Source organism: Lethenteron reissneri, chromosome 23 (assembly GCF_015708825.2).
Source record: "Lethenteron reissneri isolate LAM-NWPU_2019-01 chromosome 23, ASM1570882v1, whole genome shotgun sequence".
Lineage (NCBI taxonomy): Eukaryota > Metazoa > Chordata > Hyperoartia > Petromyzontiformes > Petromyzontidae > Lethenteron > Lethenteron reissneri.
In genome coordinates, this window is record NC_083801.1 from 19,016,043 (window position 1) to 19,088,131 (window position 72,089).

General features: G+C 40.3%; 1 protein-coding gene across 2 annotated transcripts; it reads right to left on the bottom strand.

The window, feature by feature from the left end:
• Positions 1-28,661: 28,661 nt before the first annotated feature.
• On the bottom strand, positions 28,662-44,313 carry LOC133346157 (NADH dehydrogenase [ubiquinone] 1 alpha subcomplex subunit 10, mitochondrial-like). Of its 2 annotated transcripts, none has more exons than XM_061557611.1 (10): positions 44,132-44,313; positions 40,225-40,396; positions 39,718-39,933; positions 38,101-38,187; positions 36,642-36,763; positions 36,224-36,303; positions 35,763-35,817; positions 35,440-35,525; positions 33,201-33,304; positions 28,662-29,179 (listed from the first exon to the last, which is right to left on the bottom strand). In XM_061557611.1, exons 1-9 carry the CDS (start codon positions 44,228-44,230, stop codon positions 33,226-33,228), a joined length of 996 nt encoding a protein of 331 aa, XP_061413595.1. In that variant the 5' UTR covers positions 44,231-44,313; the 3' UTR covers positions 28,662-29,179; positions 33,201-33,225. The 2 variants fall into 2 exon arrangements, with proteins under 2 accessions (XP_061413595.1, XP_061413596.1); XM_061557612.1 differs by lacking the exon at positions 44,132-44,313 and adding an exon at positions 41,455-42,197.
• Between the last annotated feature and the right edge of the window lie 27,776 nt (positions 44,314-72,089).

Genomic DNA, 72,089 nt, shown 5'->3' on the forward strand with positions numbered 1-72,089 from the left:
AGTGAGCCGGTGCCAAAAATTTCCCACGTTCCCTGCTGATCATATGGTAATTCATACTCGCTCTGAGAAAGACGTGGGGACTCTTCTGCTGACCATTGAGCATGAAATTATGAGTTGGGGCTTGAATATCAGCCTCACCAAAACAAAGCCCCTGCCTTGGTATGTTACGCCATCAAATAACTCACCCTTTCCATGAGCAATGGGACAGTTGCGGAGATAGTGAAGGAGTTTCCGTACTTAGGCATTATGCTCATGATGGCTCAGCTAGCACCAACCTGCGTTACCTAGCTTGGTGAAGTATGGTCAACGTCCCCCGCCCCACCCCCATGACTGACATGGCGTGTAGAGAGAGGCCTTCATCCATTGTTATATTGAGAATGGCTGCTATTTATTTTATGATAATTATAATTACACAATCGGTAATCATTGTCATAACAGAAACACTGTAAGTTAATACAACTTTAAAAGAAAATGCACTCCAACATTAGATAGGTAATCGAATAATCTCCCGAATGTATGTGTGAATACATAAGAGTAGAGCATTGATACGTTTGACGTGCGGAATTTATTCTGTGAGAAAACTTGTCAAATCCATCCCCGTGTTATTAAATTGTGCCTTGCATGTGCCAATGCATGCCACTGCAATGGAGGAGAACATTGCAAACACTTCTCTTCGGCCAGGGGGATGCAATGGAGGTGGAAATGAGTGGCAATTATAATTACGGGCATCTAATTTAAACCAGGAACGCACACGGCCAGAGTGCATGCAACAAATCACGTGTGAATAATTTATCTGCACGCTTTAAGTTAGCCTGCCGTGGATAACGGACGCAGGCGCGTTTGCACCCTGAGACATGTGCGAGCACAAGTCGCACACTTGCAGGCGTGCACATTGTAACACACTTCTCATCAAGCCATTCCCAGGAAAGCGGTCACACCTCTCTGCACAACAAGTCCAGTCTGGGCTTTGGTGTGAAGTCACCTCCTGAAACCAGAGGCATTTCTCTGGTGACATGAAACGCTTCAGTCGTGTAAAAAACAATTAACGTGGTTTTGGCAAGTAATTAAAAACGACACTCGTGGTAGCAACGAATATGTCAAAGTCATGCAAGACGTGCATTGCTGATGGTACTTGTGGATGAGACAAATATGTAAAACTCCCAAAACCACACCAGCTTTAAGGCTGCTAGGATTTAGCAGTATGGCAAAGTGTATTGCACCCATCGGTGTGGAGCTTTGAGTGTTATCCTTTGTATGCGTAGGCTTTATTCAGGTACTCTGGTTTCTGGAACATGCCAAACATTCAGAACCGATATTGGCGAACCATTCCAGTGACTTACTGTCTTGAAAAGAATAGTGTTGCATTTAGGCTTCCCTGCATACACAAAGGTCGTAAATTATTATCGTTATTATTATTATTATAACAATGAGGGATTGAACATATGATTCCTCAACATTTAATCTAAATATATATCGAGTTCACAGTTTAAAAAAAACAGACAGCGGATTAATTATGCTGACATAGACTCTTTATCATTTCATGGAATTTTAAAAATCCCACTCATTTCAACTAAAATATACAATTTTGACTTAAAACTTTCGTGACTGCAGGAATTCATATTCTTTGATTCTTTCAGTAAAGTCACGTAGATAGAAAATATAAGAATAAAAATAAAGTCAATAAAAATATAACGACGTTTCGATCGCAACACAAGCAGTCGTCATCAGGCAAAGGAGTCAGCCTCTAAAGGCAAAATGTTTATGAAGGTTTGGGATGGGCGTAGCCCAAGTGTATCAGCAGCACGAGCAGCATGGGCCAATGCAGCAACAATGTCAATGCAGAAGCAATGCCAATGCAGCAGCAATGCCAATGCAGCAGCAATGCCAATGCAGAAGCAATGGCAATGCAGCAGCAATGCCAATGCAGCAGCAATGGCAATGCAGCAGCAATGCCAATGTAGCAACAATGCCAATGCAGAAGCAATGCCAATGCAGCAGCAATGCCAATGCAGCAGCAATCCCAATGCAGAAGCAATGGCAATGCAGCAGCAATGCCAATGCAGCAGCAATGGCAATGCAGCAGCAATGCCAATGTAGCAACAATGCCAATGCAGCAACAATGCCAATGCAGCAACAATGCCAATGTAGCAACAATGCCAATGCAGCAACAATGCCAATGCAGCAGCAATGCCAATGCAGCAGCAATGCCAATGCAGCAGCAATGCCAATGCAGCAGCAATGCCAATGCAACAGCAATGCCAATGTAGCAACAATTCCAATGCAGCAGCAATGCCAATGCAGCAACAATTCCAATGCAGCAGCAATGCCAATGCAGCAACAATGCCAATGCAGCAGCAATGCCAATGCAGCAGCAATGCCAATGCAGCAGCAATTCCAATGCAGCAGCAATGCCAATGCAGCAAGGGGCCGCCAAAAAATGACTGCACCCCGCTCCACACACCACATACTGCTGACGGTGGAGGTTGATTGACAAGAAAACACAAGTCAAGTCATGACCCAAAGTGGTTGATGACACCTTTCTAATGATTGCTGAGTCTATAACCTTCCGCTCGGTTGAAATGGTGTCTGTGTCTGCATATGTAGATGGCTTAATGAACGAATCTTTGTTGATAGCCAGTAGGCTTGCAAAGTCCCATCGTCTTAGAGAAATCAATGTGATTAAAAATATATATATACATGAAATATGTTGCGAGAATCTCTTACACATTTGTCATGGGTGGAATTTAATTTATTTCTATGTGACTTTACCGAAAGAACCAAAGAATAATTTCTGCAGTCATGAAAGCTTCGAATCTAGTTAGAGCCATGAAGTTCGCTATCCCAAGAATTTGGCGGGAACCCACTGACCACTCAAGCAACTGCTAGTTCTGCATGGTGGATCCTTCCAAACGTCGGACTGGCAAGAATGCACCTGCTATCACGTATCCGGACCTTCCTTCATCCATCGTCCCAGTGCCACACTGCCATAAGCTTCCCGTACCCACTCCTCCGGAGAGAAAGCAGCCATCTGTAGAAGAGAGCGGCAAGTCAGAGAGCGAGGAAGACGTTGTAGATTCCGATGACAATTTCAGAGGTGGAGCTGAGGAGAGAAACCCATACTATGACTTAATCAGAGATCTTGGCCTCACCAAGTCCAATGCCGAGCTTTTGACGTCTAGGCTCAAGCAGTGGAACTTGTTGGATAAAAGTGTGCAAGTCGCAGATCAGAGGAAGCGTCACCGACCTTTTTGCACCTTCTTCACCCATCAAGATGGGCTCTGCTTCTGCCACAATGTGACCAGTCTGTTCGAGGCAATCGGAAACGCCTGTAACCAGAATGAGTGGCGCCTCTTCATTGACAGCTCATCCAGGAGCCTCAAAGCCTTGCTGCTCCATAATGGTAACAAGTACCCATCTCATCCCCTGTCTCACTCGTGCACCTCAAAGAGGATTACAACAGCATCAAGACCTTGTTGGACGCCTTGAAGTATGATGAGAGGTCATCACAGACTTCAAAATGGTGGCATTCCTGATGGGTCTCCAAGGCGGTTTTACCAAGTTTCCCTGCTATCTTTGCCTTTGGGACAGCAGGGACAACAAGACGCAAATCTTTTGGAGATAATTATTTTATTACTTTAGTATAAATACATGTTCATTTAGATTAATATGTTGTTTTTATCTGACGTTATTTGAACGAAAAGACACAAATTCGTCCCTTTTCTCATTTAAAATAGGTACATTTCAAAATATCAAAAGCAAATTTTGTGGGGAATAATAGCCATTTTCTATACCTTTTAGGCATGAGCAATTACGAAATAACACTTACTACCCAGGAACAAAAATTGTGTTACATAGTGCAATCAATGTCCTTTATTTTTACTTAATGCTCCCAATCCACATCATGAAATCTTCTTCATGCTTTTGTGCTACTCTCGCATTTCTATGTTCATTCTCTTCCAAATGATTATGATTTTACAACAATTCATGTTCATCCTGCGTGAGCATCAACTTACGTGCGAAAATACTCTATTGACGTTTATCAATTTATATATTTAATGGGTTAATTTGTATGTATATTGTTGAACATCTTTCGCATCGTACACAGCAAATCGTGCTAATCGGATCCCTCCAGCCAGTGGAGGCCGCTACGTTTACCACTATGTAAAAAACCCATCCGATTATTGAATCAAATAGCAAGTCTGATCACAGAAATTAATTGGCTCTCAATGGTGTTAAATCTTTACATTCCTACAATCAAATTTAATTGAAAATCACGATAAATACGTTTTCATTGTACTATTGTCAGTGTAAGGGTTAATGCTAAACACAAGTTTAAGGTCTCGTGATAACGTGTGAATGAGTGTAACAAGTGAAGCAGATCGTTTTCGCCAATTAGGATGTATAGAAACTAAATTTGGCCTAGAGTAACATTTCAATATGCTTTTATTGGATTATTGACATAAGTGTGTCATGGTAAATGCAACACTAATATAATTACCACGGGAATAATTCGTTTTAGAGTGTTATCCACTTGGAAACAAATCCATGCTAAGCTATCAAGAGAATATTTTAAAATAACTGGAAATGTCAAATCAGTGCCAAGATCTCAAATGTATTGTTCTCTAACTGTAATGATATATTTTCAATAATACTACAGTGTTTATAATTCATATTTCAAGTATGACACAAAAGCAAGGGACAGTAAATACATCATGGTGACATTTTGTGTTTCATTCATTTTAAGTTTGCATTTCTACAATATCAATCAAATGCACTTTGTACATATTTGGCGTTTTCTAAATGAAAGAGGTTACACAAAATGGCAGTTTCATAACACGAATATATATTAAATATTCATATTTTAAAGTTGCATTTACATAAGTCAAAATGCACCCTTCAGGAAATAAAATAAATCCGTAGAAAAAACACATTTGAACAAACATTACAGTTGTTTGTATGCGTTTGCCATCTGCTGAGCAACACTACAATCTGGTTTAGTAATTAAGAGATTCGGGCTTCTCAGCTGTTGCTGACTAGCAGAGCAGCGAGCAAAACATCAAAACAACATGCAATCCTCCTCCCTGGAAGCAGGAAGCTAATCATGACCTGGAGTCGTTAACCCACCACAAACTGCTAGCTTTGAAAGTCTTTGAAGTTAAAGTACCCTATCAGATGCATGACTTCCTAAACGTCTTTCATAAAAAGCATAGCTGTGATCTTTAAGAGCATATCAAGCTGAGATGGTGTCTAAGATATATTATAGGTTGTCGGTTTCAAAATATCCTTCAGTAGGGTATAAAATAATCGAGCACAAGATATAAATTCTAAATTACACTTTTAGACAACTTATCCAGTATCAAAGGCACACGATCTGTTTTTTTTTCTGCACACTACACTACTGTGTTTGGTTACACTTGTGTGTTTAAGCTGCCTACTATCAGCCACCACTGCCATTTATGTATGCTAGAGCCACAATATGCATTGCGTCATGTGGTGTTAAAATATTGCAAAAGCAAATTGGTTTGTATAGTGGTTGATGTACACAGCTTATTTACTGCACGTGGTTACATGAATAGAATTACATTATAGCATTTTCAATCCACCAAATGGATAAATGTCTCTCCATGCTGCGTGGGTCATGTGGAGGGCTTGATCATACTTCACCACGCTGGCGAGAGAGGTGAGATTGCACTCATGGCTAGTCCTGATATCACTTGCAACTGATGGTAACCGTGGTCATGAATCCAACTCAGGTTACTGCGTTCTCATATGCTTTACAACCCATTTGTTAAGTTGTACTGCCTCTAATATCAAAATTACAGATTGTAAAATATAAACATATCTGGAAAATATTAAAATGTCATATTTTTACAATCTATAGTTTCTACAAAATGACAATGATCTCCATTTCACGTCAAAAGCCATTAACAGCCATCGCACATCTTAGCTTTCTCCTGCTATCCCGTGGAGAAAACACGAGGTATCTGGGATGGGAGCCGTGGTTCCCAAGTCATCTGTTCACCAAAGAGAAACGTTCTTTGATACACTACAGTGCACGTGTGTGTGTTTATTTCGTTCATGTGCAAACAACACATGATCTCTGTGTTACCATTTTTTTATATCTGAAAGGGCTAAAGTGCCTATTAAACAAGTTAATGTTTCTAATGACCCCTCTGACTTTCTTCTCAACAGGCAATTGAATAATGTGAAAGCCGCAGCTACAAATTTGACATAGGAAAGTGTGAAATGCTACACGCTGTTCATTGAGATTTGGAGGAAGGCACAAGATCCTTACTAATAAAATATTATTTTGTCGATAATTTCTCATTAATTTAATTGCGTGTCTATCAATGGATCTCCTTGTATTAAATGATTGGCAATTTTTGGAATACAGTACAGACGATTATTATTTTACAACTCGATTGCAACCACGCATTGTCTAAAATACATTTTAATTTTGCCGTGTTAATAATTATTGGAATGACATTGACAAAACGAGGCAGTGCAGCTGCATTTAACACAGCAGGCTTCGCTGTGCAAGTGACGTGTGTTGAAGGGATACTGCCCAACCACATGCCTAGAGCATGCAGCAAGTGGCTTCAGCAAGAGAGGGCTATTGATAGAAACAGGAAATAGCGAGGGCTTAGCAGAGCTGGATCCTTCTGGGATAGCTGCCAAGTCAGCCAGATTTTAGGCAGGAGAGCCTAGTGCTTAATTTTATTTTATCTCGAACATACTACAACGCGTCTTCCACTGCTTGCTATTGACGGACGTTCAAATTAGATGGAAATGCTCTTCGTGCAATTCAGGAGTGCAGATGCATCAGTTTGCGATGCTACTTACCACTCTATATGAAGGGCCACGGCATAATGAACAATTCATTATCAGATGGTGTAACAAAGTTGTGTTGCACAAAATGTCGCTTAAGTGAGTACAAAATGTTTTACGCGACACCTCGATGCTAATGAACACACGCTGCTGTTTGAAACCTTTGCAATTGTCCAGACCATTAGCATTAAGTTGTTTTCATTACATCAACAGCAGAGTACGATATTGCAGCTCACTACACACGGTGTGAACAATAAACGGAGCCCTGCGATTTGAATACATCATACAGCCCATTAACATACATCCACCTGCATAAATGCTGCTATTTTACATATATATAGAATATAATTGGATCCTGTGATATAGCAGTGAAACCATTATTGTGGATTTACCTATAATGCACAATTAAAACATTTGAAACGTCAACATTCGTATCAAGTCAACTATTCTTGTAAACATTAACGGATATTCGACTAGCGTTTGAAAACACAATTCTCCTGTAATTTAGACGTTCCAGAAAGCATAACTTGCTTAAATTCTGAAACAAAAAGAGCTGAAGGCAGTAAATGGAATTTCCTTACATCATTGGCCATTTTGCGGTCTGCAATATTGTGGCAAAGTGGCTTATATTATTACTGTATTACCAAATTATTATTGATGTTTTCCTAAATAGCACTGCTGGCAACAAAATGTCCCAGTTAATCAAACTAAGATGCACTTTGATGTATTTATTTCAGATAAAAAATGCTTTAATATACGGGGATAAAAATATACTCAGCAAGGGTGCATTTATTACTTCCACGTTATCTATCAATTGAATGTCAGTCCTTTGTTTGATTTTAAATCAACAATGCCTTAAGACTTACAAAAAAACACTTTTCTTGTTCCTATTATCAAAACAGACTGGAAGTGACCATAATTTTTTGCAGTCTTTTTTTTTAGCAAACCTTACTCTATGCAAAAGGATATGAAAGAATGGTTTTTAATTGCTATAATTGCCAACAAAATGCCATGGGAATGAAAGCTGGCAGTGAGCGGACACATTACAAACTGCCTCTCAGGGCACTCGCTCGCATGTGTCTACTCTGCATGAGCCATTTTTCCAGGTATTTGAGCTTGTTAAACGCAAAATGTACAGGGATGGCATTACATGGCCAAGCTTAGTTACCACAAACAACCGTCTCTGTTGTACTACAGTGTGGAACTCGCCATGAGCATATGACACCTATGCAAAATAATGTTACTAATGTCTTGCACGTGACTGAGTGCAATAACATTGAAACAAATGACTGGTACTCATAGTCATGCCAGTGTGAAATTCTATAGATTTTTGATAATTGAATTCCACAAGGGATGATGTGGGGTTTTTTTTCTTCCTCCCTAAACCCTCTCATAGTTGAGGCAAACAAAATATAATGAGTGCCTCTAAATGCATTTGGAGTTCAAGTTGCAATCAGTTACATTTGGAGTTCAGGTTGCAATCAGTTCAGATTGCAGGTACAATTGTATTTATCAGCACTCACCATGACTAAAAGATTAATGCAGCTGCTGTATATTGATTATGGTCAGCCAATTGCCTAAATTTTCTGCCGTGAATCCATTTTCAGCTCGAGTTACCATTGATGGAGCAATTGGATCTCGTGCTGAAATGAGCGTACACCAAATGCTCAAACAGTCCGATCATAAAATAGATTTGGCCAATAACTGTTCACACCACAAACATACAAACTATACAGTCAATTGTAAATATTACGTAGATTTCGATTTAAAGCTTTCGTGACTGCAGGGATTCATTTTCTTGGTTCTTTCGGTAAAGTCACGTAGAATGGAAATAATAAAATTAAAAAAATCAAACATAATAAAATAATTCTCACGACGTTTTGGCCACAACGCAAGCAGCCGTCCTCAGGTGAAGAACAGGTCTGCAAATTATTTTGTCAAGGCGCTCTTCCCCCTCCAACCCAGTTTAAATTCATTCAGACGCTGTCTTCCCGACAGACCTGTTCTTCGCCTGAGGACGGCTGCTTGCGTTGTGGCCGAAACGTCGTGAGAATTATTTTATAATGTTTTATGTTTATTATTTTATTATTTCCATTCTATGTGATATTACATGGATGTTATACTGAACTGGGCACATGGGAAGGCACCTTGAGAGTTCACTGAAATAGTTCACACCATTGAATGTTCTGAAAGAATTCAGCATCTGAAATATTGCACATATACCAAAGAGCTTTGGAGGTTACAAACACAGTAGTTGAAGCCTCCAGTGAACACAAAGATACAGCACTGTAGAAATGGCTGATGCGCCCCATCTGAATTACTTAATCAGCATTTTATCAATCTACTTCTGGAAGAAGGCCTTGGTTACAGGGGTTGTTTCACCATACTTCACCACACCAGTTAGTGTGTTGTTTGGTGAATGCAGGTGTAGGGGGCGGTGCAGCACTAGTTCATAGATCACTTGCAGCTTCTTTCGCACCGTACGTAGTCAACCGTGCTTTTTGGAGGTGGTCAGGAATCAAACTCCGACTGCCCAGATTATAGCCCACCGTGTGCCACCACTGGTTCCTTTTTTGCATTAAAATTACAGTATTCACGTGAAGTTCAATTATTAAGATCTTCAACCTTAATTTATATTGACATTATTGCATATGTGTGCGTGTAATTATTTCACGAACCAAAAAAAAATGTTTATTGCCCCCCCCCCCGGTCCACTCCGCCCCCACTCCTGCCCCCTATACTCTTTGCCAGCTAAGGCCAATCTTGAACAATTTCATTTTATTGTGCAGTGAAAATAAGTGGAAATATGCCAAGACTGTGCCCAGGTTATCAATCACAAAGGGTGTCTGGTTTTGTCACAGCAGCTCTAATGGGTTCCATCTGTGCGGCTGTCTGGTGACTCCGGGGAAAAAGCTCTTGGCTGCACTTCAGTCAGCAGAAAAAACAACTTTTTTCTCTTTCCCCTCTTTTAAAGCATTCTTCTTCAATTCCTGTCAAATAAAATTTACGATCAGAAATAATGACACGCTGAAGAAAGTGCACTCCGAGGGACATAGCCTTTAAAACATTTAAAAAACACAACAAAACATCGCACCCACTGGGTTGATCGACCATAGAATGCAAAAAAAACCGTCTAGATTAATACATTTAATGACACTGATATTTTACACATCAGCAACTGAAATATCATCATTTAAGCCTCGTGCTGATTTGTGGAAAGCAGCAGCAATGCGTACATTTGCTTGCATTAAAATAACTCGGTCATAAGATCTCATCTTGTTCAAGTTAATTGGATTTTTTTTTATATATCCAGCAACACAGAGAGATGTGTGTGTGTTTTCATCAAGATTAATCCACCTCTTTATGAAATGAGCTGAGGATACAACTTCTCTAATGGCTGCACAGATATGATGTGTATGGCATCGATTCTGGAACGAAGCCTATCTCGTTTTAGATTTAACAGATCACCCTGTTTTCTTTGTTTGTTAAAGTCATGACCTCTGATGTTTTGTTGCGAGTCACGATCTGTCAGTTTGCATTACATTGACTCAGCAGTAGCAACGATCTGCTTTCTGTTGGGCTGTCATTGCCTGCAATTTCAAGGTGTATTTTTTCTTTTCAAACATAACGGCCTCATTCTGATGTGTGAAATGATTTAATTACTTGCAAACATTCCCATGGATGGTCTGCATGGTCAAATACCAAAGGTCAAAAATAAATGCAATTTGTAATGAACGAATGCATACATACATTTTTGTAAACCGCAAACAAAATATGTGCACTGCATAGCTATTTTTGTGGCTGTGCTATATAACTCTCTGATGTGTATTCTGGTTGTAACTGAATAGTTCATGAAGAAGTTCACGGCATGTGGAGTGAAACGTCCGACACGATAACAATACAGTATGTGGTCCATCGTAAAAGTACATCTAAGAGCTTGTACATTGTATTTTTTTTAAACAAACAGGGTATGAAAATGTAATCCTCAAAATCAGAGGATACTCAATGACTTACATCCTGTACTCGTGTTTTTTTTAATCGTACAATTACATTTCGATTTAATGCTTTCGTGACTGCAGGGATTCGTCTTCTTGGTTCTTTCGGCAAAGTCACGTAGAATGGAAATAATAAAATAAAATAAAAATCTATATTACTTTATTATTTTATTTTACTATATTATTTTATAAGTTTTATTTTTATTAGTTTATTATTTCCATTCTACGTGACTTTACCGAAAGAACCAAGAAGACGTACAATTACAGTTTCAACATGTACAACCCCCCCATTGCTGAAATAATGTTGCCTCGCAAAATTGTAGAAGACGGTGGCCGCTTGGGGAGCCTTCAACCAGCAGTAGATCGACCATGGTCGATGATGACGATGTTGATTCTGATAGCTCTTAGATGGGAACACACAAACACTTGCCTGCTATCTTTAGCAGGTTCTGGCTGCTGCTGTGCTGTTTATTATTTGTGCTAGCTGCTGCTTAAATTTAGCGGAAGCCAACTTAACAAAGGTGCCTGTCCAGGTCACTGTCTGGTTTCCTGCGATAAGGGCAATACAGGTAAGGGAAGTTGGATTATGGAATGAAGCTTACATATCTGGATTTAATTACAACGGTTGTCATAGAAAAAAATCCGTTTTGGCATTTTAAAACCTTTTTATGCCAATTAATTAACATAATAGTTTGATTTTTATTAAGTCCTTAATACGATGTAGGTGGGCAGTGAGAGTTTAAAATACAAAAAAAAAATATAGCACAGACACAATTGATGATAATATACTAAGGGGCCGTCCATAAATGACGTCACGCGATTTTTGACGATTTTTGACACCCCCCCCCCCCTTCATCACACGGTGTCACAAAGTCAGACCCCGCCTTAAATATGACGTCACAAGGCTCTGCCCCCCCCCCCCCCCAAAAAAAACATACTTCAAATCACTTTAAACTATTGTCATTGTAGAGCGTATTTAATGTGGCGCTGCACTCTGATGTTGTAGGAGAAGACATTTATTAAAAAGTATATTTAGTTAAGTAGAACGTGTTGTCTATATTTATTTAAAGTTGCGCATTTTGATGTGACGTCACATTTCTCAAACCCCCTCCCTCTCGTCACACATCGTCACAAATGTCTGACCCCCCCCCCCCCGATGCGTGACGTCATTTATGGACGGCCCCTAAAATCTTCTTTACAGTTTGTAAAAGCGATCGATTTTTACCCGGTGCAGTCTACATGACTGCAGATAAACTTTTTCACGTGGCAATTCTTGTCAGTAAAAAAGTACACTATTTTTTTTTATTACACATCAATCATGGTGTTAATGTATTTGCACGACAGTATTCCTGACATTTTGTTGGTTTAAGGATTTAAGATTGCGATAATTTCTTACAAACTGCAAAACGTGTAGCGAATGAACAAGGATGGAAGATCGTCCAAGCAATGTGAATAAATATCATGTTGTCACTTTATTTTGTAAGCTGCTTCCACCAAGAATTTGTATGCGTTATATCCAGCTGAGCAAATAAGGATAATGGGCCTCAATGAGGCCTTCCTTTTATCAAACAAGCCTCGATGGTTTACTTTGAAATTGTATGTTTTTCCTAATTATTTCTCTGTTGAAAATGGTGACTTGCCATTCATGCGCTCGCATTTCTGACATGTAAATCCCGAAACAATACCCTGAAGCTGAATCACAAAGCTGCAAGGCCACGTGCTCGTTCAAAATAATTATACCAAAATTAAATATCCCTCTCCACTAACCTGCATGTTTGTGCTCATGAGTTAGAGTAGTGTTGGTTACGATGTTAGTATTTTGAAAAAGTTTTTTTTTATTTAATCGGTTCCCAAAATGAGCCAACTTTACGAATGTATGCATTGAGACAAGATGGAGCAAATACACTTTCGTCCAAATTACTTTGTACTGTGATAGGCAAAGGAGTAACACGTGGAAAGCTGGTTTGCAAGGCCCGAACGCAGCTGGCAGTCTAAAGATTTTCTTCTTAGAACGGTCTGGCCAAGTTAATTTGAACTAAACAATTCTCTGCACGTACAGCAATGAAGGATATAATCAGCGTACATTTCCTGACAATTCATTTTTTTCAAATGGTGAAGAATTCCATGCCACGGGCCCTTGGATTTTATTTCCCTAAATGCCACGAGGCCTGAGGGAGGAAACTCCAACTGCAGATTAACGTTTTGCATGACATTGGCTTTGCTCGGCTCCAGTCCATACTCTATTTCCTTTAGTCACAAACGTGAACTGGTAATTTCACGTTAAGTCGCCAAGAGGCCATTTTCACGTGGCTGTCTGTCAGCTTCTTTTGACTTCACATCGGTTATTTTCGAGTGAGTTCAGCTACCTGCTCAAGGGGTATGGTGATTTTTTTATATATATATATGAATGTGCTTTCAAAATAAGCATCGTTTTTGGCAGTTCGTCAACCTGCACGACATCATACTCGTCCAGTAGGCTGTAGGTTTGTACCATTGCCAGAGTAGGCAGATATTTCTGTTCAAAGTAAATTTAAAAGGAATGTAGCAGGTACAACGAGTTTATACTGCATTGCATAACTTGAGAGGAGACAGCCATGGAATTTCCAATTAAGATGCATACATGGAAATAAATGTAATGTTGTTATTGTAGACTTCTGAGGCCTAGCAGAGACTAACCTGTATGCTTGCTTGTTTATATTTTCCGCAATGTCTGGTCAACATTGATGTTTATGATTTGAAAGACACAACCTTTTAACAGCCAAGCCAGCCCACCCGGTATAGGCCAATGGGGAAAAAATGTCTCAAGGAAAATGCTGCTTTATTCAAGCACCCTCAGCAACACACTTATGGAAGCTTCTGAACAAATGTTCCAACATCAAAGGTGTGGAAGTGACACTGACAGACAAAACGTTTTATTCATTAGGAACCCCTCATAACAATGAACGATTACCAATGACAAAATGAAGAAAACCTATGCACATTCATGACCGATTTCCAAATTGTGGGTATATTTGGAATGCGGTAGCTTATGTGCTTTGGGTCTGCACTTTAAATGCTATGTGTTGGCGCGTAATTTTGATAAAATCTTGGCTGCTTTCAGCAGCTATGCATATACAGTATATATCACTATACTAATCTTAGTAACCATGCATATATAAATATTTTACTTTAAGATAATTTAGTCGAATAGGTAGAAGTAGAATTTTTTTATAAACTGAATTCGTAATTTTAAAAGCGTAGGGTTATTATGAACACCGCTTTAATTTTGTAAATAATTAAAGTGAAGCAATATCATCCATTTATATGTTAGGCCACAGCCGGATTATGGCATCCCCATGCCATGCCGGTTCCGGGGGTTGTTTGACCATACTTCACCACGATGGTCTGCTCGTGTTAGTGAAGGGGGACCGAGAACCAGTTGAGATATCGCTCACCACTGACGTTAATCATGGCCCGGGAATTGAACTCATGATGTCAGGTCCATAGCACAGCGTGTGAACCACTGTGCTATGAACCTCGCAGTGTGTGAGCCACTGCACTGCACCACAGCTCCCCCATGTACAGCACTTGTCAGGCAAACATTAATTAGTAACAAGTGTACATGGAACACGAGTCAGTGGGATCCAGTGCAGTGTATTAACTCGACGTCACAACTTGCCAGAGTATAGATTGCATGCACTCTCACAGTTACGCCTGCCATGCACTCAGTATGTCAAAGGAATGAGTCGAACAGTACAGTACTTTTCAAGTTGAATTTCCATCTCTCGTTGATGTATTCTTTCTGCCACGTTGGTCGACAGATACTGGATCTCTGTGGGGGTGGGGGGGTTGGGGGAATACGTGTTTTCATTTGAGCCAGCATCAAAACGCTCAGTCCACCAGCGAGTCAGAGTTTCTCTGTGTTCCAACCGGCCCCCCACGTTCCTTGGGCCAGTCTGCAACCTCTGACCCCCCCGCCCCCCCGACTTATTTAGTTGCAGGGGCATTTCGACGCTGTTGCGGTGGTGGGGGGGGGTGAATGACGAAAGGTAAGAAACAAATACGCAGCCTAGCAGCAAGTGTCTTCGCGGTGTTGTGCAGCCACTGCCAGTCGCATACCACCCCCTGCTTCCAAGCTCTGTTCTCAATCTCCGTTCATTTACAAATTGCAGACACATGGCAAGCGGCCTGGCACGTCATTCTCCATCTGACCTGATCCGCCCCCTCCCCACGGTAGTGCGCTCCTGCTCTGATCAAAGTCCAGGGACTCCTCTACTTACGAACGAGTTCGGTTCCAGAGGTCTGTTCGTGAGTCGATTTGTCCGTAAGTCCGACTTTACTCCCGTCCATCCCACACTAAACACGGGTGATGGCTTTAAAAGTTGTATAATCTTCTGTAGATGTAGATGCCACGGGTTCTTCATGTTCTACAGACGTAGATGCCAACCACCGATATCTATTGCGCGGCGGTTAAACTCACTACTCTCGGTCCGAACAGGCAACTGGACATACGGACAGGGTTGTTAGCAACTCTGAAAGTTCGTAAGTCGAATGTTCATGAGTAGAGGAGTCACTGTATAAAGGCTACAACGCGGTAGATGCGTTCCGGAAGAACACCGCGTTGCGGAAAAATCGCGTTACCATAAATAATATTTAAGATAGGGGGTAAAGCACAGTCCGCAATAATACGTGAGATGCGTACTGCAGGCTGAACAAAGACTGAGGCGTGTGTGGGTAGCATCTAGAAGCATCCAGCAGCATCCCGCCTTGTGTGATGCTATGCCGAGGCAGCCGCACAACCGCTTATTCCTATTCGCGAGACATAGTTCTCTTCACTCGATCGCGTTGTATCCAAATCGCATCCGTCTTATAAAAAAATGTGTTCCCAAATACATTAATTGCGTCATGAAAACAACACGTGTTACAGTAGAAAATACTGTGTATAGAATCAAGCTAGCAAGATGTTTACAGAACAGGCACCCTTATCTTATAACATACTTTTCAAATAGTTGAGCGTGCTCTACTCTTCGGATATTCAGTCTTCTTATCTTGTGGTTATTAATGCCGTGTGGCCGTGTGTGTAAGCCCCATTTTGGAGTTTGGCAACAGTACACATGTTCAAAGATCATCAATTGAAAAAAAAACTAGTTTATTTTAAAGCACAACCAGCATAATGCAAATGCGTGAACATAAATCATTTTGCTATGTAGCATGGTACTACCTCAGAAAACTATACAATGCTGGCAATACGTGCTTACCTACTATTGACAATGAATAGCTACTCTTGATTTTTTTACAAAGCAGAAAGAGGTTTTGGAAACCTTTTCGGAAGAACAATATCTATCAGACTTGATCTATACTTGAGCAATCCGATGAGCTATGAAGCTATTTTTCACACATGTCCAGTATTTTAGTTCATCGTATGTTTTATATGTGCACAAAACTTACATTATCATTAAATAAATTACGGTGTATTAAGATTACCCGAACCTTTGTGATGGAATGTATGCCTAAAAATTTGGACTTAGACTATGGATATGACATATAAACCCTGCGAAATAAAATCTCTATTTTTACGTAAGGTTATTGGGTGTATAATTGACATGTATAATATCAGTTACTTGTTAGGTTTTGTTGAAGGAAGAGGAGTTGGATAAAATAATGTAAATATTATCTTACATGAAAGTTTATATCAATACGTTGTGTGAAAACAGTTTTTTGCTCAAATAAATACAGTATCGAGACATTTAAGAAAATAATGCCTCACAAGTGTATTAAAACAACAACTTACCCCGATATATTTACGCACACATTTGAGCATTTAAAATGATAGCCAATTTTGGAGAGAACTTACATGAATGCACTAAGCCTAATGTAACATTCCATTCTGGCAAGTAACTGGAACACAATTCACTCAAATTTACAACCGTGTAAACGTAAGGTACTTTTGGGGTGTGTTACGCTTTAATAAAATCCCCTTCCAATGGTGTTTGCATGTTTTATTTATTTCAGTGAGTTATACAGGTAGTTACAGAGGACTGCGTGAATACCCACGTGGCAAGGAATTTGTGGCAGGATTGACACCCAGTGGTAAAAGTGTGCAACACAGTTCTTTGCAGTGCGTTATAATGCAGGCAGGAGTAATCGATGCTGTGCATAAGATGGGAACTGCTAACGTGCATTGGTGTTTACAGGAATAAAACGTTGTGGTTTTGGAATTCGTCCAAGCATAGCTTTCAATGTACCCCCACCGTCTCTACGCCTGTAAATATATTATTAACCATTACCGTACATACATTTGTTTTAGCAGATTTAATTTTGTGAATTCATAATATCATTACTGAGTATAAGAAAAAATATGCCAGACTTCGGGCTTAAATATGTTTTGAATAAAGGACATTACTTGAGTATTTTCCAAATTCAACATCATGGCCTAATTTTGCATAAAACTTCCAAAATAGTGCATGCTATAGCCCTGCTATTTTGTAAAATAAGCATTTACGTTTCATACTCTTTGCTTCTTTCGGTAAAGTCACGTAGGTAGAAATGAAATCTCTTTGCTTCTTTCGGTAAAGTCACGTAGGTAGAAATAAAATCAAACAAATCACGACGTTTCGATTGCTACACAAGCGATCCTCATCAGGTGGGACACCCACAGCAAGAAAATGCTGAAGTACATCAGCATGAGGATCGATTGTGTTGCGATCAAAACGTCGTGATTTGTTTCATTTCATTGTATTTCTACCTACGTGGCTTTACCGAAAACACCAGAGAGTATGGATTTCTGCAGTCACGAAAGCTTCAAATCAAGATTATTTACGTTTCAGTTAATCAGCCACTAAGGGTGTTGTTACATTACACTAAATGTGTAATGCTCTTATGAACCTTATGGCAGTACCCCGGGGTGTCCATAGTACCCCGGCTCTCGCATAATGTCTGTGATGCAGTCATTCTGAGTCTGTTGATGGTCGGCGATGCGGCAGTCGACTCATCTCGACGAGCTGTACACGATGCACCACCACGGTGCGTTCAGGGTTTCAGCGCAATCGTCCTCGCTGCGTTTCGACATCGCGGAGTAGCACTGATTTCGGATCGATTGTTACCCCAGTCGTGGATAAAATAGTGTCCCAGAAATAAAGTATTAAATTGTCTCGGCTATTTTGTATTATTTGGTACCCCGGGTACCGCCATAATGATCATATGCTGTTCCCTACTAAATGTTCAACTGTCACTGTTAGTCAGGCAGACCAGAGGTTCTTAAACTCCAGACGTCACACCTCAAACCTCTCCCCACAAACATTTAATTCCCCACAGTTCAGCTTTCAATGTTGACTAGTCTACGGATGCATATCGTGCGCATTCATTTACATCTGGAGATCGGTGAACATCAAAAGCTCGGCCATACAAGGGGCGAGGTAATGGCAATGAAGAATGGAGCTTGACGAAATCACCACTGTTTATAGCGGAGTTAAATTAAATTAAATGTTCTCATCTCAAAGGGAATACACATAGCTGCTGGGGGTTGACAAAACCACTCTTTTGATAAGGTGCTAAGATTTAATTAGTTGATCATGCTATCTTCAGATTGAAATGCACCAAACACGTGTACGCTTAAAATATCTCAATTTCAATTCACTTTTACTTTTGTGTAAAATATGTGAGGTTATGGAACGTTACACCTCTCTGGCCTTTATATGTATGTGCTAGCAAGACGGTCCATTGCCCAAAACGTCACCTGTTACATGTATTTTATTTGAAGGTAGTATTATTAAATGCGTGTTTTCGATACAGTAGTGTGGATTTCTTGTCAATTACGTTTAAAATATATGCCTTTTAAAAACTCATACCTCATCTGTGCAATCATTTATAACATCCTCCTAACAATATTCTATTTGGAAATACCTATACGACAAAACACATATTTAAAAACATATATTTTGGCTGGATAGTCATACAATTTTCTAAAATCTAGAAAATAGTAATGAGGTGATGTGACATTTGCCTTGCAGGCATTTATAAGTATGCAGCCTGTTCTGGCTGTCACTCGCTGGATACGTTGCAGATCTGCAATGAGCGCGGGACCCGACTTGGCCCGGGGAAGCGAGCGAACCTGGCATGCCTCTGGCAAGAGGGAGAGGAAATGAATCATGCGAGGCAGAGGGCGAAAGCTTCAAAACCAGCCGCGGCGTAGCGTGCGATTGATACTGACTCCACGTCCCAACTCCGAGATACGGTGCCGTCTTCATATTATTTGTCCTCTCGCCTCTCTTTCATTTCTCACGCCGGCCAGATGGAAGCCATTAGCGGGCTGTTATGTTGAGGCTCGGTCCGAATGTTCTGGGTCTTTCGCATTTATTTCAGTAAAGTTGAGTCTCCGGGAGCCCGAGGCAAGATAATGCAGCAAATAAAAATACAACTGTGGTTGCCAAGATATGTTCTTTTCCATCATAACTGTTTTTTATAGTTGCTAGTGATTTAAGTGTGGGAAAAGCTCTCGAAAAGAAGCTTTCAAGTAATTGAAAGTACCAAAGTGTAGAATGATCATCTATATTCCCATTATTATGCAAACGTGTGATTGTGTGCCAGTTCTCAAAACCTACATATGGGATTTCTAAAATCATTAATATCCATTATCCAACTAGTGTCAAAATCCGTGGTGTAATCGCTTCTGAGAAAGGTTATGGAAACTGCATATTCATTTACCATCATGACGTGTATAATAATTTAATATTTTGAAGAAATTATTTACTCTATGCACACAGCTATGTTGTGAGTTAAGGGCTTTTTCACATCTCATCTTCAGAATGTAATTAGACATAAATGTTTCAGCTTCCGTGTACATCTATAACCTCATTTCAGCAACTGTTGTTCACTTAATGGAATAATTGAGTTCAATTCACGTTATAAAGTTCAAAAAAGTCTATAATGTAGTCACATGCAGTCAAGTTTTTGGTAACATTTTGTTGCATGTTGAGTATGTGTAGCGATTAAATGATTATTGTATTTCACTTTGGCTAAATCGTGCCACCAACAAACTAATTGAAAACTCTGTGACTCTTGATTCCTCATTTTCCAAATGTTGCGCATTTAAAACAGCATTGAAATTCAGTTTTGCAAAGTATTGCTATCATAATTTTAAAAAACTGGAATATTTGTATAACTATCAAATGGATTTCTTAGATACAACACTGACAAACGACAGACTTAATCATTTGTTGAAGACCAAAACATGAAAGATTGTGATAATTGGTTCTTTACCCTTCTATCTGGCAACAAAACTGACACCTTTTTGCAAGGAGTCATGTTTGCATAGACCGCAATACCTGCAGTCATAATACAAACAAAAGAACATAACTCTGATAATGTGCACTGTCCTTGAAGTTGATTGGTCCACACCCGAGACAGCTTTCCTTCGAGCCTAGTCTCATATGGGTTGGACCAGATGACGCCAAAAGGCGCACAACAAGAACCAATTATCATATTTTTACTGGCAAATGAGGTCCCCATAGTGTAGATGCTTGCCCCGAGCTCTCATACTCTGATGGTGCATTGTCCTTGAGTTGTGCGCCTTTTGGCGTCATCTGGTCCAACCCATATGAGACTAGGCTCGAAGGAAAGCTGTCTCGGGTGTGGACCAATCAACTTCAAGGACAGTGCACATTATCAGAGTTATGTTCTTTTGTTTGTATTATGACTGCAGGTATTGCGGTCTATGCAAACATGACTCCTTGCAAAAAGGTGTCAGTTTTGTTGCCAGATAGAAGGGTAAAGAACCAATTATCATATTTTTACTGGCAAATGAGGTCCCCATAGTGTAGATGCTTGCCCCGAGCTCTCATACTCTGATGGTGCATTGTCCTTGAGTTGTGCGCCTTTTGGCGTCATCTGGTCCAACCCATATGAGACTAGGCTCGAAGGAAAGCTGTCTCGGGTGTGGACCAATCAACTTCAAGGACAGTGCACATTATCAGAGTTATGTTCTTTTGTTTGTATTATGACTGCAGGTATTGCGGTCTATGCAAACATGACTCCTTGCAAAAAGGTGTCAGTTTTGTTGCCAGATAGAAGGGTAAAGAACCAATTATCATATTTTTACTGGCAAATGAGGTCCCCATAGTGTAGATGCTTGCCCCGAGCTCTCATACTCTGATGGTGCATTGTCCTTGAGTTGTGCGCCTTTTGGCGTCATCTGGTCCAACCCATATGAGACTAGGCTCGAAGGAAAGCTGTCTCGGGTGTGGACCAATCAACTTCAAGGACAGTGCACATTATCAGAGTTATGTTCTTTTGTTTGTATTATGACTGCAGGTATTGCGGTCTATGCAAACATGACTCCTTGCAAAAAGGTGTCAGTTTTGTTGCCAGATAGAAGGGTAAAGAACCAATTATCATATTTTTACTGGCAAATGAAGTCCCCATAGTGTAGATGAAAGATTGTCTTTTGAAATTTCAAACATGTTGGAACATTTCGATTTAAAGCTTTCGTGACTGCAGGGATTCATCTTCTTGGTTCTTTCGGTAAAGTCACGTAGAAGGGAATTACTTCCCTGGAACATGTTGGATAATACTTTTTATAAATATGCTTAGAAATAAATGTTGGTACTGTAATTAATGTGCATTGGCTCAAAGAGCATTAATTGACCATCGATTATAATGGTATAAGCAACTTGGCAGACAAAGCATGGGAAATTTATTTCAACTAATTCTAGGCTACCTTTCAGAAAGTTCACAGAATGACCTAATGTATGCCAATAAAGTAAAAAAAAAGAAAAACCTTATCAAGGTTTGTTCAATCAACATTTCATTACATGTTATGGTAGAATTCAGCATCTCTGTGGGGTTGTGGTGGTGGTGACAGCTTGTGCGGCGATTTGTGCCAATGCTCAATCTGCCCAACCCAAATCGAAATTTTTCTTGCTTTATATTCTTTACCATTATTCATTATCAAGTAATCATTCTTACCAGAGTGACATTGACTAGAATTGTGTGATTTCAAGGCTGCCTACCTCAGAGCTCAGTAAGGGAACAAACAGTTAGATGGATTGGGAAGCCAATTATTGAACCCAGATGTGTGCTTTGGGAAGGGAGGCATTGAAGTTGTTTTCGCCTGCAGCGATTTGGCTGCAACTTCTAATTTAGAAAAAAATTACTCTCCCCATCTCCTTTCGCCCACGTATATGCACATGCAGACCCACGCTGCCCCTTGCAGTCTAACTGCCATCATTAATGTAATTAAGGGGCTCCTTTAATTACAGCCAATTACTATCAATTTACATGTCACTTTTTCTTCAGTATTAAGGACTTTTCTAGTCTTGCAGGAAACACAGCAGAGGGATAATTTAAGTTCTTTTTTTTATTCCAGATCGGAATTTTGAGGCCGTTTCGACAGGTGTTTTGACGCCGCGCTGCACTAACCAAAATCTGAAGATTCATAAAAAATATCTCTTCATTATTACTCGTCTCACACTTTTGTTAAAATGTGACACGCGTAACAAGAGACGTTTCTGAAATAAACTGAGAGTACAAACTGTTGTTTTATTCTATTTATAAAGTATATGATTTATATAAGATATTTGATTATGAATATAATCTTTTTTTCCTTCTTGGCATGTCACCAATAACTGCAGTGGGTAACACTATATATTAAGCATGTTTTATTAATGAATAAGTTAACTTTAATATTATGTACGATAACCATAAGATGATACATATTACGTAGATTTTACAATTGTCCAATACATTATGCCGTACATTTAACATTCTTCATAAAATCATTGCTAATGGGACAGATATTAACAAAAAAATATCGTGTCTATTATACAGCATTGTTCACCCACATTAAGATGGATAATGAGTGCTATTAACACACAGATTCGATTTATTTATTAAGCTATAATAACGCACAACCAAGCCTTCACTTATTTTGTTTTATATTCACGCCTCAGTATTCAACTTACATATCACACACCCCAATATCCTCTTTTGTTTACTTGGACAAATTAACGGTGAGTCACGGAATCATATTTGTTTTGTATTCTTTTCAGATTAAAATCTGTTGCGCACTCAGGGAAAAGGAAGTGCAATTGCCGATTAATTCCTCTCTGCGATGCCTCAGCTCTGAATGAAGATCTGTAAATTCATGTTCAGAGGGACTCTTGTGGCTAATAAACCAGTGCGCTATATACGCCTTCCAAAGGAACGCACTAAAACATAATACAACCCAAGAGACATTTTCAAGTTGGATATTGTGAAACAGATCGTTTTACGCAGGTAATTGCCAAATGTATAATCTAAAATGTGTTTCCAATCACTCCCCTGGTCGTGTGTAGAAACATCATGTACAATAGTTCGGCATTATAAGTATAGGTATTAGAGTATATATATATATTGCTTCAATTGCACATAGCAAAGAAAAGCACATTTTAGTGGAGGATTTACGTCTTTGTGCCGAACACATTACACGTGTAAAATCCCCCCCTCCCCTCTACCCTGCTGCAGTCACTTCAAAGTAATGAACAAGTGCAAGACCTCAGGTCATATGAGTAATGAATGAAGACAGACAAACATCAATGGGTAATTTACTCCATCCTGATGAAAAAGTGGCCTAATTAACCTCCAAGCAGGAAACTGTGGTGATTCAGAATCAGAATGCAAGATTAAGTGGAGCTTATTGTTATTCAAAAGTACTTTCAATTCCTTTATGCACTCCAATAGAATATGCCGTCAAAATTAATTAACATTAAGACACCGAATGGAATGAATGAATTACATGCTGTCACATTAAGATGCGTGTGGGAGGGATCGTGGCTGTGTGAAATACAAAATGACAAGTGTCAAAAGTGGCATTTTATTTTCCCCGGGAAACAGAATCATTACCTCAGACATAAATGTTACATTGTTCCCAAAATATTACAAATGTTTTGCCTGTTAACGTCAAATGAAAAATCTCAGTCATACAATTCATGCTAATTGTCCTCAAAATATCATTTACAATTGCATGTATTGTATCTTAGGCAAAGTTCATTTTGGTTAAACGGCAACTCAATATATTTTTCTCACAAGAATACCTAATTGCATTTGTGCATTTTGCTGCCTGCGTTTAAAGTAGAAATCAACCCGTGCACAGGTGCACAGGTTGGAGTGTTACATCCCAGGATCACGAGCGGTGGTGGCAGCTGGTCGAAGCCTTCATCCAGCAGCGGAGTGACTAAGGCGGACGACGATGTTCAAAGCTGAGCACGAGAACATTATAATTACTGATTTTGGAGCTTTCGTGACTGCAGGAATTATTCTTTGGTTCTTTCGGTAAAGTCACGTATAAAGATAAAATAATAAATTAAATAATAGCATACGACGTTTCGATTGCAACACAAGCAATCATCATCAGGTATAAATGAAATAGCAACAAAAAAATCTAACCATAAAACTATAGACAGACATATGAGCAGACAGATATCACCAAGATACATAGAGAAAGTAACACAGGTACTGTACAGAGAGGGAGGCCACCCCACAGAGACGATCTCCCTCTCTGTACCTGTGTTACTCTCTCTATGTATATTGGTGATATCTGTCTGCTTATATGTCTGTCTATAGTTTTCTGGTTAGATTTTTTGTTGCTATTTCATTTATACCTGATGATGATTGATTGTGTTGCAATCGAAACGTCGTATGCTATTATTTAATTTATTATTTTATTTTTATACGTGACTTTACCGAAAGAACCAAAGAATTATAATTACTGATTACTGCTATGCTATGTCTCGAGAACATTCGACTCCGACCTGTGCATCCACCACTTATTCCCTCGGCAACATCCATGCCTTCATCGGCTCTCGCCTTCATCACTGCTGCATCTCACTCCTCCACGGTCTACCATGTCTACCTACAAACTCCAAATGACCCATTACATCTTACACCTGTAAATTACATTTAGTCCCGCATCTCCGATCAACACGGTCGGCTACGTACGGTGCGAAAGAAGTTCTGCATACATACACATCACACCAATCCCTCGTACGACTCCACTGGTTCCAAATCCAGTGTCACATCATACTTCGTAGGGTATTCGTGGTTGAGCTGTATAACCCTCCGATGTGCTTTCATGTTGTACCATGTGCTTCGCGGCATGAGGTCCAACTGCTAGCTCCATGTGTTTTGAGCTTCTTCAGGAACTGATACATTTCCTTTAGTTAAAGTCCTCATGCATGGAGGCATGAAGAATCATAAACTGAATTCAGTTCCTTCACAAGCTCTCAAGTACACGGAGCATCGGGCGTCTTGCCGAACAGCACGCGGATCAACCAGAACACACTGCAGAGCTGCCAGGATCACATCAAACACAAGATCGCCCAAATGTCTTCCAAATGTCTTCCGCTTTGGGATCACACCCCACCTACGTACGCCCTCTCATCTCATCCCACTCCTGGCTATGTCCCCTCTGCTCCAGTAAAACAACACCTCCTGTCAATGCCCCCCCCCCCCCCCCCAGTAAACCTCCATGAAACGGGGGAGGAGGGGGGTCAATGATTCTCCATTTCTGACCTCCTCTGTCTCTAACACCCTTCCACTGGTATTAGGCATTGCTGACTATTCCTCTATATAAGTCTCGGCCTCAGGCAGTATTCTTCACCAATTTTTAGAGGGGGGGGGGGGGGGACTTTCGCCGATAAGATAACAGTGTTGAGGGCCGCCACACTTGTGAAACCATTGGGGTGATGATGATGATGGGGGTGGTGGTGTTTTCACTCGTTGTGTATTGTCGGGGGCTGCATGTCAGGGGCCGCCAGTGACCCAGGGGCCTTGCACTGAATAACTTTGCCTGAAGGCCTTGCTCTCTGCATAATGCCCATTTCCATCTGTCCAATTGTTTCTATCGGCACTGAAATTATTTAATCAAGACCCTGCTCCCCTTAACTTATCCACGTCCCTTTAACAAACAAAGCAACCCATGTCCTTCCAATTATATGGTAATGTGCATGCCATGATATTTATTGTGTAAATGCAAACTGCAATGCTTTGCAAAGTTACATCAATACAGATTTGGTATGAATAAACGTCTGTCTGGTATTTCCATTATAAAGCGATGTTATTCATAAACGATTGGAAGATATTGATAACATGTCAGTGCTTTATATTGTAAGCAAACACTCCTGTACTTTGCAAATGGATGTTCATCTGCCTTTTCCCTATAAAATGTGCCCAATGTTCTGTACAACACTAACATGCTATTACATTTAGATGCTATACAAACTCTAATGATGTTGTATTGTACTTGTTGATCTTCATGCATCGTATACATATCAGCTGAGCATGGTTGTTTTGTTAGATTCACTGGTATTGAGAAAGTTACGTGATGTGCCTACGATGTTTGCTGCAATGCCTACACAGAATATGCATACGAGGCTCTTGCGTCAATAAAAAAAAATGCCCTCCAATATAAGGTATTTTAACCTTGGGGTTTGCCAGAACACATCTGAACTATTCCGCTGAGAGTCAACAAGTAGAAGCATGTGCGTTCACCGCTGCCGCTTTGATGTAAACACAATTAAAATGTGTGCACAGTTGTGTTGAAAGGCGAAAACAATAGTAAATGCATCCCTTTTTGTAGTTTACATTTTTTATAATTATTACTGTTCCTTTGCTAGCAATTTTTTTATTATATATCAAAAAATTGATATTCTTTTTTAACAAAAAAATGTATTAAATTTTTATCCTGGTTTTTTTGCATTATTAAAAAAAAACAAAGGAACATTCATAATTACATTTCTATTTAGTAATTTTGTTGAATATTTTTTTAATACAAAAATTATTATAAAAAACTTTTTATTATAAAAAAAAAAGGAATTGTCAATTCAATGCTAGACGAAGACCAACCAATTTTGGTCACGGTGGTTGTTTGACCATACTTCAACCAGGGTTGCTTCAGGCATCACTTCTGACTTTAACCAACACTAAGGACTCAAACTCGGGTTGCTGGGTGCATAGTGGAGCATGCTCACCACGACAACCAAATGCAACCCCCCCCCACCCCGGACAATGCTTTGTTTAAACTCAACATTGATTTCACTGACAGTGTACGTCTTGGTGCTTTCGAGATAAGTGATAGTATTCAAGAAATATCACTCGCAACCTTTCCCAGGAGAGTATCAACACGTGCCAACGGAACGGCCCCGATAGACGACTGCTGAACCACCGCTTGGAGCCACTTCAATGAACTTCTTGCAAACGACTCCACCGTTGGTGCACGTCAACCATGCAATGTTTATATTCATCCTCACATGCTGGCCTAAAATTAAATTAAGAATCAAATAAATACCTCGGGCATGTTATGTTTATATGCGGGCAATGAGACCATCGACTCATCATTACGCATGAGAACCTAGTTTAATTGTGCTGGCTTAGATATGAAAATAGGATATTGCCAGTAAATAGCACCAACGAGCATTCCAATATATATCTTATCTTCTCTTCTATATATAAAAGGGAAATTTGTGATTATGTCTGTTCAAAATGTTTCGCGTACTTCCCGACATGCAACAAACTTGAAATTTGCCATGTGGGTACTTTCCAGACTGTACACCATGCAAAAATTATAAAAATACACTTTTGTATATTTTTTTTGGGGGGGCGAAATTTATTTAGATTCATATTTTGGATATATTTTGCACGGCAAGTGAGCTGTGACGTCACAACTGTCATGTGACCCGCGTGCGGAAGCGTAACGGAGTGTGCCTGCTGACCGCGGCTATAGTGAAATACAAACGTGTTGCAGGTCTAAGGCGTTTTTCGCGCAGCATTGCTGCTTTATTATTTCAGTCGTTTACTGCCGAACGAACCCTGAAAGTTGCGTGTGTCTGCAGCAAGCGCGTGTATGTGTACCTATGGACGCGCGCACGTGTGTTTGTGTGGGGAGCGGTGGTGTAGTGGTTAGCGTGCTGCGCTACGAACCCGGCGACCCGAGTTCGATTCCCGCTCACGGCCACCACCGGTGACGATTATTTGAACCGGTCCTGGGCCTCCCCTAGGTCGACTCAGCCTCAAACGAGTAACTGGTGTGGTGTGAATATCGCCACTGGGGAGACAAAGGCGGCCGGGCGTGGTGAATCAAAGTCCCGGGTAGTAAAGCTAGTATTAATATATAACTCACTACTGGGCGAATGCCTGTTGCCAAAGATCATCGGACAGATGTGATATACGCCACGTATTTCCCCCCAATTTCAAGTGGACTTCATTCATACTCGCAAAGCCACATTGCCTGTGTCCTCTGAGTTATTACTTCATCGCTATCTGTTAAAACATCGAGGCATGTCCAGACGCGAGACCTTTTACAAAATGACATTGGTCATATTTAAATTGGCGGGGAATACATTTTGGTGCAAGGATTCAATATATGGAGTTTCAGCTATCGTGCATGAAATCACGACCAGGCATCTGCAAGGCCAGGGAATTCAAAGTCGTTTCAAATTACTCATAGTTCAATTTGGCTTAAACCTGTACTTCCTGGCTGGAGGCAATAGTATTGGCCAACCTTTACCTAGACACAATGTGTAAGTAAAAGTCAAAGCGGAAAAACATTTCAAACTCATGAATCATAATAATTTGTCCATTGGCAGCCTCAAGTAAATGGTGGAAATTCCACATTTCTATGTTTGGGACGAGTTTATCCACAGGTCAAATACAGTTGACTTAGTACAACAATGTTGCACTTATTCTATCGACGTTGGAGAGAAGATCTATATTGACTCCCTGACCAGGATTTGATATGGCAACCTTCTGATTGAGTTGTGTTATTTACAGTGCCAGACAGCCAGTTAGCATCTAACAGCCTAGTAAAAAGATCAGCCTGACACGCTCAGCAGAAATACAATAAACTTTACTAATACTGAACAAAGATTACATAAATGTACGTGTGCAAATGTATATACAAGTTATGTTTGGAATAATGTAATGAATATTGTTTAATAACTATATATACTCTCCAGTGAATCTTTTGTAATGGTGCAGGAAATGATTTACTTGAACGCCATACATGTTGCCACAACACATACTACTTGCAGCCTGGAATTAAGTATAATAAGAATTTGCCAATGAAGTTCGCACAAGTGAATGATTGCAAGGAGATGCTTCGTTCTGAAATAACCCTTGCGATGTAAAAGACAAAACATATGATCAGGAATTATATTATTCATGGACAGCGAGTGGTCATGGTCATCAACTTAGTGCAATGACTATTCACTTTATATCTGTAAGAGTCCAATTTCTAGGCAATTAAGCTCAGTGACCACAGGGAGGCTTCAACATCAACTGCATGCAATTCATCCATCGTGTAATGAACATCACTTTACTGCATCACGTGGCTGCTGGTGTCTTGAAATCTATAACGAAAAAAAGCATCGGTTAATGAATGACTTCATACGGTGGTTTTAAACAGCGTGAAATAACAACTGCGTGCCAATTAAATATTCAACATAAAATAATGTAAAGTATAGCTAAGCACAGACGTAAAACTAAATTACGCCACGAAATGAATCATAAAATGTGTTGGTGCCGTGATAATCCATTTCTTATTTTTGCCAATTTATTTAAAGGACATTCAAGCGAGTTCAGAAAATGTTGCTGGCAATTACAAGCAAGCACTTTAAAAAAGTATCATCAACTAATGAAAACAAGCCAGGGCATTCATTGGCATGTTTATAAATAGTGCAAAAGGTTAATGTGAATCATCATCATTGGACCTCCTTTGCCAGTACCAAAATATGAGAACAGGTTTTCCCCTTTTTCTGGCAACAAAACAGGTGTTAAGATGTTAAAACACCAAACTGAAACCTTTTACAAGGAATCATGTCTGCATTAACCACAATACTTGTGGTCAGAATGCAAACAAAAAACGTACTCTGATAAAATATGCATTGTCTTAGAAACGGATTGGTCCACACCAGAGACAGCTTTCTTTTGAGCCTAGTCTCAAAACGGTGTTAGACCAAAGGACACCAATAGGCGTGTTAGACCAGAGGACACCAAAAGGCATATAGTTACACGATCTAACCCAAAAATGTCATTATTGTTGATTATTCATATACAAAATGAAACCAGACAAAATCGAAGTAATTTTGACTTTAAAAAAAGCATAACCCACATCATGTAGTAAAGTGGCAAAAACATTATTTCGTTAAAAACATTATTTTAAACTACAAGGACAATATTTCAGTACACACATTGTGCATATGAATTAATTGTTCTTAGTTTATCTTCTACACATCATCATGTACAGCGAAAGTGACACTATGTTTAACTTTTTTTATTTGATTAATATTTAAATGTGCATTTTGTAGTATGATTTTTTTTTATAAACGTGGTTATAAGTCGCTTTTTTACGTACCCAAAAAAATAAATAAGTAAACGTGTCTTCGTTCTTAACTATACAAGCTCCAGAGCATACTTTTATCAGAAAAATATGTCGCACAGGGAAATAAGACCAAGGTTTCCCACATGCAATGCACCAAACTCGCTGGCATGTCCACAACACTAGCGGCTGCCGCAGGCACAAGGCTTCTATTAACATGGGAGCAGAGCTGGGATGTGGCTTTGATGTGGGCACCCACCCTATTGGCTCCTTTAACGCCTCACAAGTACCCGGTCAACAAAGGATCTGAGCACTGCCAGAATGTAAGATAATTCGTTATGGACTGCTGCAAACAAATGCCATATATTCCCTTCCTTCCCTCCACATCAAAAGTATGGAGGTTACTTGTTTGTGTGTGTGTGTGTGCATTGGGCAAAACAACTTTACATAGTAAATTACGATGGTGACTTCGGAAATAAAGAACTGCCCAATTGATTCCAAATGTTTGGGATATATTTTAAACCAAAACTCTTGTTATAATGATACAATTTTTTCGAGAAACGTATGCAGAACTCGGCCACAGAAACGAATCAGCCATAAGCAGCTATTCCACCAAGGTTGCCTGCTGTTGGATGTTTAGAATACACAATATCGCAAATCGCCAGGAAAATTTCAATAACAGGTTACGAAGGTGTCACAAACATTTCTGAGCCTTTTATAAAAGGACATGCCAGAAACTGATATTCCATGCTGAGAATACTGAAACAGCTAATGCACAAATATTCCAGGTTGATGTGTTTCTTTTTTACACTTCATCTATTGCAGGTAGACCTTGATGGATGTTGAAAAATCTGAAAACCAAGCATCATACTATAATTGAATATTCATTGTTAGAGAGTACTAAACTTATGGAAATATATAAAATACATGTTGACAGAGTATAGAGACTATCCACCATCATATGTGACAATTAAGATGGGCTGCAGAATGTCATTGTCACACTTGAAGATGACCGCAGGTCAGGAATGACTGTGGTGATGGGGGGAAACATGAAGGCAGGGCAAGACCAGATTTTGGAAGGACCGCAGTGTTACAATTGCAGTCAGCTGACAACTTGGGCATTCGTGTGGCATAAGTGTAACCAATCTTGCATGATCAATTGGGAATGAACAATTTATGGGCATTTGGTGACCAAAACACTGACATGCAGCAATTAAGAGGGGACCCTCTGATAAATGCTCATGATCATCTTGATCTGAAAGCAGACTGGATCAAGTTAAGAGGCAATTTTTTACTTCAGATAAGCGCTGGATTTACTTATATGACCCAGAGTTTAAACAGACCATATCATGGAAAAATATACAGCTTTTTCAACACCCAACATATTCAAATCAGACTTCAATGCAGGCCAGACCATGTTCAGCACCATGTTTGGTTATGCTAAAGGAGTAGTACATAATTACTTAATGGAAAGAAAAAAAGACGATCATAGGTCAATGTTATGCATACTTATTTCATGCGTAAAAAAAAAGTGCCATGGCCTTGGAAAGATCATAGCCTCCCCACGCTTCTGCATAACAATGCTCAAGCACATACTTCAAGAGTGGTAAATGCCAATGCTGTCAATAAATGCCACTTTATGGAAATCCTGCGTCCTGCTAAAATCTGCAAAGCCGGCACACGGCAACTTTCACTTGGTTCCAAAGTTGAAGGAGCATCTGGGAAGAAAACATGTTGATGATGATGACCTATAGGCCGTGCAGGGGTCCCTGAATAGGCTGGATGAAGAGTAATTCTATAGGGAATCAATAAGCTCCAGGAACAATATGAAAAATGCATTGTTAAAAATGCAAGATGGTTTGAAATACATTTATTCCGATTGGTGTGTGCATTTTTATTTTGTATTAGGCTCAGAACTTTTTGTATCGTCCCTGTATTTTGAAGTTTGTAATTGTATTAAATACCACTTCTTAAAAAAAGACTAATTTAAAAGTACATAAATAATAGGAACGTGTTCAAGACTAGAGCAGAGATGCACTATGTGTTTATCATTGAATGATTTTCCATCGTTGGTTTGGGATTTCTCCCTTTGACTTGACCTTTTTTAAAGTTATAAAGACTATATACATTTATTATGATAAAGAGAGCTCTCAGATTACCTTTTCGTCTGCTGCTAAACTCAGTGGTTAGATCCGTTGATAAAAAAGCCAATCCCACAATATTACAATGGTATGCGAGATGAAATCTGGCCTGTGGAGTTGCACTGTATAACACACATTTATCTCCCAAGTAATATGAAATTGTACGAGTAATATTGAGGTTAATAATTAATATGAGCATATAAAATGATACGATAATAGGAACACCTACGTGCACTTTTGTGGTAATCTATTTATTATATAAAAGGTAAGCACTGGGAACTGGTACAAGTTGTAACTTGGTTGAGATCGAAAGGAAAAGGTTAACGTAAACATTTGTATTTTATCTCTTCACTATACTTTCGATTGATATTCTATGCACTGTGAGAAATCGGATGGCCAGTAAATGATTATGAATTAAATAGAATCTTCTTGGTTCTTTCAGTAAAGTCACGTAGAAAGGAAATAATAAAATAATAAAAATAAAACAATTAAATACAATTCTCACGACGTTTCGGCCACAACGCAAGCAGCCGTCCTCAGGTGAAGAACAGGTCTGTCGGAAAGACAGCGTCTGAATGAGCACCACCAGGCTTGGCAGCGTATATTTAAGCTGGGTTGGAGGGGGAAGGGCGCCTTGACAAAGGAATTTGCATATCAAGAGGAATTTAGCATATTTATGGAAAATGAAAATATGGGATTAGTCACTACTTGTGGAATGCCGAAAGAACCAAGAATATGAATCCCTGCAGTCACGAAAGCTTTAAATCGAAAAATTAAATAGAAACTTAGTTAGGCATGTTATTGCCAAAATTTGTCAATATAATGTATGGTATCGAGTTGTTTCATATTGACATAATTAAACCAATATGTCAAGACAATGTTGTGGAGTTTTCCCAGGATTGAGACACTTACTGTTATTGTGGCGAGCCTAGACACTTCAGCAAACACCCGCTGTAACCTCAGGGATGACTCTGGAAATTTTCATCAGGTTTGCCACTCTGTGCTTGTTTTCCACACTGAGTAGAAAAAAAAACAAAAAAATATGGTGTTACATATCAATACAAATTCAACATGCATAAGCAATTGAAGAAGCAATTAAACCAAAACTGCAGTCCTGTAATATTGCAAGTGAACATTTAAGTGGGACCCCACTTTATACTGTAGTATATAAAGGCTTAAAAAAAACTGCAGTTATAATCAAACTATGCTTCAGCATTACACGAGAAAACATTACGTAAAATTCCCTGGCATGCCCCCATGAAGCCACGTTGGAGCCATGTGTTAGAAGTTTGAGAATGTACTAGTGCCACCTCCTGGAAGATCTTTAACAGTGTATTGCCTGTGTACAGCATTACACTTAAGTGCTGTACAGAAAATATTCATGCCTATAAGCTTTAAAAGGCACAGCCATTAGTAATCACAATAACACCTGTATAATAAAAAAATACCCATCTTGTTAATGTTGCTCGTAAAAATCGTCTCCATTGACTATTTTCAATAAATATAATGATATATAACTTCCCATATAAATTATTTAATTAATTTTAAGCTTAACTCCGGACTGAGACTCAAGTCTATTTTCAAGATGGTCCTGTCAGGTTTTGTGCAGAAGGGGACGATATTGCTAAGTGTAATCTCAATTGACAAATGTTCAGCACTGGCATACGTATATTGCACTTGTTTCGCATCGTACGTAGCAGAGGTGGGACAAAGTCATTGTTATGCAAGTCCAAGTCGAGTCTGACGTCATCAAATTCATGACTCGAGTCTGACTCGAGTCCAAGTCACATGACTCGAGTCCACACCTCAGAGGTGGGACAAAGTCATTGTTATGCAAGTCCAAGTCGAGTCTGAAGTCATCAAATTCATGACTCGAGTCTGACTCGAGTCCAAGTCACATGACTCGAGTCCACACCTCAGAGGTGGGACAAAGTCATTGTTATGCAAGTCCAAGTCGAGTCTCAAGTCATCAAATTCATGACTCGAGTCTGACTCGAGTCCAAGTCACATGACTCGAGTCCACACCTCAGAGGTGGGACAAAGTCATTGTTATGCAAGTCCAAGTCGAGTCTCAAGTCATCAAATTCATGACTCGAGTCTGACTCGAGTCCAAGTCACATGACTCGAGTCCACACCTCAGAGGTGGGACAAAGTCATTGTTATGCAAGTCCAAGTCGAGTCTCAAGTCATCAAATTCATGACTCGAGTCTGACTCGAGTCCAAGTCACATGACTCGAGTCCACACCTCAGAGGTGGGACAAAGTCATTGTTATGCAAGTCCAAGTCGAGTCTCAAGTCATCAAATTCATGACTCGAGTCTGACTCGAGTCCAAGTCACATGACTCGAGTCCACACCTCAGAGGTGGGACAAAGTCATTGTTATGCAAGTCCAAGTCGAGTCTCAAGTCATCAAATTCATGACTCGAGTCTGACTCGAGTCCAAGTCACATGACTCGAGTCCACACCTCAGAGGTGGGACAAAGTCATTGTTATGCAAGTCCAAGTCGAGTCTCAAGTCATCAAATTCATGACTCGAGTCTGACTCGAGTCCAAGTCACATGACTCGAGTCCACACCTCAGAGGTGGGACAAAGTCATTGTTATGCAAGTCCAAGTCGAGTCTCAAGTCATCAAATTCATGACTCGAGTCTGACTCGAGTCCAAGTCACATGACTCGAGTCCACACCTCAGAGGTGGGACAAAGTCATTGTTATGCAAGTCCAAGTCGAGTCTCAAGTCATCAAATTCATGACTCGAGTCTGACTCGAGTCCAAGTCACATGACTCGAGTCCACACCTCAGAGGTGGGACAAAGTCATTGTTATGCAAGTCCAAGTCGAGTCTCAAGTCATCAAATTCATGACTCGAGTCTGACTCGAGTCCAAGTCACATGACTCGAGTCCACACCTCTGGTACGTAGTCAACCGTGCCAATCGGAGGTGTGGGGGGAAAGCACAACAAACTAAACACAAAAAGCAGTTCTAAAGAAACGAGTTTTCACAAATTCGTTTTTCGTTGAGCTATCATTTGTGGCCAGGTCACTTCTGTAACCTCCAAGGAATTCATAATTACAGCCTTAATATATACACATAATAGAATAACAAATTCACAATATATACAGTGGTGAAATGGGAAAATGAACAGTCAACGAACAGCATCTTTAATTGGTGGAGAGAAGAGTCTGTCTGCAGAAGCCATGGGCCTTTTGTCAAATGCACACTCTTGACATAATCCGCAACCTGTAAAACAAATACATGGCATAATGATATTTATTAAAATATAACATTAATACGCTGCTTCATGCACCATCAGTAATGATTGATCGACTGTTGCATAAATGCCTCCCAAAGCAATCACCCCATCTCTCACGGTCCCGTGATGTAATAATCACATCAGCCCACTAAAATTGTTGGTTGTTCAGATGTAATTATTTACGTCATGCCCCCTGTTAATATATGCAGGAATGCAATTCTTACTTTATCAACGTCCCCAAATGTAGACCAGTCATATTGTAAAACTTCACTTGTCAGGCTGAAAACAACAACAAAAAATCACATGATAAAACATTTATGTCAAAGTTCTAGAAATGGTTCACTGCTTTCCACTGACAATCACTTTGTTTATGGCTGAGAAGCTGACATTTTTTACTTCCTTATGCAAGTACTCGGCTTAAAATCAATATGACTATCATCTATGTTTATGCGCAGGTAAGGATCCCATTAAATATACACAGTACTGCAATACCACCAAAAACAATTGTCATTGCACCTACTTTTATCTAAACCTAGTTGTATGGCTTCCGTGTCAAACAGTGATACTTATACAAAAAAAACAGCCAATATAAAAAAATACACAAGCTCCAGGCCATTCAAACAGCTTTACAGTTAAAAATTCATTGGCTAAAACAAACGAGAAGCACTGTAAGGGTGTGCCTCACCTCATTTCTGGCAAAAACTTTGATTTGTAAACATCTTCAATGTCCTGCAAGTAACTGTCAGAAATGTTTTGTTCAAAAGGCTGAAATATAAAACACGAACAGAGAGTTTTGTTTAATGTATGACTCACCAAATATATGTTAAATATCACAAATGTACACCTCAAGTATCTGTGTTGTATTTCGATTTAAAGCTTTCGTGACTGCAGGGATTCATCTTCTTGGTTCTTTCGGTAAAGTCACGTAGAATGGAAATAATAAAATAATAAAAATAAAACATAATAAAATAATTCTCACGACGTTTCGGCCACAACACAAGCAGGCGTCCTCAGGTGAAGACCAGGTCTGTCGGGGAGACAGCGTCTGAATGAAACAGTACCATGTTTGGAGTGTGTTGTGCTCCCACAATGATCCCACTTACACGGCCACGCTGAATAAGCCGGTGCTGAATCTCAGGCACAGGAACATCCAGATACAGGACGATGTGAGGAGGGAGGATGGCCAATGTGCTGTTGGCCCTTGCCTCGTAGTAGTAATCCACAGCTAAACATAACAAAAACAAGCTAAACGTTACTTTCAAGGGCTAAAGCAAGCATACTCTTTGGTTCTTTCGGTAAAGTCACGCAGGTATAAAATTACATAAATTAAATCACGACGTTTCGATTGCAACACAAGCAGTCATCATCAGGTGGGAAAACCACAGCAAGAACATGTTTTGCTGAAGTGGGAGAGAGAGTTGCCGTGGTAAGAGGTTATATAGGTAAGAAAGGGGGAGGAGCAAGGGGGGAGAGGTGGGGGTGTGTGGTAGGGAGAGGGCGAGCACTGCGTGGTGTAGTAGTACCCGGCAGATATGAAAGACGACAAACAATACAAAGCAGTTAGGGTTTGACCTGGTTAAATCAAGATTTAATATTTACACATCTTTCATTTTTTTGCAGTAAACAGTGAAGAGTTGGTATGTGCAATTAAATATTAGGCCGAATTGCTCTTTGTTTATGGCCAAGGGAAGTAATAAATATGAAATGGTGGTTTTCTGTATGTGTCATCTGCTTACACCACTGAAAATTATCATTAGTACTATTCATAACTTTTGAATGAATTATCTTTGTACCTCAGCCCTTGCACGCCCCTGCCATTTAAATCACTCTATTTTGTTCCCACTTATTAAAAAATGTTAAGCACCTTAAGCAAAGGCCCCCTATACTGTAAATGTAAAACAAAATACGAACATTACTATAACATAATAATTACCATAACATCACTTGATTTTTCCTAAACAAGCCATAACGCGTTTCTAACTCGTCATCATTGTTTTCTATTCACCTACATTATATTTGAATAAAATGCCGTGAGAATAATTGAGTGTTACCAATAATCACTACTCAGTTTAACACGTAGGCTTTCGCGACCAATATTATTCATAATCAACGTTTTTGGGTTTAGATCGCGTTATTTATAAATGTGTCTGTAACCCTTCACCACCCGACACGGCCAATCAGTAAAAAAGTGTCACGTTGACAAAAGACAAATAGTTCACTGCTTTAGACCACCGGTGTGTTGAAGCGTGAAACCACAACATTTACAATTTTTGAGTACGACGTTTCGCTGGTAATTGCATCCAGCATCATCGGGCAATTCGCCGGAATGGTGAGGCTCTGCTCTGTCTCCCGTTCTTATATAGAGCAGCAGCAGAGTGACGTCATCATTAATGTTGTGGTTTCACGCTTCAACACACGGGTGGGCTAAAGCAGTGAACTATTTGTCTTTTGTCAACGTGACACTTTTTTACTGATTGGCCGTGTCAGGTGGTGGAGGGTTACGACACATTTATAAATAACGCAATCTAAACCCAAAAACGTTGATTATGAATCACTACTCACCATGTTTTTCCAAGAAACCGCTCTTGTGCATGGTGTCCACGAACACAAAATCACTGTAAAGAGACCGGTCCAGGATGACACCTTGCCCTGAAAAGAGGATACATGGATTTGGCATGAATGTGAAGAGAGCACAAGGGGCGATTTAAAAGAACTGACATAGGATATCAAGACGAGCCTATATTTGAAAAAACTACGCAACACAGTTTGACCTTGTGAAGTTCTGAAAACATTTGATGACTCCTTGTATCGCTGTGTTGAAAGTTCATAATGCACAATACAAAATGTAATTTGTACTGCAAAATGAGGCGCATGTGTTTCAGGGAAGTATAATGTAAAGTAAATCTACGAAGCTAAATTGTGAATTAAATACACATGATGCTTGGAAGTAAAATCATAAAATGAGGCAAACCAATTAATTAACCTCCTTTTGTCATAATAAAAAAAATTACAGGCCTGACATTTATAATGGGTCCCCTATATAAAATAATTTCAAGTAACATTAAGTATATAAAATAGTGCACTTGTATACACATTATATACAACAGCAGATGAGGCAACCACAATATATGTTATGGGAAAACGATGGCCATTAGGTGTTATGACAATGAAGCAAATCACCGAAAACATAAATATTTGACGATTTGTTTTTACTGAGAGCTCCTTTCGAGTCAAACCAGTAAAAAATATGAAAAAGGTATTCCCAATATTAACATTGCACATGTTTAGTGAAAGTTACATTCATGTGAAATATCCATACTGAGTTTGTTTATATGGAGCTGTTAACTTTATCCATAGCACTTTCACATATGACAATTGAGTCATGTACCCCTGCAGTAGAGCTAATGCAACCTAAAACAGCACTCTTAAGAATGGGAACATGACATTGTAAGGGGCTTTTGGAATGAGAAAAGGCAACTGAGGATATCTGGCCTGTCCCTTTATCAAGCACACGCTTCACCTATAGGTAGCATTTTATATTCTCACAAGACGTCCATGCACCTTTCCCCACCTTAAATGCCTTACCCATATCCCACGAGCATGTGATTTACTGCGAACACATACATATCGACAAATGATGCAGTGGTATTCCATTGGCACAAGGGCCGGTGGTTAATTGTAAGTTTTTACAACCGAAACAAAGAAAATGCTAAACTTAAAATGTAGGTTTCCGTAGCCAATAAAGCGATGTATATTTGGTTTTGGGTTAGGCCAAATAACAGTTTTTTTTTATGCCAACATTCTTCCGATTAACTTTCCAACACCCAACCAGATTGTCACCGTCACAATTATATTATTTATACGTGCCAATATATTGATAAAATTCTGACGAATAAAGGTCACCCCGTGGCTTAAACATTTTTAAGAAAACAAATCTAACTGCAAAAGGTAATAGTTTTATTTCGAAATATGACATGTGACACCTCACTAAACGGCTAAGCTGTATTTGTAAATAATACAGTATTCCTAAACTTTGAATCATAAAAATCAATATCTCAAGTTATGCTGACGTGATTACAGAGAACGACACATTGAACATGCAATGGGTTACCATTTCAGCGGAAGTAACTGGCGTGTCGTGATTTGTGTGAACGCGAGGACGTGAAACGACACGCTGACCTGTATTTAGCAGGTGCTCTAGAGCATCCGAGTACTGCAGGAGGCGTGTGTGGTACATCAGCAGCTGAAGCCGGACAGAGTTGCCATCGGGACTCTTTGGGTCTGCATAAAACTTTTCCAAGCTGCAGCTGCCTTTGAAAGGCGGTGGGGGAAGGGCCCTTTCTTTGCTCTTCTTCTCCCAGTATGGCACACTTGCTTCCTCAAAGTAGAGCAGGCCTGATGAAATTAACATTGCATAGTATGAATAAATCAACATGTAACATTATATGCTGATGTATTCAATCACACTTTCCTAATGTGTAATAAATAGCAGATGTTAATGTTATAATTTCAATTGCAGTATAAAGTTTGATGTAATTATGAGGATACCTTTTAAATTATTCCTCATTTATGTGAAAGCACATTTGCAACTTCTATGTGCAAGCATTCTAAGTGGGTTCTTACAAATATACAGAATAAGTCTTATTTTTTTAAATCACACACATGTTATGTTATGGAGCACATTACCCATTTTCTCTGCTAACTTTCTGCCAAGTGTTGTTTTGCCTGCTGCTAGATTTCCATCTAAGACGATAATTTTACTTGATACAGATAACTTCTTTGTGATACCATCAAGCCTTTCCGTGTGCATCATGCAGCAATTAAGAGAATGTATCTGTAAAGCTGGTAATGTTCTTATCTGCAAAAGAAAAAAAACATCTTCAGGCATGATAGGACAAAGTCAATACTGTAAGAACGCAACTTTAATATACTCTGCCACTGAACAAAAACGACTTTTTACATTTGGATATTGAGCTTTTTCTAATTCAAAACTTTTGATAACACTTGTTTTGGCTTACTTCCCCAGATATGTTATGGCTCGTACCACCGTATTTCATTTGTAATTCCCCGTTGTTTAAATGGATTTAAATAAGAAATTCCTCTTACGAACCCTGATCACCAACCCTGATCCATAATATATTTATGGGTCAGATCGCGTGAGGAAATTGTGTGTCGTAAACCCTACTTCACAGACACAGCCAATGAATAAAATTGTCACGTGAACGTGCCAATGTATTCCTGCTTCAGTTCACCAGTGTGAATTAATCAACCGTGTCGGGTGGAGGATACACAATTTACTTACACGATCTTACATCTTACCCAAAAAATATTCATCAAATTGGCTGTGAAAGTCTACGTGTTAAATCACAGATCCCCTTACTACTGTATTCTCAGGATTATTCGTCATATTACTCCATTTATCTGCAATGAAATCACAAGATAATCGTATTTAATTATGAATTTGCCAATAGACTTAACTGATATAGAAATAATAATTCAGAAAGGGAATCTATTCCATAATGCATGGATAATCGTGAACAGGAAGAATGGGAGTTGGATAAAATATGTTGTGGACCCCTACAGGTCCCTCTATAGGAGTCACGGGTAACAGGGCCGTGGATAAAATTTGTCCTGTCTCAATAATAGTGAAACACATCCGTAATACGTGTATCGAGAAACAGAGCTCAGTGCATTCTCCACGTTTCAACAAATGAATTTGCAAGTAAAACCATTCTCTTGGGATCATAATTTCATATCTACATAGTTACATAAAGGCATTATGTAAGAGCTTCAGAAACATTACCAATGTTCAAAAGCACACATTTGACAGTCCCCTTCTCTTGCAAGTGGCATGCAGTGATACATTTTCACGTGTCAACAGTTCATCTCGCCTTAAACACATTCAACTCAACTTACGTTTGCCAGAGGGCGTCAGTGTGACTTATCTGTGGATGTGCACGACTCTTCCTGTCCTCACCTTCTCATTGATCTCATCTCTTCTATCACCAACTCATATGCTATGATTGGTGGTGACATATTGAGTTCATACACACCGTGATTTGGCCACAAGAGGGCACTGCAACAACTGTTTAAATTATGAAAACTTGCAATCAAACATCAGCCTGGTATTTAGTCTAAGAGTAGTTCTAGGGTTAAGCATGAGTAGGGTTAGGGTGAAGGATTTATTCATGCCAGTGTTAGATTCGGTAATAGATCATGTTAGATTGAGGTTTTTGATGTTAAGGCTAATGTTGCATAACTGTCAACCACTTATCAGCGCCTACCATATTACAGACCAATTCAGCCCTTATTGGTCACCCCATGCCCTTATAACTCTCAACGTTCATCCTACAAAGTCCCATCACAAGGGAGAAACACAAACAAATGTTTTAAAATGCCTGTATTGAAACGGCTGTATGCCGTATGGACCTGAAAACTCAATTCCCCTGAGTTACAAGAACACGGGTAAACCGTATGGGTTGGCAGGTACGATGTTGGGATTTAAAGGGTGGATAATGATGTTGGGATTTAAAGGGTGGATAATACATCATCTCCCTAGTCTCTCGGCAGATCTCAGCTCGTGGTGGAAATTCCACAATTTCGCATAGGATGACCCCGCCTACGAAGTGGGTTAAAGGGCGGTCCATAAATGATGTCACCCCCCCCCCCTTGGTTACACGGCGTCACAAAAAGTCAGACCCCCCCCCCAAAAAACAATTTAAACATGCTTCAAATCGCTTTAAACTATTGTCATTGTAGTGCGTATTTAATGTGGCGCTGCACTCTGATGTTGTAGGAGAAAACATTTATTAAAAAGTCTATTTAATTAAATAGAACGTATTTCTATATTTATTTAAAGTGGCGCATTTTGATGAGACGTCACATTTCTCACCCCCCCCCCCTCGTCACAAATGTCTGACCCTCCCCCACCCCCCCTAGGTGCGTGACGTCATTTATGACCGGCTCCTAACCCGATGAAGAAGCGTGTGATGAGTGCGACCGCAAAATACCAACTCCGCGGGCCAATTCCGACGTTCGTCCAAAATAATCGAAATAGCGGAGACACACTCTGTCACGTCCAATTGTCCAGCGGTTACAGACCTCTCTTTTGATGGCACGACGACGGCTCTCGTTCATCTCTCTGCACTCGTGTTACCAATTGCAATCTACTACCATAGACATCTAGAAGACATATGTTCTATTACTGGTAGGAACCACCTGGTTCCACCAGCCCACAGGGGATTATTGTGTCCGTCCGTCGTGCATCCAAAAATGGGAGGGGTGGGGCTGGGTGGGGCTGGGTGGAGAGGGGAGAGTGGGGAGGGGCTGGGTGGGGGGTGGGAGGGGTGGGGCTGGGTGGGGGATGGGAGGGGCTGGGTGGGGCTAGGTGGGGAGGGGCTGGGTGGGGAGGGTGGGGCTGGGTAGGGGGTGGGAGGGGTGGGGCTGGGTGGGGGGTGGGGCTGGGTGGGGGGTGGGAGGGGTGGGGCTGGGTGGGGGGTGGGAGGGTGGGGAGGGGCTGGGTGGGGAGGAGCTGGTCACCCCGTGGTGCCCTTATAAAACTCAACGTTTAACCTACTCACGCCGGCTTGTGCCCGCCCTCACAGTCGGCCATATTTGCGGAATACACCACGCCGCCGTTGACCCTGGCCATTGACCGAGCAACCCAACGTTCCTACCAGCTCCCTCCGCAGGAATGTGTTGCTAATTTCAAAGCTGAACTAATGCCATTTCTAGCATCATTCACACGCATCCGTCTCTACATATCAGAAGCACGTTGTTCAGCTGATTTGTTAAAAGTCCCACTCTTTGACCCGTGCAGTCTCATGAATATCACCAAAAGTTGTCTTGACACTTAAAACCGACTTCTCTTGAGTGGTTAATGTTTCACACCAAAACACAATGCACCACCACAGCATTACGCAAGCACTGTATTATGAGTATTAATACACTTTAAACACAATACGTGTAAGACCGCACAACCATTGGCATTAAGGTATAGCAATTAATTTATATTCCAACACTCTTACGAATAACGCTGACAGTTTAACATTTTATATGTTCTCCCACATATCATTAACGACTGAACACACACACACCAGATTTAAAACTAATTTATTATATAACCGATTTGACTGTTTAGTTTGTTGTCCTTCCACCTCCGTTGGCTACGTACGGTGCGAAAGAAGTTCAACACAAAGACAAATCTGTTAGCGAGTACCAACAGTAACCACACCCGACCGCCTTTGTCTCCCCGAGTGGCGACGTTTACTCCACACCTACAGCACCGGGTACTCATCTGAGGCCGAGTCGACCTAGGGGAGGAGGCCCAGGACCGGTTCCGATAAATCGGCGGGCGGTGAGCGGGATTCGAACTCGTAGCGCGCTAACCGCTGCACCACCGCTCCCCCCAGCAAGCAGCACACGCGCACGTGCGCACGTGCGCGCGGCCTGTTCGGCTGCTACGAGCCCCCCGACGTCGCCTGGATGTCTCCCGCCGCGCGAGGGCCGCCTCCCCGCCCGCCTCGGGGTGGCATAGAGGCTGCCGCCGGCGCAGTTTTTTTATTTTAACATTTTTGTTGTTTTATATTCTCACCACAGACAACGCGGGGACGAATCGCCGGCGCGTTGCGCGGCCGCCTCCCAAAGGCACGCAACGTCGCAGCGACGCAACGAGCGGACGCGACATATTCATTGCGCGTTTATATTCAATGCCGCTTTGTTTTTGTCAAATGTAACTGACGGCCACGGCCTGTTTATTTGTGTGTATACGACTCTGTGCCGACGTCCCTCTAGCGTTCGATGTATCATGCCACAGCAGAGGATTTGCCTCTCGGCTTTAAAGGGATTTTCATGGTGGTATTTAGTAGGGTATTTCTCCCCCCCTCCCCCACCTTTGAAGAGTTATTAAGCATTAAACATTGGTTAATCCACTGCTCGATGAACCCCTTCCCGGCTTAGTCCGCATAATCCCTCACGCTCCTGCGATGTCATTGAAAATATATTACTATTTGAAGGCATTTCACAGTGTAGCATTGTTTTCCTAAATGAACGGACGTTATCAACCCATGAGAAATTGGCTTTTAAATAACTCAAGAAAATGTGTTTTTTTAAGCCCTGATGAGCGTAAAGGTTTTGAAGATTTCGAGCATATATTTTTTTCTTGAAACTAAGCGTTCGATCTTATCATTCGTAAAGAAAAACTGAAGTTTTAGAGAATTATATTTCTCCTCGGTATTGGCACTGGCAAAACGGTTAAGATGTCAATAGGGGGCAATGTAAACCCATGCATTAAACAAATAGATGCACATGTCTCTTCGTCATTGCAAAACAAACCCTGATCATCAAAATGGTCAACACTCAAATGTAATCTTAAGTTGACATTCCAAAATATGTCGAACAATGGTTTGCGATATTCCATGAAAAATATACAAAGGCACAGGGTCAACCCTCAGAATATTCACATTCAAACTGCATGATATACACATGTCAACAGTGTTTGCAGAGAGATCAGTGTTTTCATCAAAAAGCTGAAAACAATATTCGGCTTATTTTTCAGTGTGAAACACAACAGTGAAATGAAAACATCGAATGTTATCATAAAGGTTAACATCGACGTCAATACATCGATAAATCGGAACCAAAAACGATGTTACCAATGTATCTTTGTTTTTTTGCCCATCCCCAAACACAAATTATATTTTGGGTGCTGGCATCTTCAACAGTAATATATTCTAGTACATTTGGGCAGAGTATATGTGATATATTTTATAGGGACATTTTTGCTTGTAATTCCAGATTGTTTTTTGTTGATGCTGACTCGTATTGCAGGTACCAGTACTAGAATGTAGTACATGTTGGTCATAGGTGAGGAACTTAATAGCGCGCAATTTTACAGGGTGTTCTTTGCGATAGTGCTCTTGCTAGCACGCAATAGGATACCTTATTGTAGGATCCATGCATTTTTTTTACACCGGGGCACATGACCAGATGAGTAAGGGCTGATAGAAACCTTGATGTAACTCGCATGACCTACGATGTGAGGTAGAAGTTTCTTATTTCTAGATTTGAAGCTTTCGTGACTGCAAGGATTCATACTCTTAGTTTTTTCGGTAAAGTCACGTAGGTAAAAAATTAAATTTAAATTAATAATAATAATTATTTAATTTTTATTTCATTTTTTAGCTCTGTGACTTTACCGAAAAAACTAAGAGTATGAAGTTTCTTATCTCACAATGGCAGCAACACACACGGCAGCTTCTGCTCATATGGGAAGGGTCCTCAAGATTCTAGCAATCATGTCGCGATTGATCTACTTCTTGCTCATCAAATGCTGTGTGCGTGCAAGGACATGTAACTGCGTGTGGGAAAGTGTTTGTGTTCAAGTGACTTGAGTGGCAATTGGCCATGACTTGTGAGAGGCAGCATTTGACAACAGTGAATCAGCCGTGAATTCTGACGTTCAAGTACTTGAAGCTTTATTGTTGCATACAATAGATGTGGATTTGAAACGTACATTAGTTTGCATGTCAAATAGGCAAATTGTTCCATCCACCCAGCTAACTGCATTGTATATTTTTTATATGTCAGTTCAAGCCCCAGACAATATTTATCCTGTGTATCATGTTGTGATGATAATCCTCAGCAGCAGTGTTCTGTCCTATGTCATGCCAATGGTATGCTGCTCTCATTATAAAATTGCATTTTAAAGAAAATATCAAACCAGTTCTCCATTGCCAATTTCTGTAATTTTGATCCTGTTCACCTTAAATAAATGCCCTAGATCTACAAACCCCTTTCTGTATAATTTTGTATTCATATTACGAGTATTTCCTTTTCTTAAGTGAACACGTTGTTGTTCAGTGCACCCCTATTACTTTCATTAAAGTCCAACATTTCAGGACTTATGGAGTTAGCATCATTGTAGGCTATGTTTATTTTTGATGATGTGTAGAAACAGGGTGAATACTCACAGAAGAAAATACCAATTACAACATTTTCTTAAAGGAGGTAAGGAATATTCTTGAATTTAATTATCCCCAACAGTCTGTTAGGCTATAATGGGGATCTTTGTGGTGGCAATTTTCACACATATCTAAGTTAACACAAGCAGGGGAAGGGGACACTCGATCCTCAGTCATGCTGGCGTTAGTTGGCTCAAATCAACCCAGTTCTGGCACCACTGTGGTAGCAATCATCCACCAAGGACCCCACTCAACCCCACAAAGGCCGGGTCTCGTCTAGCTGATGAAGGTTGCAAGCTGGAATGTCATCATCGCTTGCAACTGGGGTTGGCATCGTGACCCCCCCCCTCCTCCTGACACCTAGGGGAAATGGGTGACAGCGACTCATGCAGATGCTATGGCTGCTTGGTTACACAGTCCACACTTCCTCAGAAACCATGGCGAATGAAGGAGGTGTTCCGGCTAGTTATAGTTAAAAGTAAGCCACACGCCCACTCCCGCCGGATACAACATTCCACGTTTAAGAACAAGGAGGCTTACCGCAGCCTTCGCTCGGAGGTTCGGGGAACCTGCGATAACAAATACCTTTTTAACACCATGAAAACAGTAACTAGCAGCATCACACCTATCGCCATCCTAAAGGGGAAGAATGGTGATGTCATATCCGGCTCCCAAGAATAGGTTTGCAGCTTTGCTGAGCATTTTTGTGAAGTCTTGGGGGGGAAATATTGAAGTAAGTAGCCGCTCCTTGTGAGTGGTTCGTTGGTATTGCCATCTGTTTAGGATGTGCGAAGGGCGATCCGGAGCTTAAAACCAGGTAAAGTGCTGCTGAGAGATTTCCTCGCAAGTGAATTGCTGAGGGAGGGTGGCGTTTGTGTGCAGACTGCCCTATTTGACATCATTATAAATGGCTGGTCCACAAGACGGGTTCCTCAGAATTGGAAAGATGCTCTGGTGGTTCGTAATTTTTTTTAAAGGGGGACTGCACTCATTGCAACAACTTCTGCCTCCTCAGTATGGTGGGAATGGTCCTGGAAATAATTATTCAACATCGCCTTGTCATACATACTGAGGAGAAGATTCTGGAGCCCCGATGTGGTTTCAGACCAGGGCGGTCCAGCATGGATGCAATTTTCTGTGTCTGTATGCTCCAGCAGAATTTCTACAAGACCTACATCTCTCCCATATTGACCTGGTCAAAGCCTATGATACCATCAATAGGCCAGGGTTCTGGGTTATTATTCATGCTTTTGGAGTCCAAGACCATATGCTCACATTCATTGGGAACTTGTATGTATGGTAACTTCTTTCCCGCCGTAAGTAGCCAACCATGCTAATCGGAGGTATTCATGCAGCTGCTATGACAGCTCTGGATACTAGACCTAACCAGAAACCTGGGCAAATGGAGGAGATGATGACTGACGGAACATCCCATGCCTGAGAATGAGAAAGCTACCACAATCTTACCTCATTGGTTTAAAGTGCCTTTCAATCATATAAGGAAAACTGGAGGTTGCAGGTTGCTGAGAATAGCCTCACTCGCCCATGGTCACAAAATATATTTAATACCATCAAGAGGTAACTTCCATGGCCACCACTATTTACCACCAACGTGGCAATCAGCTCTCTGACTTCCAGGGTTCATTCTCTCCATTTTCTTAGCATTTCTGTGAGGTTTTAGGTTGTCGTTTTAGTAGGGGTGCCCCTCAGCCCAAATAACACCATCCGGTGGGGGGGGGGGGGGGTCTGAGAGCCTGCTGGAGAGATCTGGGGCCTGAGACCAAGTAATGGATTGGATAGTGATGACTCCCTCAGCGAACTGCTCAAAGTGGGTGATGATGTTTGCAGGGTGCTTTACATGACATCATCAGAAATGCAACAGAATTGGTTCTGCAGAATTGGAAGAAAGCCCTAGTGATACCCCTTGAAAATAAACAGAGCAGCTAAAACACAGCACGTTCTCACAGGCAGAGTCTAGCTTACAGCAATCAGTTAACATATCATCTTGGCCCGTCCTGTGACCTCATGCGAGTATTTTTTTGCTACTTTGCATGGCCTGAACGTGCACCTAGCCAGACAAACATGCAGTGGTGGCATCACTGCCAATTATTGCTATAGAAACCTGCAGGAACAACCCGGGGAGTGCTCAGCTTATGTGCTGTAAATTGTCTTCCTATCTCTGATCTATTCAGTGGCAAAGCATGGTGCTCCAGAATGGTTCAGGAGCTTGTACACTGAACCTCTAGATGCACAATTAAATAATGCAATGCGCATCATAACCGGAACACTGAAACCGACACCAATTCCCTGGCTCCCTCTTCAAACCAACATGCTGTCACCCAATATCTGCAGAGAGACGCAACTGCAAGGGAGTTTACACGTTTTCTTGCCAACAACAACCACCTACCCATCAACCAAGATCTACAAAAATTATCTCGTCGCCGACTCGAATCCAAATGCCCCTTCTGGGATAGCGCTGTCGCCACCGTCACAGAATCTCAACCAGATCCAGAAGAATGCTGGTGAACGGAGTGGACCAACGCAAATGTCCAGAATAAACACCACATTTGAAACCCAAATATTGCGCCTCATGGCTTTGACAGAATATCAACAGGCCGATGTGCATATCTTCAGAAATAGAAATTTTAAAACAAGCCCCAGTGCAATTGTGGCCTTGCAATCCAAGCTGTGGAACAAGACGTCTGCGCTTCTTCACCGGAGGAACAGCAAAATTACTCAAACTCTCTCCTGAAGTTATCTCATCCCTAGTAGATCTCAACATTGATATATAGCCTCTGATCATACGCAATTATGGAATAATGGAATAAAATGGGAACATAGCTGTTGTTTTGTGCATCTGGGTGCAAGACATTAATATTCCTCTTCTTGGTTTGTTCGGTAAAGTCACGTAGAAGGGAAGTAATAAAATAATAAAAATAAAACATAATAAAATAATTCTCACGACGTTTCGGCTACAACGCAAGCAGCCGTCTTCAGGTGTGATAATTATTTTATTATGTTTTAATTTTATTATTTTATTACATCCCTTCTACGTGACTTTACCGAAAGAACCAAGAAGATGAATCCCTGCAGTCACGAAAGCTTTAAATCGAAAATTAATATTTCTGGTGAGTCATTTGCTTTATGTTGGAATACGTTCTTTAGTGTCGATCTCCCATGTCATCGGCTATGGTGTGAAATTTCCACTGGGAGGCACTGGTGATATTTAATGACGCTACGAGTATTCCATGAAAGTTAAGAAGTGTTGTTATAAAGTGCATCAATAAAATCATAATGTGTTCATCTCGTGCATTCCTCTTCCAGACGGCACTGCGCAACCTGAATCAAACAGGAAGCAGCCATCTGTCAGTTGACCTGCCGATTGTGTGTCTGGTGATCAGGTGGCTATCTCAGGAAACTCTACAAATCCAAAAATGAATTGCCAACCAGCTAGGGAGAAAACACAACCAGTGTAAACAAACTATAGGACTGTTTTACAAAGTTTAGCATTCGCTTATTGCAGCCATTGTTAAGGTGAGACAACAAAAATTTACATTTTATTTTATTCTTGGCAGGGGCTGACAGTTGATGCGTACAATGTAAATCATTAAAAAAAGCAGCTCACGTGCAAAAACTGTAAGTTTTTTTAAAATACAAGCATTTAATCCATACACAGTGGAATCTACAGCACTTTGTATGGTGTTGGAATCAGAATGGATGTGGCTTGCTATTGGAAGCAACCAAAGATAATTTGTGACGTGCCTAAAAATATATTTTATGGCTGAACAAAATATAATAATTATCATAAAAAATACAGCCCTTCGTCAAGCCACTAATGTATGAAGGCATTCTCATACTTCTCCAACACACAAAGTGCGAACCAGTGCTCAGGTTAGAGAAAGCTGATCATGGTAAACTTGTGCATAATAGCAAACTAGTTATTTAATAATAAATCCGTAGCCCATGATTATTTTGTTTTTCACTGCATAAGACGGCTCGATATATAAGTGCAATCATAACTGCAAATTTTCCATGACCGAAATATATATGGCAATGAACTGTAAATGGGTGTACAATCAACATTTTTAAATGGGCAATTACTATACAATACCAAGCTGAGAACTGTATATCTGTATTGACAAGACTGCAACTCATGAAAATTTACAAAAAAAAATACCCAAATGTTTGTTCCCTCAGATCCTCTTTGAATACCATTTCATCAGTGTCTTGTGGCAGCATAATTCTAACAACCCATAGCCATTGTGATGTTTCACTGCAGTGATTATGAGGCCTCAAATATTGAGAATAACAATATCATACATCATATCAGACACTGAAAGCATAAACCTATTTGTTGTCAACATACTATAATCATACATTGCATTGATACGTGACTCAGGCCTTTTTAACCAAAATGTGTGGCTTATCTGCATGCAAACATTCAATATAGTCCATGGAAAGCTGAAAAACTATACATATCAGATGTTTTAAACAATGAGTGCAGTAATGCAGTAATTGCATTGTGAAAGGTTGTGTGCAAACGACAAGGCTATGTGAATAATTGCATTGTCTGCAATAAAATATTTGATATTTAAAGGTTGAATGTATTCCGACAATTGTGTCCTTACACAATAATGCACGTTTCTTTCAAATAAACAAACTGGGTAAGCCAGTCCATTAAGTGGTTTTGCCCGCAATGTTAACATTTAATAATTCCGATTATACATGCAAGAAAGTCTCACAATGTAGGAGATTTCTGCATTGGAATGTTTTTACAATTCCATTTTAAGGAGTGCTTTTAAAACTTAACGGACACTGTAGAACAAGAAAATATTAGCTGAAATCACAAAAAAATGTATATATCATTCAAAATAAGTACATTTTATTTATTTCATTTGTATTGTAATATTTTAAAAATTACATTTGAAAAAAAAAAACAATGACTTTGCTGTATTTAAATGTGCCTGTCTCAGAAATGAATAGGCATTGCAGCGACGATTGACAGGTGTATGCTCGTGAATGTATCCAATAGAAGCAATAAAATGCTAGCACTTATCTCGAAGCTGGAACCATGAGACAAACAAATTGACGCTTGTAATCCTCCTGCGCACTAATAATTACGAGGAGAAAATACATGCTTGTTGGTTTAATGTAATGTTAGAAATGAAAGAAACCACCGCATTTGTTGCAACATTTTCCAAGTGATTTTACAGGAATCATATAAATCACAGCAATCCGCCACAGTGGACACGAGATGCATGAGATATATGTGCAACATAAGAGTTCATTTTTAAACAGTGCGAGATAGCCTACAGTCCGGACATTAAAAGGAATGCTTTTGCAGCCTGTGTGAGCAGGAGAAGCAAAGAAGTGATCTAAATGCATACAATTGTAGAGGAGTAAAATGGGGACGTGACGTCAGGTGTGCCGTTCAGGGCGATGACGTCACGTCTCCTAGGGTACTTAAGGGAGACCCCGTGACGTAAGCGGGGTCACTGTGGGAACGGGTAGAGTAAGCAGGGTGAAGAGGGAACCAGGGGTAGAGAGAGGGATCGAATAGGGAGTCTGGGGAGAAGCCGGTGGTAGCCGTAGAGGTGCTTCTCTCTCCGCTCGGTGGAGTCGGCAGAGTCCCCGATCCGACACGAGAGAGAGAGACCGGAGCTAGCCGGCAGGGACCCGGACTCAGAGTAGGACCCCTAGCCCCTGGGAGTTGTGTACCCTGTGTATTATTGATAAGCTTTAACAAACCCTAGCGAAAGCCCTTAACTTACCTCCGTCTCCGAGTACGTCCGTCAGGAATTTCTCTACACAATCATGGGAGACTGTATCATACAGCAAACCCTCTCTGGAGTGAAGGGCTTGTAAGGGAGAATAGGGGGCATATAGTATTTAGCCAGTACTGCACGGCACCTCTTTGTCAAACCTCCAATACATCACAAAGCATTTCCTCCACTCATGTCCACTGTCACTGCTGTAATCTCCTGTAAGTTTGGACTGCCGTATGGAATGAAGCCGGCTGATGGAAAATGCATTTTAGTTTTTTTGTCAGTGCCTTGTACGTTATCCTGATAACATGTCCTTCTCACTTACAAAGCCTGAATTTTATATTCTCACTGACCCTTCGTTCCCCTTTCCTTCCTCTGATGCTTTGGCTCGAGACTCTATCTGCATTGAATTCTGAGAATCCATCACTAACTTACATTCACAATTTTTTTTTTCATTTTTGTTGGCCATCATGTTTCACAGTTATCCTGGCGTACAATCAGTATCGCTTTCACTGGTGATGTCTTGTTGGCTTTCAGATTAAAATGTTATTCTTTCCCATTTTTGTTTAGAGTAAGTACAACATCATCCCATTCAATTTGTAATAAACGCAACATTTGGCCTGCATTTCAGGACTGTGCACCTTTATAATATATTCCCATATGTTTTAGTTTAAAGCCTGAATGCTGCTTGCAGTAGAACCAATATTTTAAATATGGATTGGCAGATAATGCTTACTCAGGAATGCTAATGCTCACGTGAGCCGATCCTGGGAAATGAGTGTAAAATTATTATGATGAAGAAGTAGCTTTTTGGCTAACCATCGAACAAAGATGGTCACTGCATCGCAAACTTTCAGATGCGCTTATGTGGCCGTCTGGAACGCTCTTACTTACAATATTAGGAAGCTTTGCAGTTTTAATCATCTAGATTGAAAACTCATTTCTTTCGGACTGCTTTTTGTGTTCAGTTTGTTGCCCTTTCCCTGCACCTCCGATTAGCACGGTTGGCTATATACAGTGTGAAAGAAGTTCAATATACGTCTGCATCTGAGCAGAAGTTTTTAAAGATTAGCTGACCAGGAAGCACTGCATTGTCACGTAGTGAACTATTTTAGTTACTAAATTTGTGATAGGTGCTCTTGATGGCCTCAGTATATATATCACTTAAATGTAGTGGTAATGTATCATAAACGATGCTCATTAAACCAGTTAACCATGTCATGTTGCCCTGTTCCAATCACATTTGCCACTTCCTATTATCATTGTATCACACCACTACTCACACTTGTGCTGTATGTAATCACCATAAAAACTTTAATACATATATAAACTAAAAACAAAAGTGGGATATGGGAAGGACACAACTCTAACAAGTATGAAATATTGAATGGTGATGGAATGGGAGCTAAATTAGTTGAACGCACACGAGAGAACAATAACCCTGGATATGGAGTGACGAGATCTGTCAATAAAACGGATTGAAGCAAGACCTTAAGGGATGGTGACGGCTTCGGGAAACCTTCATCCAACAGTGGATGGATTGTGGATGATACTCATAATGACGACTTTTGATGAGTGACTCTTCATAGCATATGAATACAGCCTGGATTTATTTGTAATTTAATTTGTTCAAGGTGTTTTTCATGTTTTCATCTGCATATATGGTATGTATGAAAACGTGCATATTAAATAGCTTGCTTATTTTATTATTAAAATTAAACATGTCTTTATCTGAATGAATAGAAACCACAATACACAATTTCCTTCGTGCCATTGGCCTTATATAGTTCGTATAACAAGCATCATATATTTCAATAACCTACGTTCTGAGAAAGCTTATAGTATTTTCTATTAAAACATTCCAAATTAATAAAAACCATATGCAGTGTATGCTCAAATAACAATATTCTGTTAGCATATTGAGTGTTTTGAATTCGTATCCTTATAACAAATGAATTGTCAACTACCCAGTGTATTAATAACCAATACACACCACGTCACTTCCATACACAAACAAATGTATTGCAGTGCACCAAAAACACTGCTATTCATTCTATCAACCAATAGCCAAGAAGGCCCTCGGTTTTATTTTACTCAAACATGAGAAATGCCTTAATGACAGATTTGCTTCTGGGGCGCCAACTAAAGCTTGCCTACCAGTCGTGCTGATTGCTTTGTCAGCAATACACGGGCTACATAATGCATCAGGGGATGCAGCTCGGCTCTCAGTCACCAAATTAGGAACTGGATGTGGACCGAGCTCCAATGGTGCAGAGAAACCTCCAGTGGAGTGTTAAATATCTGAATGGTCTATCATCAGCCAGACGATTGACTGTTGAAAGATTTAACCAGTTCCACCTCTTTTCTGCACTGCTTCATGACATTTAATGCTTCGTGTGCTGGCAAAAACTTGGCACTTAAAGTGCGCATATATGTTTGAAAAATGAAGTTTCTACGTATGTTTTCCTTCACTCTTTTTTTTACGGGTTTGTAAATCAAAAATATCGTTGCTGTTTAACGATTTGTCACTGCACAGCCCATAGAATATAAATTCACGTGTTATATTCATTATAGCTGTTGTGCAGTATTGTTGATTTTTAAGTCTGCTTTTCCTATAATTTACGACTAAAGTTTCATGTTTTAAAACAGTTATCCCAAATATTTTGGGAGCAGGGCGATTTTTTGTAATTATGTATTTGGCTTGGTTTTATGATGAATGCAAGTCATTAAATGCTTGAACAAACTAATGCAATGCACCTATAACATATTGCATATCAGTTAATATTGTAATGCTTAAATAATGAACAAGTTAACTTCTTTCAGTACCAATATATTTTACATGTGACGGACTTTACATTAATAGCAATACATAACGTATGACTGCACATAATCCATTTACAATGTACGCACCCTAAACCAACCCTTGTCAGAATTAGCAACAACATAAATTCACGTTGTTTCAAGTAGAGTCCAGTGAAGTACTGTATTATACCACACGATCAATAATACTTCACAACCCTTTGTAAATCTACTGCTGGATGGTGGCCTACCTGTGCTGTTTCAGTTTTAGGGATTGCTTCATCATAATTCACCATGCTGCTCAAAGTGGGTTTAAGGGAGGAACCAAGACTTCAGATGTCACTCATCACAAACATCACTTATGATTGTGCATACACATAAGGTCGCCAGGTTATCCCGGTAGTATACTAACCATTATCACAATGCCGCAGTATTAATATTTGTATTGTTTTTACATGAAGGTGTGTGTTAATAGAGAGACTTTCCATTGCATACAAGGCGAGGGACTGTGAACATACACCCTCCGTTTGCACTATTTGCCTGAAACAAGATATATAATGTGCAACTGTAATTGTGATCTTTCACGTGACACTTTCTTGGCTGTTATATAAACCTCATCAACTCTCCCACACATCTCTCTCTGTAGCGACCAGGTGGAAAACGAAGTACTGTATGGTGATGAACACTACACATCCATAAAACAGTATGTTGTTCACTTCAGAAAGTCTATGGAAAAGTCAGCATCTTTGTTTATCAGAAATGGCTGAGACTAAAATAATCCGGGGCTGATTCAGGGAGAATTTGTTACCACACTTTTGCAGATTTTCTGGAGTTAGCCAGAAATTGTGCCAACGTAAACCCACCAAATTTCGTGTCATCTTCCACAGGAGGTGAATTACTTGGTTCATTGTTTAACTGTTTTGCACGGGAATGAAATAAATCTAGACCTTTCGGCTGACCCTGGCCCATAATTGAAATATTTCGGATTTTAAATGTCGAGTTGTATGCATCGACTTCACTATATCCGTGCTAAATTGACCTTTTCAGCCCTTCTACATCACTAAATGCACATCAGTTTGGATTCCCCACCGATGTCAAAGAAAGCTTATGTACAGTATTCTCCATGTTAAATGCAGTGACATGTTATGGCCTGATGTACAGTATATCTGCTTCATAGTAGGGACCCTTTGTGCTGTAGTTTTTAAATGACAGGAAGCCTGGGCAAGAGAACTAAAGCACATGATGTAACATCGATTCATTGCGAATGACAATGCAGGCCTTTGAGTTTTCCATGAGAAGCCGAGCTCGTTAAACCCAAATATGAAATGAATGCTTTCACAAAACATTTACAAACATACGCAAAAGATCTTATCACATAAACCTGGCATGGCGCAGCACACGCCGAATACATAGAGCTCTCGTAAAAAAACATAAGGGCTTACAATTCATGAAGTTTAAAATATAAATTAGTTTTTTTTTAATGGGCGCAATGAAATAGTTTTGAAAGTTAAAGAATGAGTGGCATGAAGAGCAGTGGAGGGACCCAAAATGCTAAAGTTTATTTTTATATATGTTGTTCTAATGCAGTGCAATATATGAAAATAAAATTACATAAAACACATTCTTGTGCACAAGGAAGAAGAGCGTTTATATCTTGTTAAAAGCATATACATATGAAGTCAATCCTGTCTTGTACTTGGGGTGTGTACAACATCAAACCTTTTCAAACATTCGAAATAAATGATCCCTATCCGCATGGTATGCTACTCGTGGTGGCGGTATACAAAGACATGTTTTACAAAACACAACATATTAGACACAAAAAAACAATGGCCGTTACCACCCATGAACTGCATGACGGAAAACCTCATTATTGTTGTGAATGCTTAGATAACGTTCAAATAGACATTGCATCATGAATGGTGGAAAACATAATTTTCTGGAGGGGAGCGTGGGAGGGGGGGAGGAACAAGAGGGTCGGGTGCAGAGAGCAAGCAGATCACCAGCTCGTCGATGTCCGTCATCCAACCAACATCGACAGCGGAGACTTTGCTTCTTTGGACGACGTTGCCCGGCCCGGCCGGGTGCCTCGTGCCAGATCGTGCCAGATCCCTGCAGGACTGGCAGACCACCACGGCTGTCCATGATAGAGGGTTCCCTTGGGTTAGATCGCGTAAATGTAAGTGTGTCGTCAAACCCGCCACCACCCGACACAGCCAATTAGTCAAGGTTTGTCACGTAAACAAAACATGCCAATTTGTTACTAGTTCAGCACGCAGGTGCGTTGGAGCGTGGACCCGCAGCATTTACTCGCAATTATAAACGTTGCGTTCTCGAAATCCTACGTGTTCAACTCACCACGGTTGATTTGGGCACGCACCATGGACTGTGTTCAGCGTGGCAGCTTGCTCAGGATAGGGTCGCCTGGCGGCAAAGAGACAGACAGACACAGACATGAGACAAAGAACGTGGAGACACAAGAAGACAGGCAGAGAGACGTGAAAAACGACATACAATGAAAAATGGGCAAACAGAAAGACAGAGATACAGACAGAGAAACAGACGAATATGGAGATACACACGGAGTGACATGGAGAAAGATGGAAATACATGAAGAGATACGTATTGCCCTATCAATAACGACACTACTGTCCGCTGTGAAAAACATTTCCCATATTTATGCGTGAGGGCAGTGCCTGTGTAATGGGTAAGTGTGCACATGATGAATTGTACGCAGGATCGCCGATAGAAAGTCGACCATTGGTTCTTTCAGAGACAGGGGGAGAGGCAGCCAATGTACGGGAGTGAGCCAGAGGTCGCAAACGGGTTTTGATTCCTTACCCGTACCCGTACCCGGCTGCACCAGGGTCGCAAACGGGTACCCGTACCCGTACCCGGCTGCACCAGGGTCGCAAACGGGTACCCGTACCCGGCCGTACCCGTACCCTACCCGTACCCGGCCGGGTACGGGTAGGGTACGGGTATCGGGTACCTGATTGCGACCTCTGGGATGAAGCCATGTTGCAGGCGCGGGTGGGTTGATACTAGGAATTTGAATTGTGAGAAGAGACAAGACGTTGGGAAATGAGTGACAAACAGTTACTCACCAGTGACTCACGGTCTACCCGTACCCGGCCGGGTACGGGTAGCCAGGTATCGGGTAGGGTACGGGTATCGGGTACCCGGTTGCGACCTCTGGAGTGAGCATCTCAGATGCACGTGTCGTTCTGAGCGGGCTTGTGTTGAGCAGACGAAAAAAGATCCACCGTGGTTCATCGCTGACTCTCGAGTCCTTCTCTGCATGACACTGGGTCTCACTGAAGCAAGGACACAATCCAGAGTGACATCATCAAACGCTCCCGAGTTGCATTAACCGACCCTGTAGTCTCGGTGGGATCGAGACCGGGAAGCGAGACGCATCTGACCTTAGGAACGACAGGGGATACCAGCCCGGGCCACATTTATGGGCTCTGCAACAATGGCATTACATGTTAATAGCAAAACATACGAGTATCTATATACTTACAATTTTCACACTAATTCTCAAGTTAAATAATTGTATTCTGACTTAGTACTTTATACATTCAAGTGTTAAGGACTTTGCCTCATGCACAACGTGTTTAACCAGCATACTGCAGGTCAAAGTAACCCTCGCACTGCTCAACATTTGAATTCCCTCCCATCGTCTCTCTTCCCGAATTAAAATAATCTTGATCAATTCCAGAAAAATGCACAAATTCTTAAATATTTCACCTTCAATACCGGAGTGCTTGACTTAAAGCTTTCGTGACTGCAGGGATTTATATTCTTTGGGTCTTTCGGTAAAGACACGTAGATGGTTCAAAGAAAATAACAAAAAGTTACGACGTTTCGATCACAACACAAACGATCCAGACGACTGATCGCTTGTGTTGTGATCAAAACGTCGTAGTTTATTGTTATTTTCTTTGAACCATCTACGTGACTTTACAGAAAGACCCAAAGAATTCCAGAGTGCTGTTTATTGATGGCCCCGTGGCATTTTTGACTTTTTGGGCTATGCTCAGCAAACCATGATTGGACATGAGTCACCTTGGTTTCTCCATCACTGCGGACGGACCCCAGCATAGATCACTTAAGAGAGGATGTAGAACTTCAAACCATCAATAGAAACATTTCTCCGACATCTTTTTCCATACCATACCTAAAAAGTTGCAACATTTCAGTGACGAATTGCACGATACTCATTTCCCAGTCAACCTCATGAAGAAATATTTTCCAGTGTTTTTTATTATGTCTGGGAAAATATAATTCAATGCTCATATAACGATTATTACGACTGTATAGCAGCCATAAAACTTCACCTCATCCCACCCCCATTGATATGTTATCACGATTTGGGGTCACAGATTCAAGAATCAATTCTTTATTTAATTGATTTTGTCCTGTGTGTACAGTTTAATTTGTGCGGTAGGTCTCGTATATAGCATTCTAATTATTCTGCCTTGTTCTTTAGGCATGTGAAATAATAATAAAAAATTACAGATACAATTTTGCGCATGTATCTTGAGTGCATAATTTTATATCTGTTATCGACTCAAGAATAAATTCCATTTTGTCTTGCTATTTTGTAGGATTTATATTCGTGTGAATTTATGAGACTTTACATTAGTTTATTGAATCTATTCAATAATTTATATGAGTGTTTATCAAAATAATACCATTTTTTTTATTTATAGAATCTGTACTATCAATTAAACCTGAAGAAAAGCATGCGATTGGGATTGGGTTATGCTGCTTCGCAATAAAATGTGGATCGGATACACGCGACTCAGCAACGTATTCTGGTTGTAATCTGACCCAACATAATGAGCTCCCGTCAGATCTAAATCGTACGCCTCTACAAGTAACAACGTATGTTTTCAAGAAGTAATTCAAACTGCTTTTGCGTTGTACGCAGCAAAATTCCGGCAGGGAATTTCTTCACAAGCTAGGGCGTTTAAATAAATATAGCAACATGTATTGTAAGAAAACTAACAATACATTCTTTTACAGAATTTAACAAAACCATCGAGCATGGCAGTCGGGTACTCTGAAGCACTCCCACCTCGTGCACCCTTGAGCCCTCACTCCCTTAGGGACCATGAAAAAGCCAGGCTCCAAGACACCATTATGACAGTGGCCTCCCCATCACCCCGCTCAGGGCCGACCCGCACAGAGACACTCTTTGTAGCGCGTGTGTCGTCAGTTGGCGAGGCAGTGTTAGCCGTTCAACAAAATCCCATTTATGGACTGAGTAGACTTGGTCTTGGTAGACTCAGCCAACTGCTAAAGACTCTGAAATGTCACACGTTGAGTGGCGATGAGGACGAATGTTTCTAATTGTACATTGATATAAAGAGATCTACATCAATTATTGAAATCGTGCACTGTAATTGGTACTGCTGATCGTTCTTATTATGGTATAACAATTGCCTTCCATTCGTTCACGAATATCTTTTGTTAGTTTGTTATTGAGGATAATCCGTTGCTTAATGATACATTTTCTTATTAGCATCAAATATTGCAAATGAGTGCAGTCAGAACATCCGCTTGTGTTGCTTAGTGTCAGCCTTGTGCATTGCAGCATCACTGTAGGGGAATGTGTCTTATGCAAAGAAGGAAACCGAAATCCATCACATGCTTTGAAAAATTAATCCTTCCAACACGAGAACATTCTAACACTATTAATTTGCACTTTTGACCAGGGGTCAATACGGTATTCCTCTACATCCTGATTCAACATTCTTGTTGACTTTACATATTACACTGTAGAACAATTTTTTATAGATTTTTTTGTTCCTGGGTAGTAAGTGTTATTTCCGAATTGCTTAATCCTCAAAAGAATAGAAAATGACTTATTCCCCACAAACTTTGCTTTTGTGATCAGGACAGTGATATTTAGAAATTTACCTATTTTCAATGAGAAAATGGGCGAATTTGTGTCTTTTCGTTCACATCAAGTCAGAAAAAAACAACATATGAATCAAAAGTAACATGTATTTATACTATTTCAAAACAAATGAAACAAAACAACTTCATTTGTATTCGTGTAAAACACAACCCCCACTTTTCCTGGTGCTGTTGGGACTACATTGGGTCTGGATTGGTTTTTCCACATGGGCACTCACAGTGGCTAATGGCTGTTTAAAAAAATTCGCCTTTGTGTGCCCTTAAGCGCTTGCATTTAAAAGTTTACAATGGAAAAGTGCGTTTTTTTTACTACTGTTCTACAAACACAAAAACATTTGCATATAAACAATTCCTACAAAACATATAAAATATATCCCCAGACATAATTCCATGCCAGTGTAAAATTGTATTTATAATAGTGTTCTTAACATAATAGTGTACTTAACATGTTTACTATGTAAAGTAAACAACACCAAATAATGGCAAGAAAACTATATATTTTTTCTAAGTTGAATTCTAAAATGTATTGCACTAGGATTAAATACTGTATAGTTTTTTTTTTTTCACATAAGTGAGTTTGTTATGCTATAAGTAAATGTAATATTAACTTCATGGGACTAGTATCAAAATATAAGAATAGGTTTTACCCTTTCTGGCAACAAAACGGGTGTTAAGATTTTAAAATACCAAGCTGAAACCTTTAACAAGGAATCATGTCTGCATTAACCACAATACTTGTGGTCAGAATCCAAACAAAACAACATACTATCTTGATTTGAAGCTGTCGTGACTGCAGGAATCCATACTCTTTGGTTCTTTCGGGAAAGTCACGTAGGTATAAAATAAAAAAAAACATACTCTGATAATATATGCATTGTCTTTGAAAGTGATTGGTCCACACCAGAGACAGCTTTCTTTTGAGCCTCGTCTCAAACGGTGTTAGACAAGAGGACATCAAAAAGCGTGGTTAATGCAGACATGATTCCTTGTAAAAAAGTTTCAGTTTGGTGTTTTAAAATCTTAACACCCATTTTGTTTCCAGAAAAAGGGGAAAACCCTATTATCATATTTTGGTCCTGGCAAAGGAGGTTCCATGATCATAACACCTGTTTTATTGCCAGAAAGGGTAAACCCTATTCTTATTTTGTAATTATAACTTAGTACCGCTAAATAGAATTTAACTGGTTAAGGAACCACAGCAATAAGTAACCAATAAAAACAGCGAAATTCCATGCCACCGTTTTTTAACACCGTTAGTGCTCAACCAGTAATCACAATGCATACCCAAGAGTAACCAAATGCTGTGGGAAAATCCACTTCATGGAGGCTCTTTTGTAATCCGGTAAACTTGATCGCATCTCTCACAGCCCTGTCTGCTTTTACAACGCCAATGCAATTCCCCTGACCACACACAGCAATTAACAATATAATTGCGGTACCACCAGAAAACCTCATTTAAAATTAACAATCTTCATAACCCTTGATGTAACATTCAATGCACAAACAATAATAGCAGTACATTAGAAGTAATTATGAGTTTCAGAGTTATTTTTATGTTTTGTTTGTTTAACTCTGGTGGGAGGATTTCGCAGAGTGCTGGACTCAGATCCAGAACTGTTACGAATAGCAATCCGAGATACACGCTGAGACATCACATCTCATTACTCTGTGTTTACCTCCTAAAGGGCAAGGCAAATTACCCTTTACTGATCGATTTAAAGTCACCACATTAGCCTTATTTGCAAGTGCCTTCAAAATAGAGGCCACTCAGAATCAGAACATTCATACTGGACGAATCCGATGAGCTATAAAGCTCTTTTCATAGGTGTCCAGGAGGGGCGGGTAAGAACGTTACAACAACAAACAGTAAAAAACACATGATCGGAGTGTAAAGTACAATCAGGCAAGATACTCCTGTCAAAAGAAAAGGCGAGGTGATGTCCTGCTAAACTGAGCATTGAGGCGATGTTCATGTCCCGTTTAGGGTCCTCAGCCCGTTGTGGGAACTCTATTCCGATGATGGGAGCGTGTCTATCCATACGACATCTGCTGTTGACTTCCCCATGAAGTGGTACTCGTGTTAACGATCCTGGAAACACTTTGTATTGTGAGCCACTCACTCGACCTATGAGCTACCAGGCTGGTATAATCCGTATATTCCACTTGACATGATTTATTCTCGTAATTTTACAATTAACTCGTTTATTCAAATTAATACTTTTACTCAAATCCTGCATGAAATATTTAAATGACTTTTGTAAACTGTATTCAAATGTTTGAGAGCATACGTTTCCCTTTGATAAAAAGACATATGTTATTCTATGGGGACCTCATTTGCCAGTAAAAATATGATAATTGGTTCTTTACCCTTCTATCTGGCAACAAAACTGACACCTTTTTTGCAAGGAGTCATGTTTGCATAGACCGCAATACCTGCAGTCATAATACAAACAAAAGAACATAACTCTGATAATGTGCACTGTCCTTGAAGTTGATTGGTCCACACCCGAGACAGCTTTCCTTCGAGCCTAGTCTCATATGGGTTGGACCAGATGACGCCAAAAGGCGCACAACTCAAGGACAATGCACCATCAGAGTATGAGAGCTCGGGGCAAGCATCTACACTAGATCTACACTAGATGCTTGCCCCGAGCTCTCATACTCTGATGGTGCATTGTCCTTGAGTTGTGCGCCTTTTGGCGTCATCTGGTCCAACCCATATGAGACTAGGCTCGAAGGAAAGCTGTCTCGGGTGTGGACCAATCAACTTCAAGGACAGTGCACATTATCAGAGTTATGTTCTTTTGTTTGTATTATGACTGCAGGTATTGCGGTCTATGCAAACATGACTCCTTGCAAAAAAGGTGTCAGTTTTGTTGCCAGATAGAAGGGTAAAGAACCAATTAACATATGTTATTGTTTTTTTTCCTTATCAGTGGAGAGAATTGCCATCGATAGATAATGTGGAAGGCTTTGCAGATCCCGACACTCATCGTTAAATAAATCTGGACAATTAAGCAAAACCAGACAGAACATATGAAGCTTACGGCGGAACCCCGGGGTGCCATCAGCCCCCGGCTCTCGCATAAACTGCATTGCGACGTCATTTTATGCCAATTGAATGCGAACGACACGCAATCTATTCCTCTCGACGAGCTATACACAATGCGCTAATCAAAGTTGTGTTTCTTCTGCGCATTCGTCCTCGCCGCAACGTTGGACGACACGGCAACAGAACGATCCGCGCGTTTATGTGCGCGGTGGAACGGAGTCGCTAAAAATAAATTAGTTAATTACGATTTTGACTTCTGTTTATTCGGGACCCCGGGGTCCCGCCATGAGGTTCAAATGAGAAACAATAGAAATAAGGTAGTCAAAAGGAGACTGACAAAGGATCGCATCGCTGGAGGAGGAATTGTGACATGCTTAATTCACTCTGTGGTATTAAAACAATTACAGTGATTCGCTGTGACAGCGTGACATCTATGAAAACTGCTTCGAGATAGTTCACTAATCATGTGATGCTACTCATCACATTCATCAAGCATTAGGTGGGAAAAGGGTCATTTTCATGTCCACATTTATTATTCGTAGCGCAGCTAATATTTTGACACGATTGCATTACAGTATTTACTTAACATTACCCTGGAGCTTTATAAAGATTTTTGGCTGTGCATGTGTGGTGTTTACTTCGTAAAATGTTTTTTTGGCTTCGAGCAGTGTTGTTGCAGACATTTTAAATGAGGCACATTGGTTAAGGACTAACCGAATAAAGTTTTCCCACTTAGAAATCATTGCCTGCTATATGTCCTGAAATATGACCTGAACAATTATTGGGGGTCAAGACAGTTTTCCATGCCTGGTGCTCAAATAGTTACATTTTAGTTTGGCTCACTACATGATGCATACAGGGACCCGCAGGCTCCCACTGCAATGAAGCAGGTAGATGCAATATTCGCCGTTAAATGTTATAGCTCCATATTAAACCACAGTTTATAGCTCAAATAAACGTTGCATTTGGCCCGGCTGTCGGTGAAGAGGATCCCAGCACACTATCAGCACTGTAAGATCGTAGGTACAGCAACCACCCAAGTCTGGTTGTGGCAAAGCCTGGGTCCAGTGTGGTTCCAAGTGATTGATGCATGTGGTGACATTTCAGGCATCGTGTAGCTTAATGGTATACATCCTGTGCATATTCAACTTATATCACCGATTTTTATATTCCCTTACTCACATAATGACAATGATTCTTCTGAAAAATGCTGCAACCTGTTAAGGATTTAATTTTGTAGATGGTTTATTTCAAGGTCGTAACCATGGACTCTACATTGGGGAGGACCAAATCTCAATTTGAAAACTCATTTCCTGCCATTTCCTGCCTAAAATATAAAAAAAAATCACTAACACATGGGATGGACTTTTTTTTTATTTTTTACAATGTCTAATAGTGTATTGTATTACATAGCTTTTATTTATTTATTTACCTTAGGGATCCATAAAGTACAACCATAACCACAATCATATAAACATAAATCTATGCATTGTTACATGAAGACAAGTCCAGATATTGTGGACAATGTTTAGCAATTTTTTTTTATTTACATAGTATCGTAATTATTATTTTTTAAAATATTTTTATAGCAATATATTGGGGGGGACATTTTGAGCATATTTGAATATTGGGGGGTATGTGTGTCCCCCAATATATGTTATAATTACGGCCTTGGTTTATTTATTATAATATATGCATTAAAACGTAACGGATAAAGGTGCAGCCCTGCAATAGATTGTTTACACCGCTGTTGAAGGAAAACCCTCCACAAGAGAGAACTCCCGAAAGCCCCTCTTTGATGGTATTTTGGCCTACTCTTTCATGCTGACCTCTCTAAATGCGGTGCACCAATTTTACCTACTGGTTAGAGAAAGGTCAGGGGGATTAAAAAAAAAAACTTTCCCCAGGTATCCACTGCCATGCCAGGTTAACGTTAATCAAATCAGGACCTCTATATCGCAAGTCCAGTGTACGAAATCATTATGGCATGTACGTATTTTAAATTTATTTTGGCAGCATCTCATCTTCGTGCAGTAACGCTTATTACAAAGCATTTTGTGAGCCACGTCAAAATACACAGCTGGGGGGGGGGGTATTTGCCAACACCATTTGTTTCATATGTCATATGTCACGCAACTGTGTTGTACATAACAAGTGACTTCACTGGCTGCTAACCAAACATGTCTAAGACGATTCAAAGTCTGTCATACGAGTGTAAAGTGTATTGCCCTTTTTGTTCAGGGACATCTTTATATGTCCATAAACAACAGCGCTAAAGCCTCCGTATAAATGACTAATCGTAATTCTCACAGGACCCTGGAGGCCTCTGCTGCGTTTACTTCGAGGCGTTGCTGCTCAGTCCTTTACAATAAACTGTTTACGGTAGAAGTCAGTTCCCCCAAAAAACAGCTGTACGTGTCCTTTAAAGGAATAGTACATTTTTATTATAGATTGCCATTTGAAATGACGTTACATTTTGATTGGTATTAAAATCTAGAGTTATCCTCATCCCCCTGATGCACAGCTGGATTCAATTTACATTCAAATAATTTAAGTATAATAGAGGACTGCCTAAAACTTCCTCATATCCACCTATCCAATTTCAATTCATACAAACCACCCACGGAGAATCAACGTGCAGCTCAAAAGCAATTTATTCAACTGTCCAAAAGAAAAGTATTGCATATACAGTGTTGTAAAGTTTATTTTTGAACTCTTGTCTTTGTACCATACCATTCATCAGCCCAAAATATTATAATAAATATCTCAGACTTAAACAAAATATGATTATGCATTTTACCAGCTTTTATACTGAATCGTAAACCATGTTAACCAAGAAGTTTAAATTCATGCTTGCATGATATTTGTACTGTAATAATTAGAAGACCACACACGCAGTAGAAATTGGAATTAAAACTATTTTAAAGGAACATAATTTTTCTACAAGGCCCATGTGTATCTGATCATCTCTGTGCAATGGATATTTGGAAGTTTAGGGAATAGTTATAAAAATGCCTACTTTTTACATCATCATTTTTAAATGTTATAAATATCTAAAAATAACCTCCATCAGAATAAATCATAGGATATCCCCAAAAGTTCAATATATATCATTACAACCGATACTATTTCAAATATTTTTTTTACTTATCATGGATCAAGGGAAAATTGGAAAGCAACTGCAAGAACAATGAAATACAAGAAGGTAAAGAGAAAGGCACAGCCCTGCAATCTCTTGCTCATGCCACTGCTGACAGAAGGGCTTCCACTCGAGAGAAGCTTTGGAGAGGACATCCAGGGAGTATTTGGTCTACTCTTCCACGATGGCCAGATATCTTTAAATAGGTGGGAGTACCCACACTTAACCTCACCACATGCGATCTGCCAATCGACTAAAGGTGGTGCATCTATTTACACTGTCGTGTGGACAGGATGGGCGATCGAACTTGCGACCTTTTCATTCCAAGTCCAGTGTGCTAACCATTACACTATGACAAGATAGAATGAGAAGAGTGAAATAAATATGTGCAGATAAAGTGTTGTTTTGTTAAGTTGCAAGAAATGTCTTAGCTATTGAGTACCATTGTGAAGTAACCTTTACAACCACATTCTTTGATATTCCTTGTATAAAAAAGGGTCTTCTGATGTAAATAATGGCCTGGGTCCATACCCATCATTATTGTAAAGTTTGTGTTATTAAAGGTCATGTTAAACAAGATTTAATGGCCTGGGGCTGGCCTGCATTGCTTTGTTGAAGGCAAATATTTCAGATGTAGATCAAGGGGCCTTGTTAGCAATGTCAGACGCACATTTCTCCTGACACATCAGTGTTACAGTGTTTTTATGCAATTTATTGCATGAAATATAAAACATATAAACATGACATTTGTTTTCCCATGGAAACATTGACCCGTCAACTAAAATGCGCACAAAGATGTGGTGTGTGTATATACGGGTAGAGTAATACATTTATACACGCCATATTTCATAGAGGCAACATAATATATACATGTGTAGTGGGTTCCACGGAGACACCCACTTGACTCTGGAGGCAACACGTTGATTCTAATACCACAACGGGGTAACTATATAAACGTACACGGGATAACGATATAGGTGGTAACTACCACGATTAAATTTCGATTTAAAGCTTTCGTGACTGCAGGGATTCATCTTCTTGGTTTTTTCCATTCAGACGCTGTCTTTCTGACATACCTGTTCTTCACCTGAGAATGGCTGCTTAAGTTGTGGCCAAAACGTCGTGAGAATTGTATTTTATTATGTTTTATTTTCATTATTTTATTATTTCCCTTCTACCACGATTAACTATACCACAACGGAGTAACTACAGATATGGGTCAGGTCAGTCCCTCTCGCCACCTTTTGACCCCCCTCATTATCTTATCCTGGTCACGTGCCCTCTCGGGTTCACCTAGACTGTCACGTCCTCAACTGCCCTCTCCCTGACTGTCATCAGAACCATGCCCCCTAGGGCCCTCTTCCATGCCATACATCCTCTGGTGCCGGAGAGAGGCTCCAACACGCACAGTTGCACTCTTCTCTCAGGAGCTGGCGCTAAACACTGCAGGACCCAATATACGTCATTACACATGCAATATTGCGCATGAATTAATCAGAGAACACTACTCAAGTTGCAGTCCCAAGCGTAGTGTAAACCATTACATCTTTTCTTTTTAATATATATAAAAGTAAAAAATTGTCTGTTTGTGGGTTTCTGTGTGGCTTTGCGTGTGTTCGCGCGCTTGCGAAGGATTTGGCTCTCCAACGATGGGGATTACGTTAAATAAAAATAGACAGGTACCACGCCGTAAGCCCCGCCGTGAGCAAGCACTATTCCTTTTTCACATCCGTCAACTTGAAATTTGTTTAATTAGCGAGTTAGTGCGATTTTTGTGTTCTATTTATTTATGACGTGTGCATGACCATACCAACTCACGCACCTTTGGTGGGGGGGACGGCCCATGCCAAGTCGCACGCCTTTGATGGGAGTGAAGGGGACATTTTCTTTCACGTTAAAAATGCTATAACAATGCTGAGCTTAAATCTTCACTGTGTGATGCCCCCCCCCCCACCCCGATGCGTGCAGTTACTACTATACAGTCGCTAGATGCTACCACTATAGGCCGTAGATCTTACTGCAGAGTGGCTGGGGAGATCGTGGTTGGGGGGGGGGGGGGTCAGGGGTAGCAGCCCAGCCCCAGCCTGTCAAGGTACCACCTCGACCGGCTGGACAATCTAGGCGAGGCCGGAGGCTCTGCATGGGACTAGGCCTCACCACGCCACTCTGTCAGGTGAGTACTTTGTGCTATAGAGTCGATAAATACTGGTATAAAGTCAGCATGTACTACTTGAGTGATAGCAGGTACCACCACAGTCGGTAAGCACTGCTGTAATCATAGCAGGTACCACCACAGTCAGTACGCACTGCTGTTAGATTTTAAATAGTTTTGAAAAAAAGAAAATTGGCCCGGGCAAAGCCGGGTATATAAGCTAGAAATTATATAAGCTCCAGTGTAATCAGTAACGAGTGAATGATTACTTACTAACTACAGCAGTAAACGTTCCATCGTTGCCCACCGGTATGATTAATACGGCTTCAATTCAGACTGGCCTGAGGTGGCTCAGAGAGAGATGCATTTTGCTATTTTTTTAACACGCTCGCACATTTTTCACGCATCAATATTTAGAAGTCACCAGTTTGCTCGCGCGTTGTGCAAAGGGTCAACATTTTGTGCAACACGCGTTGCTGCTTAGAGAGTGTCCCAACAGAAGCCACCGCTGCGTGACATCACCCCCCCCCCCCACCCCTGGCCAGGCTTTGTTGAGAATTGGTGAAGAAAGCTCCTCGATAATGCTTCCTGCTGTCCATGACAGATTTTTGTACAATTCTCAACAGAGTGTGCACCCATTGAGAAAGCCATTTGGGAGCTCCCTCCTCGCCGGGAGTGGCTGTTGGCAGCGCTCCCCACAGCAGCGGGACTCTCCACTTGCATTGGGTAATGCATTTCTATTGGGCTAAAATCAATCAAGCTTAAACTTTCTCAAAGGCATCACGTGGACTGTTATTCTAATGGTGCTATCGGCATCGTGTCATGAGACCACAAATATTTGTCCGGAACTATCGCAGAGGAATGGCACACATACCCCGTGTATGAGAATATGGCCCTGGTTCTCTAAAACATGATAAGACTTTGCCAAGAATGAAAACAAATCTGTGCTTATCAGCACAAGTCTTTTTTTATCAACGAAATGGGCTTTCTGACACATCCTTCGACGTAGAGAGGGTTATTGCAGTCACACCGACAAACCATACAACGTTTTTCATTTTTCATAGGTGATAATTACAATCAAACGAAGTAAAAAATTCTGTTTAATGAAGTAGGATTTTGTGCGGTCGTTGGTGACCAGGTTGATCATTAAGTAGCAACACTTGAAGACCTGGTATCATTATTTTGATTACACTCGTTTACACAGGAAAGCCTCGCATAGTATTTGACTCTCTTTTCGGAGGTTTCTGAAAAATATTCGCAGTAGGGGGCCAGTGATTGCTATGTAAATTCCAATTGAGTAATTTGCAGGAAAAGCAAAGCCTTGCCCATCACGGGGGTTTGGTTCACAGTAACCCTACACCAACCGAAACATTAAACAGGAAGTATTTTGAATGTCATCATCACCACGGTCCATGGGCATATAGCCCGTAGGTGTCTACTGCACATTTTGTTATTTGTTTCCACTTTCCTCGATCTTGTATGCTCAAGTAGTGCGCACATCTTTCTGGCACCAATCTCGTCGTCTGGCCATGCCCTCTTCTTGGTTCTTTCGGTAAAGTCACGTAGAAGGGAAGTAATAAAATAATAAAAATAAAACATGATAAAATAATATAATAATATAATTATATTGTTTTATTTTATTATTTTTATTTTTATTATTTTATTACTTCCCTTCTACGTGACTTTACCGAAAGAACCAAGAAGATTAATCCCTGCAGTCACGAAAGCTTTAAATGGCTATGCCCTGTTAGGTCTTCCTCTCTCTCTCCGGTTCCTTCCATTTTTCCAAACAACACACTATCGTTTTTTCCCGTTGTCTATCCTACATATCTGCCCAAATATGAATAATATTTTCTAGCGTTGAATATTACTTGTATGGTCAATGTATAGAATTAATTTAATAATTTACAGGAATAAAAAAAACATGTGGCTGAAACCTGGAGTCTGGGAACACATGACCTGGGACACACGATGGGTTGCTTGGAAGACAAGATGGAGACAAGACGGCACCGCGTGCTTTCTTCCGCGGCAGCAGCATCATCGCAAGCAGTACAGTTACGACACGTGCAGGAATCTCGCAGTCAACCGCGAATGGTCGCGCCACATGGCCGTGATCGGCGAACTGTGCCTCAATCAAATTCGGTATGAAACCGCATCAGCGCGATAGCTAAACCCACAAGAGGGACGGGTTTGTTGCAATAACGTGTCTTGACAAATTTGGACCATGATGCTGCCACGCAATCGCCTAATCTTCCAAGTGACATCACGGCATCTTTATTATCCACCGTGAAGCTGATTGCACGTTTATTTTTTTCTCATGGTTGATCCACACCTTCAGCGTCAAATCCGCTGCTGGATTAAAACCGCGAACATCTGCAAAGGGGCCGTCCATAAATGACGTCACGCGATTTTGGACGATTTTTGACCCCCCCCCCCCCCCTTCGTCACACGGCGTCACAAAAACCCTGACGCCCCCTCAAATATGACGTCACAAAGCTCTGCCCCCTCCCCCCGCAAAAAAAATAAAACATGCTTCAAATCGCTTTAAACTATTGTCATTGTAGTGCGTATTTAATGTGGCGCTGCACTCTGATGTTGTAGGAGAAAATATTTATTAAAAAGTACATTTAATTAAGTAGAATGTGTTGTCTATATTTATTTAAAGTTGCGCATTTTGATGTCACGTTACATTTCTCAACCCCCTCCCCCCTCGTCACACATCGTCACAAATGTCTGACCCCCCCCCCCTCCC

Excerpts from the sequence above, each read along its gene's own strand:
- LOC133346157 (XM_061557611.1), bottom strand. The coding sequence starts at position 44,230 with ATGAATATGTCGCGTCCGCTCGTTGCGTCGCTGCGACGTTGCGTGCCT. Across the intron at positions 39,934-40,224 it reads AAAGTTAGCAGAGAAAATGG|GCCTGCTCTACTTTGAGGAA; the intron begins GTAATGTGCTCC and ends TAATTTCATCAG. Across the intron at positions 38,188-39,717 it reads AGAGCACCTGCTAAATACAG|GGCAAGGTGTCATCCTGGAC; the intron begins GTCAGCGTGTCG and ends TCCTCTTTTCAG.